Source organism: Camellia sinensis, chromosome 6 (genome assembly GCF_055761805.1).
Source record: "Camellia sinensis isolate YWXY chromosome 6, ASM5576180v1, whole genome shotgun sequence".
NCBI lineage: Eukaryota > Viridiplantae > Streptophyta > Magnoliopsida > Ericales > Theaceae > Camellia > Camellia sinensis.
In genome coordinates, this window is record NC_138966.1 from 61,399,518 (window position 1) to 61,471,606 (window position 72,089).

The window sequence follows — 72,089 nt, forward strand, 5'->3', positions numbered from 1 at the left end:
TATGCTCCATTTAGTCCCATTTGCACATCAATCCAATGTTTGAAACATTAATCTGATGTTCGAAATCTAATGTTCGAAACCTAATGTTCGAAACATTAATCTGATGTTCGAAATCTAATGTTCGAAACATTAATCTGATATTTGAAACATTGTAATGGGACCTTTCAGTCTATAAGAAAACTTTTAGGACTAAACAGTGTATAAGTTATTAATTTGGGATTTATTGGTGCATCCCCCTTTAATTTAACCAATTTTCTTATTTAGTTATGATCAAATACACCCTTAATTTATATAATTTTTCTTATATAATTATAATTAATTTTTTTTATTATAACTTTATTTTAATAATAACTCATAAGATATTTCATTATATTTCATATATTGTTTAATTATAAATTCTTTTAATTATGATTTAAAAACTATAAAATCGTATCATTTCATTCTTTAATCTCATGGAATAATATATAGGGAAAATCGGTTTAAGGTCCCTATCTAACTTTTAGTAATGGATTAGGTCCACAATGTGTTCTTTTGTAGCTTAAGGTCCCTCAATGTTATTTTAGAGTGTGAAATACCTGTCTTACCCTTGTTTATAATATACGTTGTTTTGAATTTGGCAGCTAAAGATCATATTGATATTTTGTGGGAGATTACGTGAGGATGAACTTGACGATTTAGATTTTTGTGGAGATTTTCTAGGGTTTTTGTAGGTGTTGAAATCCTGTTCGTTGTTTGTAGGTGTTGAAATCCTGTACGAGTTGAAATCATGTTCATTGTTTGTAGGTGTTGATCAATCGTGTAAGAGTTGAAATCTGGTTCATTGTGTTTGATTTGATTTCATGTGGAGTTGAATTAGATACGTTTTCAATTTTTGATTTGATTTGATCGTGTAGGTATTGAATTAGGTTTTTGTTTTTAGTTTTGATCAATGTGAGAGAGACGAACTCAGTGTTGTTGTTTTTGATTTTTGAAGTTAATTTTTCATTATCTGTTATTGATGAATTTTCGATGGAGTTGATTTTAATTTTTGGAGTTGCTTTTTCATTCTCTGTCAACATGGTTATGAGTTGCTTTTTGGTGCTCTGTTTTTCTGCGTTTTTGTGCTCTGGTTTTTGTTCACTTTGCATTTTTTGTATAGTGCAGAGAAAATTGCAGGTTTGTTACTATAATTGAACTCAAATCACAGAGAAAATTGTAAGCTTGTAGTGCAGTGAAAATCACAGAGAAAATTGTAAGTAGGCAGAGAAATTTACAGATGTAGCAATAGAGTAGTAAGTGTTTTGTTTTTTTTAAAAAAAATTTTTGAATTGAATGTTTTGTGAACATAACAAATATTCTCTGTGATTTTTTTATGTGCTTGTGTTTAATATATTTTTGTCTCTTCATGTTAACGTGTTTTTGTTTTTGTTATATTGAAAGTGAATATAAGTTCACAAATTTCTCTGGACTTTTCTTTGCAGTCTAGAGAAAATCATATGATTGCATTACAAATGATAAGTATTACAAATTTCTCTAGACTTATATGTTGTGTTTTTATGTGTTTTTATATGTTTGCACTTTTCAAAGTTTCTGATATGTTTTCTTTGCACTTTTCATTTTTTTTTTTTTTGCACTATTCATATTTCTGGATTTTTCTTTGTAGTATAGAGAAAATTGTAGGTTTGTTATTATAATCCAATGAAAATGACAGAGAAAATGTTAAGCTTGTAGTTGAGTAAAAATCACCCTTGAAGTTGGTGTCTTGATCTTGATGCTTATTGCTTCTTCAACTTGGACTTGTTTTTTTTGTGGTGTTCTGGTGCTGCTACTGCGTTTTGATCTAAGATCATAAGACACAGACACAGAGACTTTTGGTTTCTTTTTCGGGGTTTCTGGGGTTGTGCTGCTTCTGCGCTTTGCTATTTCTATAGAATGAAAACATAAACATTAAATCCCAGAGAAAATTGCAAGGTAGCAATGATTACACAACTGAGAAAATTACAAGGTAGCAACATAAACATGACAGAGAAAATTACACAACAGAGAAATTTTGAGGAAATGGAGCATTGAACAAAATAAATATGCCAGAGAAAATTAGACACAAGACATAAACATAATGTGGCCAGAGAAAATTATAAATGCTGCCAGAGAAAATTAGACACAAAAGTAAGAAAAGTAATTTGGCCAGAGAAAATTATAAATGCCAGAGAAAATTAGCCACACCAATAGAGTAGTAAGCCACAGATAATTTGCTTGAGAAAATAATGAAGAAACATAAACTTGCCAGACAAAATTACACAATAGAGAAACACAAATGTAGCAAGCCAGAGAAATTTACAAAAACAAGAACACAAGAAGCTTCAATAAGAAGCCCCAAATGCACAGAAAGCAGTTCAATTTTGACAGTTGGAAGGAAAGCAACCCATCATCAGTTGGAAGCAAAAAAATTCTGGACTTCCAAAGAATTTCTCTGGATTCAACCCAGAGAAAATTCAAATTTCTCTGGTCCAGAATTTCTCTGGAACGATAAACTCTGATTTGATCAATTTGTCATTGGTTTTGCTGCTGCTGATTCAATCATAATTTCCTGCACAAACAAATTAATAGTTCTTCTATGAGTTTGTGATAGATTTTCTTTAAACTTAATGGTATGAATTTCTCTAGGTTGAATCCAGAGAAAATTCAAATTTCTCTGGATCACTTTAAGCCTTCCTCTACTGCTGCCTCTTCCTCAAGCTTCTTTTTCCAATATTCTTCAAGTAGGGGTCCAAATATTGCTTTTCCAGAAACAACTCCAATTCTACTAAACCCAAAAAATCAAAAGACGTTATACTCAACACTCAGAGAAATTTTGAACCTGAAGATGTTATATTCAACACTAGATATATATATATGTGCTGACATTGTATTTATATATATGTATGTATCATATATATATATATATATATATATGTTTGCAACCATAGATAAGATAACTAAGAGTGACTGTTTGATTATGGTTGCAAATGGTCTTAATTATCATATATATACTAGTCAAGACAGTAAGCAACAGATTGTATATATATATATATATATGTATGTATCATATATATATATATATACATCTATCAACTCCACTCCACTCTGTTTGTTTACCCAGAAAATCAAATTTGCCAAACTTAGTGCTTTTGTTTTGCTGAATTTGTTTTCGTACTCGCCGGAAAATACCCAACACCAGTACCAGCATCACAAGGGAGAATATCCAGTAGACAGGTTAAAAAAATCAACTCATCTGAAGATGAACAGACGTAGGGTATTTTGGTCCAAGAAATTGATAAAATGAGCGGGTATTTTGGTTAGGGACCTGAGGCAGTATTACATTTTTTAATGTCCTTTATGCAGAAAATTGTTATTATTAGGGAGCTTAAAAAAAAAACCCTAATATATAATACAAAGAAGTGTTTTAAAAAAATAGTTAAAAATTAACTTTTAAATTTTAATTTTTTTAATTTTTTTTATATAAAAAATAATGTCATCTAAAATAAATTAAAAATTAATTTTTGACTTTATATTCATGTTTGCAGATGGCCCCCAAAATAATGCATGTTTGATTCACAAGACTAATAGTGAAGTATTAATAATCCTATTAAATTAGTGTGATATTCATTATTCAATTTAATTAATATCCATTGGATTAATAATCTCACCCCTACCCTATTACTAATAATCCTACAAACTTATTAAATTAATTATTCATTAAATTAATAATCATAAATTAAAATATTAAAACAAACCTGAAATAATTAAACCAACCAATTAATAATCTCAATTCCATCCTCTAATCCACCCAATCAAATGCCATAAAATCACTAAATAATCCGCCCAATCAAATGCCATAAAATCACTATAAACACACGAAAATTTGGCAATCCTCGCATACCATCCATGAAAAAGCTTAGTCATCATCGTCATCCATTTATTAGTATTATTACTATATAAAGCTGCAAATGGTTTTACCTCCTCTTCTCTGTATCAATCTCTCTCTGGTACGTATAGTTTATTGAGAAGGGAATACGAAGCTGGCATAGAATTGAAGTATTGGCTTTCTTGAAGTTAGTTTGTTTGGTTTGGGGGCATTGAAAGGTTTTTGGAAAAATCGGTGACAAATTTGCAGAGAGGATTAGGGAGAGAAAGGTGAGTGAGGTGAAGATGTGGGGATTAGGGGGTAGGTACTACTGGGGAAGAAGAGAAGCTGGGAAAGTGGAAGGAATTGTGGTGGTTTTCGCATGGATGTCCAGTCAAGACCGTCACTTGAACAATTACACCCAACTTTACTCTTCTCTCGGCTGGAATTCCCTCGTATGCCATTCCCAATTCCTCAATTTGTATGTTAATTTCCCTCCTCTATATTCACTGTTTCTTTTCCATTCCCATTCTTTTTGTATTGTTTTGATCAGTTAAAGGTTACTCCTTTTTTTTTTTTTTTTGATACGAAAGAGTTTGACCTAGCTTGGGTTTTGGATTTGTAAAAATTTGGGATTTGATGTTCGGAATATTTATTCAGAAATATGATTGGGAGATGTTAACTATTTAACATCATATTATACGGGCACTTGATAATTTTTGCATGTGGTGATTTTATCTGTTAGCGTTCCGAGAATAATGTTCCTCTCTTCAATAATGAGTAATAGCTTTATGGCTCTATTGAGGCAGGTTTATTGAGGGAGGCGCTTGATGAAAAAAGTCACTGAGGAATGAGAATCATCTCTCACTTATTTAAATGTTATCGATCTAGTGCTTGAATGTGGAGCTGGTACTGCATTTGTTTTGACGGAAAATATTTTTTAAAAAAATTTTTTTGGAAAACATTTTTCATAGAAAACGTTTTCTTATGTTTGGTTGTGTTTTTGAAATTAATGTATTAATGGTTGTATTAGTGGTAGTGATAGTGGTGGTGGTAGGGTGGAGGTGAAAGTGAAGGCGTTGGGGATAGTGGTGGTGGCGGTAGTAATGATGTAGAGATGGTACCGGTGGTGGTTGTGAGGTGTTGGCGGAGACGGTGGTGATGGTAGCAGTGATGGTAGTGGTGGTAATGTGGTGGTGGCACCAATAAAAACTTTGGTTCGGATTTTCCGTCCAAATAAGCTTGTTTGTCATTGATTATAGAAAATGTTTTCCATTGATTTTTATTTTCCGTTGTACCAAACAGCAGAAAATGCGCCTAACAAACAGAGCATAAATGGAAGTTGGATTCCTGGTTGTTGGTTGGGTGTGTTGTCCTGTAATATAAACTGATATGTGAACACCTGAATCTGGAATTGATGTTTAGGTTGACACAGTTGATGTCCTGTTTACTAGGTCTGTAGTCTATCCAAATGGAGCCAATGGGCATTTGTTGATCAATGCAAATAAATGTGCTCTGGAGCTTCCCTTACTGGCAAGGAAGGAAAATCATATTTCTTCCTTTAAGCACCTCATGGAACAATTGAGACAGGTGCCAATGTCTGATGTGTTCTCAAATCCTCAAATGTTGGCCCTTAAAATTCGAAAAAGAACAAATATCTTTGCATACCATTTATAGTAATGTTGTAATATTGAATGTTAGTATAAAAGAAGGTATTCTATCATAAATATAAAACCGGAAAATGTTACTATTCTCATTGTCAGTTCATTGTAAATTGTAGCCTAATCTACTATCTCACCCAGATAAGAACTGCCAATGTGGATGTCAAGTCATGGTATATCACTAAGTTAAGCACATGCTTGAACAAATGTATTGCCAACTGAGATAATTACTAACAAGTTGACTATCTCATGTAATGGTGGAATTTTAGATCTCATAAGGTGTGAAAATTGACTGGGAGGATGTTGTGCACATATGCCATCTATTATGTACTTTAGTGCTAGGGCCAAAATGGAATAACCAACTGCATATATGTTATAAATGCTATGCCAAGGAGGATTTTAAACAAATAGAGTATGTGTCTAATTTTAGCAAATACTATAATGTAAGCAGCGTGAGATCAGGAAAGCTGTGAAAAAGGTACTGTTGAAAGATGTCATCCAAATATAAATACAATCATCAACTATGTGATTAAAGTAATTCTACACTGATGGGAAAAATATTGTAAATTAAGTAACGGAGTTTTTTGAATAGAAGTATCAAACTTAAGGTTGACTTAGAATTTCATCATGTTTCCAACATCTTGGCATGCTTTTATTGGACTGAAGGAACAGTTTAACTTTTTGATTAATGCTTTTCTATTTTACTTCGTTTACATTTTGACATCATGAAATTAATGTCAACAATATTTGCAGATTCTTCCCTGACAAGGCTACGTCATTGGCATTTGAAATTCTTAATGAGCTTGTCAAGGTCAGTGCTATAATAATTTTGAATTATTGTTTCTTATTTTCCCATGGGATTAAGTCTTATGGAAGTTCATCAATTACAATTGAATGACTCTTGTATGGTTGATCCGTTGATATTCTAAGTGAATGTCTAGGGGGCCAGAATCTCATGCAAGGCTAGCCTGGTGTTCAAACACCTTGAGACTTAAACTGAGAGCCCTTAAAATAGCCAAAAAGAAGACGAAAAATTAATATTTAGTTAGTAAAATTCTGTTATTTTCATTTCCATATTTCCTGGCTCCCTAAGAAAGCTGCTTCCATATTGTAATGCAATCTTGAATGAAAAGAGGTGCCCCCTATGTTACATGGACTCGGGAATGGGTATTGGGTGTGGGTGTGGATCTAGAGATCAGACTCATCATACCTTAAATTTGAGGATCTGCGGACTCAGCAAAAAACGTCATATTTTTATATTTTTAATCTATTATGTGAGAGAAAATATATATGTAACATACAATATCAAAAAGACATTTATAACAATTATACAACATGTATATATAATAATAGTGTTCAATATAAGTATATAAAAAGTGTCCGATGAACAGTATCCAACACGTATCTCATACCCTTATCCAAGTGCCAGGTGTTGGATATGGTATTTGATTTAGTTTGAAGAGTCCGTGTAACATATGGTGCCCCTTTTCTTTTTTCTTTTTGTTTGGTTAATACTCAACAATCATCAAGATACAATATTTTGTGTGTGTTTGTGTGGTCTTCGATTTCTACTAATTATGCTTCACTTTTATTTTGTATGCGAAGGAGTTAAAACTGAGGCCATGTCCTGTTGTCTTTGCGTCCTTTTCTGGTGGTCCAAAGGCATGCATGTACAAGGTTCTTCAGGTAATTTTGTTGGATGCTTGCTTACATGATCATGTATGTAAGCTGAATGTTTTCATTTTCCTTGTTTGTCTGCATATATAATTCACCATATAACCATTTTTTTTTCTCATTTCTTTCAGATAATTGAGGGGAAGTTTGAAGCGCAACTCAATCTGGTATGCTTTACTTTTCAATGTTTGACCCCCCGCCCCTCTGATATATATATATATATATATTCTAAAAAATTCAGCTACTATCATGTGGTGTTGTTCCAATTCACATTATCTAGTTGACTTGGTGTATGGAACAATGTTACATACAATGGCCAAATTAGCATGACCAGGATAAAAGATTTCTCTCTTGGTAGTTATTGCTGGATTTAGGCAATTATTTGTTTGGTGTTTCTGTAATTAGAGTTGGAAAACTTCATTACATGGCTCTTCCCATCTTATAGTTTGTTTTTCTTGCGATAGGATGAATACCGACTGGTTAGACATTGTGTTTCTGGACACATTTATGATTCGAGTCCAGTTGATTTTACCAGTGACTTGGGTACTCGGTTTGTTCTACACCCAACTGTCCTTAAGATGTCCCAACCTTCACAACTAGCATCATGGATTGCAAATGGCATTGCTTCTAGTTTGGACTCCCTCTTCCTCAGCAGATTTGAATCACAGCGCGCTGAGTATTGGCAGACTCTGTATGCCTCCGTGGTTAGTATTCATCAGATGTACTTCTATTTAATGTTTTTGTTTTCCTTTTTTGCTTTTTTATTCACAATTGTTCCTATGCAGAGCATGGGGGCTCCCTATCTTATTTTGTGTTCAGAAAATGATGATCTTGCTCCCTATCAAATTATCTGCAATTTCGCTCAACGACTACATGACCTTGGTGGAGATGTCAAACTAGTGAAATGGAATAGCTCTCCTCACGTAGGTCTGCTCCAAATCCTTAACTAAATGTTATTTCCATTGTTTGGGGTATATTTACCTTGTTACACACCATGTTAGCTGCTGAATATGGGATTGCAACTTGGTCAAGTTTTGTCGAGCTATAGGTTTGCCCAGGCTCAGCTCAAGCTCTATGAAGGTTAGCCTAGGCCCAACTGAACCTGACCTTCAGCTGGAGGTTTAGCTTATCGAATTGGTTTAGGCTTTTTGGGAAGCTAGGGAATTTTCCGGTTTGATTGGGTTGGTAGCATTAAATTGGGATTTGAGGTTAAAATGATTGATTGAAGAATTTATCAAAATGAATATAGGGCTTTCAACCACATCTGTCAACTTCTAAACTCAGAATACGTTATTTTTTTCTATATACTGTTATTTTCAGATATTTCCGAGTCTTGGCTGATATAATTTCGCTTAATATTTTGAAATGTCATTTTTGTTTTCCATACATATATTTGCACACAGTCACACAAAATTCTAATAGGAGAGAGAGTATAATTGAAAAGCTTAACCCACAATTCTCTTTAAAGCCCATGTATTAAGGAGAGAGAAACTGAAACCTTATAACTGGCACAGATGGGGCAACTCTAGGCTATGTGGAACACATTTCAACACAGTCTCCTAGGCCACAACATACACTAGTTGGACAAACGGCACACCAACCACAGGCCCAACTAAGCTCTGATACTAAATTGAAAAGTCTAGCCCTACACTTCTCCTTAAAGCCCAGGTATTAAGGAGAGGAAACTGAAACCTTATTACTAGCACAGATGGAACAACTCCAAGCTATATGGGACACATTAACATAGCTTCCTGGACCACAACATACACTAGCTGGACAAACGGCACACCAGTCACAGATCCAACAAAGTTCTGATATCAAATTGAACAGCCCAACCTTACACTTCTCCTTAAAACCCAGGTATTAAGGAGAGGGAAACTAAAACCTTATAACTAGCACAGATGGGGCAACTTCAGGCTATGTGAGACACATTCCAACAAGTATTTTGTGGGCTGTTAAGGGGAATAGAAATTTATGTAGATTGTCATGGGTGCTTGCAGCAATGTTGAGGTGGGAGCCATAATGATTGTTTGTGGTGGTTTCATCAAGGAAATTGAAACCATACACATCTTGGGTCATATTAAGGCATAATAATCCCATGTGTGCATATGTGATTTATACTGCTACCAGTTGATTTTATCTGACTGGATTAATAGATAAATATAAACAGTTGGACTCAGTCTGCCACAGGTTGACAAAAACTTTGCTTGGGTCAGCCCAAGTTCATTTCGGGTTGTCTTTTCAAACCAAGCCTGGTCCAAGATAAGTAAAACACGTCCAAGCCCGAAAGAAGTATGTACATATTACTGAGATCAATAAAGCGCCCATAGTAAAAATACCTTGAGAATGGGAGTACCTCCAGAGCGCCTATATATGTAGATCAGTATATACTAAATGTGAGTATTATGTATCAATTGTTTTCTAATCTTTTGAGTAAATAAAGTATTGTATGAAAATATGTCAAAAAGGCCATAGCCTGTACCAAAAAAAAAATGTAGATAAAAAAAAAGCTCTACACTGAAGTTGAGCTCTCCTATAAAATATACCAGAGGGTAGAGGATTTGCAAAAAATTCTTTATACCAAAAATGAAAAATGTCCAACAAACACAACTGCAGCTTTTGAATCCCCAATTCTGTGTCTTCAAAAGTCCTACTGTTCCTTTCTCTTGATGAGCAATACATGAAGGATTTCTCGTCCTCCTTTCTTTCTTCTTTAATAATATATATTTCGTTGTTGTTTCAAAAAAAAAAAAAAAAAAAAAATACATGAAGGTGCCATCAACAACTGCCCCAATGCTGCGAAAGCTTCAGAACATTTGCTGGCGCCACTCATTTGATCCCAAAAATAGAAAACAACATATTCCACAACTCTCCCACTACCTTACAGTGTATCAAAAGGTGATCCATTGTTTCTTCCACTCGTCAACACATCAAGCACCTTTTAGGCAGACTAAAGCTTCTTTTCATCAAGATATCCATCATCAAAATAGAGTCTAAAGCGGCTGTTCAAACAAAAGAACACCACTTTTGTTGTAAGTCCTGACTTCCACATAATCTTTGAGGGACAAGAATTGCACCTCTCCCCAGATATCAAGGTTAAGTACCTTATTGGCCTGCTTCCACCCCATTCTATTGACTCCATTTGAGGGGACAACCATGCAATAAAGAGAAGTTCAAGAAGATCCACCAAAGACCCCACCTCCCAATCTTCAAAACCTCTTATGCAAATGGGCGTTACACTATCCCAGAGACACCAACTCAATGGTCTGTAACCACAGCCTCCTTATTGGCAGCAAGTTTTTACAAAACAGTGTTTACAGTTGTTTTGTAAATAACTGTTTTGTAGATATGACGACGTGTATTGTAAATTTCATGAGTAGTTTAAGTAGACTCTTGTAGAAATCTGTATGTTTAATATTTATAAATGGCAATATAGCAAAACCACTATAACTTAGCCGAACAGTAAGTAGTCTTTTTATGCAGGGAGAGGTAATTGGTTTGATGCCGCTAAGTCTTTTGATGTTTCATAGGAGAATGAATATTGTATGGGCTTGTCTATCTTATGCCTTTGGTCAAACTCCATTGTTAATTTAATAAATAAGTGATTTGACATTTGCAAGTAAACCATTATTAGATGGTAAAATTTCAGTTCAATACTTGAGAGCATTGTGAATACATGTGCTCAGAAGAATAATTCACGAATTCATGGCAAATTTGCTTGGAATTCTCAAAATCATGAATTAGAATGGGAGCGTGGACCCAATTGGGCAAATTAGGTTACTAAGGTCATGTTTGTTTGGGTGGACATGAGCTTGGGATTGGATTAATAGTCCAACAAAATTATTAATCCGATGTTTGGTTAAACAATTGAAATACGGATTAATTATTTTAAACTTGACTATTAGTTAAGATAGGATACATAATCCAACAGATTCGTAGTCCTAAGACTATTAGTCATGAGAATGCTAATCCAGTCCGCCCAAACAAACATGGCCTAAGGGAAGAAAAACACCTTAATGTTGATAACATATTAATATTCTTCTTTTAATCATCCAGATATGTCCAATGAGCAAAAAGGTTTGTTTTCGTGAAGAAAAATTTCCTTGCCACTCAATTTCTTGTGCTAACTTTTCCTTTTGTAAAATTATATATAAATATTTTGTGTTAATTTATGTTCTCTTCACTTGCTTCACTGTACCATAGGTCATTATCAGCATTACGCAATCGACTACAAGGCTGCTGTGACTGAGCTACTTGGAAAGGCTGCTGTAATTTATTCTAATAGAATTAGACAACTAGAAGGAGAGGGAATGGGCTTTGAGGGTACGCAGGATGAGATCTCCGAACCATTTTACAAGCTGAAGAAAGCAGCAATGACCTCAAACCAGAGCTTTCAGAGGGTTGCTCTTGAGCTGAATGACCATTTCTTTGTGCCCAGTTCAGTGGAGTATCACGAGGACAGAAACATTGGGTCTATGCAGGATGCTCATAAAGAAGGCTTGATCCGTGTGTCGAGCCCACCTTGTATCAAAGCTGATGGGGTTCTTGGTCAAATCCTTTTTGATGTGTGTGTTCCGAAGAATGTTGAAGGTTGGGATTTAAGGTCATCACCCTCATCCTCAAGATGGCATTCACCTTTCAATCCTATCAAGTGCATGAATCCTATTAAATGCATTCGTCGCTCAAGGTTATGATGTAATATATCCCACCTGATGATAATGATGATGCAAGTTTGTTTCAGCACAATGTCAATGAATAGATCTGGGCATTCATATTTGAGTCTGCACATATTTGGTTGAAGGATGGTGCAACATATGAGCAATGCTTTAGGCCAGAGAACGATGAAGAACTGGGTGAGTAAAGTTAGCAATGGGGTGTACTTTTGTGTGGTGACAAGGAAGGATGATATTGTGGTGGCTTGAACTAATCTGACAGAGAATGCATGAATGTACAGATATTTTACCAGAGAAACACTTTTTGACTTATTTCAGAGTTTCAGGGTAGAATGGGACCCCGCTTTGTGTTGGAAGTAAGAGGAAGTTTGTTCGAGTGTGATATATTCATTGCAGTTGGTTCAACTTGATTATCCAAAACTTTGATTACCTTTGTCAGTACTTCTGCACAAATGTTTGAGGTTTTAATGTTGATGGCAATAGTAATAAATAAGACGAGAAAGCTCAAAATATTTGGAGTGTCGTGAAATGTTTGTGAAAATTTGGATAACTATTACAAGGGTTATTCCATTTACCTACTCTTCCAATTTTACCTACCTTTCAACCTCAATAACTTCTCCAAGCTCACCATTTTTCCCTTACTTCACCAACCTCTCATCTCCACCAACTTTTCTAAGTTCACGTGTTGTATCTATCAAAATTGTCTATATAAGCAAATGTTTGCTAGATGTTTTGGTATGCAAAAGTAATATTTACTCTCTTGATACAGATTCCTTAGTATTCTCTTTAGCTTTCATTTTCTCTTCTATTGCTTTAATTTTTATAACATGTTATCAACACAAGATTCTGGTTAGTTGAGAATGAAAAGTTAAATCACATACAAAAAAGGTTGGTGTAATTTTTCTACAAAGTGGTTGAGGTAAGTATAAATAAATTCTGAATAAATATTTTATAAGAGCGGTTTATTATAAGACTAATTCTATATTTTTCTTCATATATTTACGTAATACTAAATATATTATTATTCTTGTGTTGAGTGCATAAATATGTCAAATCTTTCAAAATCAGAATTCATAGATCTTGATATCTCAGGAAATTTATTTATCTTGGATATTTGATGTTGAAATCTATCTTGAGGCAATAAATCTTGGAGATACCATTAAAAATGAAAATGAAGCATCCTTGAAGGATTGCGCAAATGCAATGATATTCATTCGCCACTGTTAAAATTGAATACCTCATGGTAACAGATTCACTTATTTTGTGGAACAATTTGAAGGAGAAATACGAGTACTAGAAGACCGTAATCCTTCCCAAAAAGCTCCCTATAATTGGTTGCACCTGAAGTTGTAAAATTATAAATCAGTTAGTGAATACAATCTATATAATATGTGTTGAAATTTTCACGTTGATAATATGCTCCTGTAGTAGCAATATAAAAAGCGTCGATTTATAAAGTACTCTGAACTGATTTCATGCCTTCTCGTGGCTAAACAAACTAAGTAGCTGTTATTAAAAATCATCAATCCTGTCCAATAGGCTCTGCTCCATTCCCTGAAGTAAATGAGGTTACATTTCATGATCGTGGACGAGGAAGAAGTCATGGTTTTGGACATGGCTGAGATAAAATTACAAAATTCATGGAAGACATGTTTAGAAACATTCGTGCAAAAGTATCATGTCATTCCACTTGAAATGGAATAATCTTGAGATATTATAGGAAAAAGAGAAAAGTTCATGTAATAGAACCTCCCAAGAATGATGTATGTATTCATGTTGTATATGCATGGCGCATATTGCATAGCAAACAAATTTGCTAGAAAAGTGAGTGATTGTTATGCATAAATAATTAATATTCATCTTTTGACAAATTTCACCTAGTAATTCACTATTCATTATTGTGCATTCTTTTTGACATTTTTCTCGAAATACTATTTATCAACAATATTTTTCTATAGAAATCTTTTCCATGTGGAATGTTTGCCTTCTGGGTAGAAAGCCTCAATAAAAGGAAATATTATTGGTGATGAAAATATTCATATTGATTTTTAAATATTATATTTGTTTTAGTGATGATTTTGGAGTTTGTATTTTTTTGTTTGATCATGTTTTGAAAATGATGATTAGTTGTTTATAGATATAGATTTTACTAATGTATTAACTAATTCAATAATGATTGGTGATGATATCTATTTGGTGGACAGTGCAACCACATACACAATCTTACGTGATGCAAAATATTTTATACAGTTAATCATAGGAAAAGCTAATGTCAATACAATTTCAGGTTCTGCAAACCTAATTGAGGGCTCCGAAAGAGCTAATATTGTGTTTCCAAATGGAATAGAAATTTGTTTTGATTAAGCTTTGTTTTCTATCAGATCCAAAAGAAATCTGTTAAGTTTCAAAGATATACGTCATAATGGTTATCATATTAAAACTATAAATAAAGGTCAAGAAGAGTATTTATTGATTACTTCAATTAATTCTAGGCAGAAGCTAGTATTAGAAAAACTTCTTACATTTTCATTATACAACGATAAAAATGATTAAATCGCATATTGTAATGCACTAGAAGTGCTCTGACCCAAAAATGTTTATGCTATGGCATGGCCGACTCAAGCATCCAAGATCTATAATGACGCGTCGAATAATAAAAATTCACATGGACATCCATTAAAGAATTGGAAGATTCTTTTACCAAGTAATTATCCATATTTTGCCTGTTCACAAGGGAAACTAATTACTAGACCATCACCCACAAAAGTAATCATTGAATCTCTATCCTTTTTGCAAAGAATTCAAGGGGATATATGTGGACCCATACACCCTTTTTGTGGGCCATTTCGTTATTTTATGATTTTAATAGATGCATCAACTAGATGGTCGCATGTTTGTTTACTTTATACACGTAATGTTGCATTTGCGAGACTCCTTGCTCAAATAATTAAATTGCAGACCATCCTATCATGACAATTCATTTAGATAATGCTAGTGAATTTACATCTCAAGCGTTTGATAATTATTGCATGTACATTGTCATTGGTATTGAACACTTTGTTGCACACACTCATACCTAAAATGGTTTAGTTGAATCATTCATTAAGATTTTAGTTGATTGCTCAGCCTTTGCTTATGAAAAACAAATTATCTGTTTCAGCATTGGGCCATGCTATATTGCATGCAACATCTTTGATTCATGTCAGATCAACTGCATATCATGAGTATTCACCATTACAACTTGTATTTGGCCAACCACCAAATGTTAGTCACCTTAGAGTGTTTGGTTATGCTATTTATGTCCCTATTGCACCTCCACAGCGTACTAAGATGGGTCCACAACATAGACTTGGAATTTATATTGGTTTTGATTCTCTATCAATCGTTAGATATCTAGAACCTTTGACTGGTGATGTGTTTAAGGCACGATTTGAGGATTGTCATTTTGATGAAACAATTTTCCCATCATTAGGAAGAGACAAGTCGCAGCTTGAAGCTCGACAAGAAATCACTTGGAATACTTTGATGTTATCTCATCTTAATCCTCGTACTAATCAATATGAACTAGAAGTTCAATGATCATTCATTTGCAAAGTATTGCAAATCAGTTACCGGATGCATTCATTGACACAAAAGAATGTGACAAAATCTTACATACCAGTTGCTAATACCCCAGCAAAAATTGATGTCCCTGTCGGACAATCAATAGGCAAAGCAGTAAATGAATCTAAGGCATGCCAAAAGCATGGAAGACCCGTTAGTGCAAAAAACAAAATTCCTCGAAAAAGGAAAGTTCAAGAACAAAAAGTTGGTACTCTAGAAGAGACCATAACTGGATCTCTTGAAGAGATCATATCTATAAATGAAAGCACTCATGAAGAGGCTAGAACCACAAAATAGGCTATAGTAAGTCTATCCAAATCTCCTACTTATAAACCTCCACAAGTGGAATCTCCTGAAGAGTTATTCCCTGAAGTGGAAAAGGTACCTGAAACTAATGAGATCTCAATATATTATATAAGTACAGGAGAAGTTTGGGATATAAATCAAATTGTTGTTGACAACATATTTTCGTTTAAAGTTGCTTTTGAAATTACCAGAAGTAATAGTGCAAACATTACCAGAAATAATGGTGAAAAAATTTCTAGATGTAATGATGATATTTAACCACAAACTGTCGAAGAATGACGATGTAGAAATAATCGGTCAATGTGGAAAGAAGCAATATAAGAAGAGTGAAACTCGCTTACAAAACATGAAGTATTTGGACCTGTAGTCTAATCTCCTGAAGGGACATAACTTGTCAGATATAAGTGGGTATTTGTACTACAGTGCAATGAGAAAAATGAAATTCTTAATGTGCAACTTATTGTGCAAGGTTTCTTGCAGAAACTTAGTATTAACTATGAGAAAACTTATTCACCCGTAATGAATGCAATTGCATTTAAATTTCTCATTAGTTTGGTAATCAAAAAAATTTAGATATGCTTTTAATAAATGTGGTTATAGCATATTTATGGATTACTAGATAGTGATATATATATATATATATATATATATATAAATCCTCGAAGGATTTAAGATGCTTGAAGCATTTAACTCAAAACCCAGAAATGTTTATTCTATCAAGTTACAAAAAGTTTTATACGGGTTGAAATAATTCGGACACATGTGGTACAATCGCCATAGTATATATCTATTGAAAAAGGGATATGAGAATGATCCAATTTGCCTATGCATTTTTATTAAATAGTCATAATCCAGATTTACAATTGTTGCAATATATGTTGATGGTTTCAATCTTGTGGGAACTCCAGAAGAGCTTACATAAACTATTGAAAATTTAAAATAAATTTGAAATAAAAGATCTTAGCAAAACGAAATTTTGTATTGACTTGAAGATCAAATATTTGCCAAATGGAATTCTTGTTCATCAATTAAAAGTCCTGAAGCACATTTATATGAAAAAAGCTCTTCCATTAAATACTCTAATGGTGTTCTCGTCCTCCAGAAGATGGTGAGAAAATTCTTGGTCCTGAAGTGTTATATCTCAATGCAATTAATGCTATTATATATCTTATAAATTGTACCAGCTCAATATTGCATTTGCAGTCAACTTATTAGCTAGATATGATTTTACATCAACCTGAAGACATTGGAATAGAGTGAAACAAATATTACAATATATTCGTGGAACAACTGATATGGGTTTGTTTTATTCAAATGGATCAAAGCCACAACTTATTGGATACGCAGATGCTGGATATTTCTCTGATCCACATAAAGCCAGATCATAAACAGGATATGGTTTTACCTATGGAAATACTGCTATATCTTGGCGATCAGTAAAACAAACAATGACTGCTACTTCTTTAAATCACTCAGAAATACTTGGTATTCATAAAGCAAGTTGAGAATGTATTTGGTTTAGATCCATGATCCATCATATTGAAGAAATATGTGAATTGTCTTCAACAACAAATAGTCCAACCATATTATATGAAGATGATGTTGTATGTATCACACAGATAAAAGGGGACTATATCGAAGGTGACAGGACTAAACATATTCCACCAAAATTCTTTTACATGCATGAGCTTCAAAAGAATGGTGATATTGATGTTCAATAGATACATTCAAGTGATAATCTGACAGATCTATTTATTAAAGCACTACCGACTGCAACATTCTAAAAACTGGTGTATAATATTGGGATGCGTCGACATAAAGATCTATCATGTAGTATTGAGGGGGAGTTATCTATTTAAACAGATTTGTGGATTGTACTCTTTTTGCTTCGTCTAAGGTTTTTTCCCACTGGGTTTTCCTTAGCAAGGTTTTAATGAGGTAATCTAAACAAATTACATACAAGAATATTGTACTCTTTTTCCTTCACCAAAGGTTTTCCTGGACAAGGTTTTAACGAGGCATATTCTTAGTATATGATTATCCAAGGGGGAGTGTTGTGAAATATTTGTGAAAATTAGGATAACTATTACAAGGGTTATTCCATTTACCTACTCTTCCAATTTTACCAACATCTCCAACCTCAACAACTCCTCCAACCTCACCATTTTCACTTACTTCACCAACCTCTCGTCTCTACCAACTTCTTCAAATTCACATGTTGTATCTACCAAAATTTTGCCTGTATAAGCAAATGTTTGATAGATGTTTTGGTATGCATAAGATTGAATGAGAAGTAATATTTACTCTCTTGATTCTAATTCCTTGATATTCTCTTTAGCTCTCATTTTCTCTTTTATTGTTGTAATTTTATAACAAGGAGTATTTTATTTTCCATTTCTTATAGTAATTTATAGCTATGGAATGGGTTGAGCTTCTTTCCACTGGACTAAATTCATTATGTAGACTCGTAATGGGTTTCATTATGATGAGAATGTGGATAGATTGTAAATTTTTTTTGAGAAAGGCTGGATAGATAAATGTATTTCGGCAGCAAAAAAAAAGTGGTGTGAGTTTTTTTTTTTTCCTGGTGAATACGTTATAGAACGGGTAATGTAGTCTTTTAAAATGTACTTGCACTTAGGAGTGTAAAAATGGCCCGTGGCCTGAAGCTCGCTCATGACTTGGGGTGAGCTCGGCCTGATTAGGCCCGGGCCAAAACCTGAGCCCAATTCGAGACCCTGGGCTTGGTCCTAAGCCATTATTTTGAAGCCTAACTCAGCCAGCCTGGGCTAGCCTGTGGCCCGACCCATCGGCCCACTCAAGGCCCCACTCAAAACCTGCCTCGCCCGAGGTCTAGTGTCATTTTTTATGAAAAATAAAATAAAATTTTGGTGAAATTTTTTTTTAAAAATGTTCAAGTCTTGCCCAAGCCTGGCCCGAGGCCTGGCCTACTCGAGGCTCAAATAACCCCTGGGCCTAAGCCTAATTTTCTAGCTTGTGGGTTGGCTCGACCTAGCCCGAATTTCGATGGGAGCCCGCGAGGCCCGACATGGCTGGGTCGGGCCGGGCTCGGGTAGGCCAAGGCGAGCCAAATTTACACCTCTGCTTGCACTTATTGTCCTAAATGGGTAAAACTTGAGTCAACTATCTCCAAAAAAATTTAAATTTAGATTTATCGTTCAAGTGCTCATTTTTTATGTCATTTTTATGTTTTTGAGAGAATAATTTCCAAATTTTGAAATAAGTTTTTAGTGTTTTCTAAAATTTGATTGTCTTCAAAAACAAAACAAAACAAAACAAAAAGCAAAAAAAAAAAATTTAAATAAATAAATAAATAAATAGGTAAGGAAAATACTTAAAACAGTTTTTAAAAACAATTCATCAATTATTTATTTATTTATTTTTAGATTTTTCAAAAGGTTAAAAAAAAAAAGTACAATCAATTCATAAGAGAATAAATGAAACAACACAAATGGTGTGTGGTTAAGAAATCAGCCCATGCTAAAAATTATAAGAAGTTATTTGGTGGTTTTAAGGTTGGACATAAGGTTATTCGACTAGCGAAAATCGTCCAAGTCGAAGCGCCCTTGTCTATTTGGGCAATTTCACAAAATTGCTAGGGTCGAATGTAGTTTAAGATTTTCGTATTTTACGGGTTGCAGGCGAGCCGTGTGTCACGCCCCAAACCCGTCCCTAGAAGTTTAGGCATGACCAACTCGCTAACAGTCGCCAAGACTCAATAATTGTACAATATAGGGCCTGAACGGAAGCAATTAACCACTTCAAATAACATCCATTGAGCTAACATCTACATGCTAGGATCACAGAACAACTCGTAACCTAAATCTATACATAATAACACACACTCATAAAGGCTAGCTATATACATGCATATACATACAGTCTCAACCCCACAACTGGGGTATAATCAAAATATTAACAGTGAAGGTTATACGTGCTTAACAACACTTGACAAAAGTCTAGGCCGATGCTAGGAGCTATGAAAGGACTTCACAAAAATAAAGAAGCCTCATCTAGCTGCTTGAGCTCGGCTGGGTTGAGAAAAGGAAAGTCGCTAAAGCTGGACTAAAACTGACCACTGGGTTGATTACCTACAGAAACAGACATAACACGGGGTGAGCATGGCTTAGTGAATAATAGTATGTAAGAAATTTCAAATGAACCCTTATGAATTATAATGCACATGAACGTATAGATTACATATTTGATCTTGTCCTGTAAACATTTCCAGAACGGCCTTAGGTCCAGTAGTTACAAAACGGCCTCAGGCCCAATTTCATACAGAACGGCCTTAGGCCCACATATTATACAGAACGGCCTTGGGCCCACATATCAACAGTTGTTTACATATTGGAGGGTAGGTAGAACATCAACATGTACACTACCTCCCTTGGCCATAGGCCTCGAATCATAATCAATTCGAATCAGAGTAGGGTCGGTGAGACATCGGCATGTCATCACCTCCCTCAATTCCAGAATTGTCCACATTCAGTGGCTGATAACTGAATGGCCTCGGGCCCATCGTTAACAAAGCAGAATAATCTCAAGTTCTTAAGTGTTTCATCGTTCAATAACACACATAAGTTTCCACTTGGTTAACATGAAACGACATAATTAACTTACAGAGAATAGAACGTTAATAAGGGCCATTAACAATAGACGAAGTATGTCATTACAGTACTATTACTCACAGTGCTGTGATGGAGCTATAGTCTCTTCCGGTATGTGACCTACACACACAAGCAGTTCAGAGATTAGTCTATTTTTCTTTTAATCAATATCCGATTCGTTTGACTTGCATTTAATTATAAGCATTTTAAAAGCTTTAGATACACATTTTAGCAATTCTAGAGGGTCAAACAGGAGAAAAGAAGCACATAGTCTTTTTCCACATGGGCCACACGTGCGGCAGTCCCCCTCCGCATGTGCAGGAAGGTGGGCCGCACGTACGTTGATCCTCCCCTGCACGTGCTTTTATTTCAATACCTCAGAGTTGGATTCCCCTATTTTCCGCACGTGCGGCTGTGAGCCCCGCATGTGCGACAATGATCCCTGCACGTGCGACAATGACCCTCGCACGTGCAGTCGGAACCCCTGTTTTGCACACTTCGAACCAAGGCAAGTTTTCAACTAGGTAAACACATTTAAGGCACAAAATAGGGGGAAATAATTCCATACTATGGCTCAACATCACAATAATATAAATCATAAGTCCAATTAAGTTGACATCAACTTCAAATTCACATACACAACTCAAGTCCTTTCAATTTGTATTCATGTTTGTTATATGAACAATATGTATGTATATATGAACCCAACATGAAAAATCAAAGAATAAGATGTAATTCTTCCATACAACTCCACTCAATTCCAAGACAACCAAATGATGAGGGTTTCTTTCCAATTAAACAACTAACACACCCAATTAAACAATTTCCACACACAATTTCAATTACAAACCCTAATCACATTAAAACAAAAGAAATCTTTACTCAAGTCCAAGTGAGGGTTATTTTAGGTGGATTAAACCCACCTTGAGCTCAAATCACCACAATCTCTCTTAATTCTCCAATGTCCCCTCTTGTTAAAGCTTCTCCTCTTGTTCTCCCTCTCTAACTCTCTCTCATGAGACATTTTCATATGATGAGTTTTCTAGGTTAAGAGGATAAAAGAGGTATATAAGAGTCATAAAAGAATTGACAAAAGAAATTTAATCAGTTTAATCATTCCGAATTACATTTTTACAAAAATTCTTATTATGATTTAAAAAGCATGCTGATCACAGTTATAAAGTCAATTTCAGGTTATCAAGCTTTAAGGCTTCCAATTACTAATCCAAACATCGTAATTATAACAGATATTTCTCATGATTGACATATATAAATCCATAACCATGTGATTCACACAATTAAACTTAATTTCTCATGAAATTTCACATTAACCAAATAAATGCACATAATAAGAGGCCGAAAGCATACCAGAAAACATATAGGAGAGTCGGGTTATTACACTGTGGGTTTTATCCGCACCCGTACTCACTTACTCGCATCTGTATTCAATTATTTTTATTATTTAAATATGGACCATCAGATTTTCTTGTAAGTTTTGTAAATGTGTAACCTTAATCTTCTCTTTTCTCACTTACTTAATCTGATTATCAAACATGTAGGTTCTAACATTATAACATTATAACATTATAATAATATCACACACTGTCTTGTTTGAAATACTTATTATTTAATTGAAATATTTTCAATTTTTTGCAAATCTAGTTATGTGATTTTTTTTTTCTATGTTAGTTTTTATTTAATTTTCATTCTAATCTTTTGTAATACAGTTTTAATATAGGATATTGTTGAATCTCTTGCAATCAAAAATATTGAAAAAATGAGAAAAAAACAAGTCAAAAAATAAATTTTTAAAGGAAAAAACTCAATCCGCAAATCACCCGCAACCGCCTACACATCTACGAACCCTATCTGTACAAACCGCAACCTGCATTGCGGGCGGTTGTAGGTTCAATTTTTCTCAAATCGTAGACATACGGGTTGGTCCAAATCACAAACTGAACTGTCAAAAATCGATCCGCAAGCACCCCTATGCTCTACACCATTTATATTCTATTTGGATTGAGAGGTTTGGTGAATAAAGAAAAGAAATTGAGATGATGAGGATTTTTATCAATTGTTTAGATTAGGGTTGATCGTGGATTGGGTTGAGTCGAGTGGCATTGCATTCGTTATCCGTCCAAAATTAGACGGATTAAAAAAAATCAATCCGCATCCGTCCATTGATTTGGCGGATGCAGATTGAGCAAGTCGTGCGGGTTAGTGGATAGAAGCGATCGGTTTGGCGGTTTGGACTTTACAAAATTTTGGCATTTTTTTGAATTATAATTCATAATTTTTACAATCTCCAATAACTAGTAATCTAAAAAAATATGTATTATTTGTTTACAATAGGCTATGGCATCACGTATGCATATTTTAAAGGTATTTTTTTTTTATATTTTGACTAAAATATATATTTTATTATTTCTACACTATATTGTTTACTTGTTAGTAAATATATTTTTTTTTTTAAAACTTCATTTATAGTCGGATCAAGTTTATGTGGGTGTGGGATGGTTAATCTGCCATCCGAACCATATCCGCGAATTTTGAAATATTTCATTTGTATCCATCTGCTGAAAGACACGCATTCGTCCAAAATCAATCAGATTTAATCGGTTCGATCGAATTGGACGGGTTAGGCAGATCCATGATCACTTCTAATTTAGATGGTTAATGAGGTGAATAATTGTAAGAAAGACAAAACATATCAAACTTAAATTTTGTTTCTCACCAAAAATGATGAAAATTGGTGAGAAATTAAAATTTCTGTTTACAAAAAAATTTATAATACATAAACTACCTCTCCAAAATACAAAATAAATAAAATGAAAGACACATATATTTTCTTTTAGTCATTGGCCTCATTTGGGAAGTTTGTTATTTTAGTAGGTTATTTTAGTTTTTGACTAATTTAGTAGGCTAAAATACTTATGTTTGGAAAAGTGGTTGATTTTTTTTTTTTTTTTTTTTTTTTGTAATTGAACGTGATATTTGTGAAAAAAAAATGAAGTGATTATGAGTTTGATGTGATATTTTATTTTATTAAATATTTTTGCCTTTTTTTTAATGAATTTTAACTAAATAAATAAATAATTTTTAGCTTCCCAAACACTCCCATTGTCCATCCAAATAAGTAGGTGAAAAATCACAATCAATGTGTTTAGTTTTATTTTTCTGAATTTAGTTTTTTAAAAATTAAGTTTTTTTTTCATGTTTTTTATTTTTAGTGAATATTTTTTAAATTTTAAATATTTAGATATATTTAAATAGTAAAATATTTGTGAAAAAATCTTTTAAAAAATTAATAAATACACAAAAATATAAAAATGAATTGAATTTTTGTATTTTTTTAATATTTTTTGATATTTAGTGTATTTTTAAAATATTTTTTCACAGATATTATACTTTTTAAGTATATTTATATTAGGTGTGTTTAAAAATTTTAAGAAATTACTTAAAATATTAAAAATTTTTATTGAAAATATTAAAATACAAAAAATAAAAAAATAAAAGCTTTTGAAAATTATTTTCCAAAAATCAAAACCAAACAAGCAGAATAATTTTTCTTTCCTCCTCACTCAAGTGACTCCAATCATTTTGTTTCTTTTATCATCTGTTATTGTGTGAAAGTTGTCTAGTATTTCCTAAAAACCAACATAAAAGTGATAAAGTCCGTTTGTTTTCAGAGATAGAATGGAGGGGATTCAAAGTGAAGGGATTGTTAGTGAGGAATTGTTTAATTATTTTTATATAAAATAATAAAACAAATAAAAAAATATAAAAAATTAAACATTAATATTTTTAAAAAAAATTCTAATATAAAAAAATAAAAAAATTTCTAATCTCCTCACTATTTTTCTAATACCATTTCTACCTCTTCCTTACCAATCTCCTTCTAAGGCCTTTACTAATATCAAGGGATTAGGAGTTTCCTCCCCATCTCTCAAAACAAATATCCCATATAATAGTCTCACCTCACTATCAATCTCAATCCCCTCCTTATAACCCAAAACAAACGGACCAAAGACCTGCTACTTCTTATTTTAAGTTGGGCAACAAACATTTTCTTGAGGGGGGAGAGAGAGAGAGAGAGAGAGAGAGAGAGAGAGAGAGAGAGAGAGAGAGAGAGAGAGAGAGAGAGAGAGAGAGAGAGAGAGAGAGAGAGAGAGAGAGAGAGAGTGAGTGGCTGCTCTGCTGCAAGGAAAAATAATAGAGAAAAAGGAGTTCACTGATATGATATGAGGGGGTGGGTATCACATAACTAAGGTGGTGTAAAATATCACATAATTGGTTAAATTGTATTGATTTATATTAATTCGTATCACTTTAATTACTAATTGTAATTTAAATTTTAAAATTTATAATTTACATTCTAAATTGTTTTACTCCGACATAGTTAATATATGTATATATATATATATATATATATATATATAATTTAACTTCTAATGAAATATCAGAGTAAAAATAAATGTGAGAGAGATTTAAGATATGAAATTTATTACAAATTAATAGTTATATATATAAAGCATATTATATAAAATCACTTTGTATTTTATGTAAAATATTATATAAATTAGTGTTATATATTATACAAATGTACAATACTTAGTTAAAATGTTCTTTAATCTGCTAATCCGCAAAAAATCACCTAAATCATAATTTGTCAATCCGCTAATTTGTCAATCTGTCATTCAATTTATAATTTTATTCTCAAACTATTCGAATACGGTGATATTACATACACCAATTAATGTACACACTAGTGTACTAATTAATATTATGTCATTATTACAAATTATAAATATTTAAAACGTCTAAAATTATATCACATCATTTATTAATATATTAATTAATATTAATCGATACATATAATATTATTCATCTCAACGATATCACGTACACAAATTGAGATCTTGTTTTGATCTCTCTCCTTGCCTCCTTATTTATAAGGGTAGATATGTACCTTAAGGTGTTTAATAGTTCAGATCTGATTATTTCAATTTGTTTTAATTTAATTTTTTAAATATAATCAGATCTCGATCGTTAAATACAAGACTCCATTAATCTTGTAATATTTCTGCGTGACTCTTTCAATCTTGCAAGCATCACTCCATGGGTCAGCATCAATAATTGGCTCACCGTCAAAAGAAGACAAAATCCATAGAAGATAGAGATTCTCCTCAGATATCAAAAAAAATGCATGCCAAGAAAAGACAAAAAAGATTTTTGTAGATATTTTGTGAGTCTGTCAGTAATAAAGATTTTCCTTCAATCACTACTTTAATAAAGTAGATATCTCTTATCCTACTTTATTAAAGAAAAGCTGTGAAAATCTTTATACGTGTCTTATAATAAATTATAGTGTCAAAATTTTGTCAAAAATGAAGGATTGAATGATATGCGATGGGGCCCAAAGTAGTACCCGATATCATTATCCTAATCCTTTATTGATAAAATCTATCTATATCGTGAATTGAGTCAAGCATATAATTGTATATATATGGGTCTTGTCTTTATATGCATGCCATTTCAATCTTCCGTCAAAGATGGCATAAGTTTTCAAAAGGCCTAAAAAGCCTAGAGTCTAGGTAGTCATAGATAGTCTAGGTAGTCATAGGACATAGATTAGTCTTTTGAGTTGTATTAATTGGCTTGCATGCCAACGAAAGAAGCAGAATGAAAAACACCACTTCACTCTGCGTTGTAAATTTTCCAACCCCTCTCAAAAAACCTCTAAGTGTATTAAGTTTTTCAGAGTTTCAGAGTCTGTAATATAATCTCTGTAAGTATATTTCTTATTAATATGAAGTGTGAGTAGTTTCTCTTTTTCCTTAAATATTTCGAAAGGGTAACTCTTCTTTTCTAAAAATTTATTTTCTTTTTGGAAAAAATTAAGTTTATGGAATGCTTGTTTGCTCATTAATATTACATGCTTTGAACCTTCGCAGTATCTTTAATTTTCTATTTTGTTACTGAGTGACCTTAGCTGAAGAGCCCGTGTGAGCCGTGGTTAGGCGATGGAGGGCGAATTGTAGGCAGAAAGGGAAAAGTAAAAATTGGAAAATAAAAATATACTGTGTTGAACGAGACTTAGTCTCAAGGTGGGAGTACATGTAATGAAAACAAACATTTCTTAAAAATAGTTTTTACCAAAGAAAAGAATTTTAGAATAAAAGGAGTACAACCCGAGTAGAAATATTAAGGAAATATTGTCCATATAAGAATTTCAAAAAATTAAAATTTGCATGCCTTTAAAAGTAGACGTTAAAAAATTAAATTTCAAAAAATAAGAAAAGTATATGCCATTAGACGAAGACCTTAGGAATAAAATTAAAATCAGTATTGAACTAATACAAGAATTAGAAGATCAAAAATTTAGATATCAGTTTCTTTTATCATTAGCTTCTGGCAGATCTCTAGAAAATTACAGTTTAAAAATTTCTCAAATAAGTAGACAGCTAACTGTAAAACAAGAAGCCATAAAAATAGCTATACAACAGCTTGAAGATCTAGTAGCATAACTGTAGAATTAGTCAGATAATTCTCAGCCCAATTTCAAAATAGTGGTAAACCACTAACTCAACACCACACCCCAAAAAATTGGTATCAGAGCAGTGTTCGGTTTTAGGACAGTTTAAATTAGTTTATGCATTTTGCTTATGGTAATAGAGTAGTTTTATTTTTGGAGATTTTAGTTATAAATTTCATATTATAGTAGCTTGTAATAATTTTATAGTAGGAGTTAATTTTGTATATGAAAAAAGTAGAGTATCTAGATTTAGAACTCAGCAGCCATAACTGTCGCCTTAGCGTAAATAAAAATAATTTCCGTTGTAATTTTGAAGAAACTTTTACACATCAGCTTCATAGTGAACATAATCCTCAGTTAAATAGCATCATAGATTATCAGATTAATTTTGCAGAAAATATTAAAAAGGACATAGATAAAATTAGTAATCTTTTTATTTCATCTATAGATCATCTCCGTAATAATCGTAGTATAATTAAAGACCAAGATAAAAAATTAGATTATATTCAAGATCAGTGTAGTTCTATCCTACAAAAAAGAATAGATTTAAATTTAGAAAAATTTCCTACTAAGCTAGAAATAGAAACATTAATTTCAGCTACAAATCTAATAGCTAAACAAATAGAACAAATTAATCAAATTCAAGATAATTTAAAACAAAAATTAGAAATTTTAGAACAACTTGTAAGGTCCTAGTTTATGAGTAGTGATAAGAAAGCTAATAGAGATTACCAGACTATTTTAAAACAAGCAGAAGATTTTCATAATAATCCAGAAGGAATTAGTAGCTATCAGGGTGTAAGTCAATCAGATAAAATAACAGTAAGACAAAATAATATAGAAATTTTATTTTTAATAAGATTGTGTGAAAAATTTGAATACCTATTAGAACAACTACATAGTTTAGAAAATCGTCTAGCATCTTTAGAAAAAATAGTACTTCAGAAAGAAAAAGGAATAGAAGGTTAATCCAACAAACCTCAATCTCAAGTAAACGAAGAAGATATAGCTAGATATTTTGAAAAGCTTAAATTACCTAGAAAACCAGTGTGTAGAATTTACAGAAAATAAAAATGTTTAAACAGCTAATAAAAGGAAGTAGTAGTAAAAAGCGTAATGATGATGAAGATGTTAAAGTGGAAGAATTTATAGATGTAGAACAGCAGATAGAAAAATTTAAAAAGGAAAAGCTAGAGTTAATCCCAGCTAAATATGTGTATAAGCTAGGTAAGATTCATAAAAAACAATATTTATTTAAACACTATGGTGAACGAATGATTAGCGTGACTCAAGAAGATGAGAAAATAGAGCTAAATTTAATAGAAAGAGAAAGCTATAAATATGCAGTAAATGAACATCTTAAAATGACTCATTTAGGATTAGTAGTAGTAGGAGTTAAGGCTTTAACCAGAGAAAATTTAGGAACTAAAGTATTTATATGTCTCTATGATGATAGGTTTAATGATGTCGGACAAAGTATTTTAGGAAGTTATGAACTAGACATGAATTCAAAAGGAGGAATAGTTTATTTTACACCAGACTTTTTACTACCAACCTCGACTTTTCATAAAAAGATAAAAATAGGAATAAAGAGTAGAGGATATAAAATGAAAAAGGGAGAAAAGAATTTATTAGTTTGTACAGGATTTTTAGGTTTAGCAGTCTCAGAAAGCAATACTCACTATAGACTTACTAATGATCAGATAGTTAAATTATTAGGCGCAAAAGGAATAAAAGCATTACCAGCTAAAAAATTTAATTCTGAAGATAATGCAGCACTAGATTGGAAACTAGGAGATTTTCTAGGACAAAAGAGATTAGCCCCTCAAGATAATTTATTATACCAAACAGCAGATGGAAATTATGCAGTAAGATTTACTCAGTATACTTATGTAGCACCAGAAAAATCTGAAGATGATGAATTTAGCAGTATAGATAGGGAAGAAAATCAAGACAATCGTAGTGAAATAAATCAGCTTTACGTAATGACAGAAGAAAAAACTATATCACAAAATAAGATATATAACATTGATGAGATAGATTTAGAAAAATTTACCCTAGAAGACATGAATAAAATACTAGATGCCAGATATTATGAATACTTAGCCAGAGGAGATACCCATGACGAAGCAGTGTCATTTTTAGACCAGGAATTTCATACGGAATATGTAGATGATATCATAGAAGATAATATACATCCCAGCAAAATTTTTAGAATACCAGAACAACCCAACCACCTAGAAGAAACTTTTTATATGACTACAGAAAGCTCAGGAACCAATAATCCACAACCAACTGTAGAAGATCCAATAGAACCAATGCAGTATGCAGTAGGAGGAAGAAGACCATTAGCTAGTTCAGGACGTAGTCAAGCAGACCCAGATAAGAGCTATAGATTTCATGGAAAGCGTAGACAACCAGATAGGAGTATAGAATTACAGCCAGTGCATAATCAAGGAACCCTTTTAGATTTAGCTAGATTCAATCCTCAGATATGGCAGGAAGTAATAGAAAGATGGGAAAAAGATGCAGTAAAAGCATGGATGACTAGTCTCTATGAATCAACAGATATGTGGGAATATATGGAGACACTTTTAGGAGATTCAGCTTATAATATTTATTTAACTTTTAAGTGGAAATATGAAGAAACAATTAAACAGCTCAAAGAATTAGGAAATAACCCGTGGAATTTTACAAATTTTATTAAAGAGATACTTATAGGATATGATCCTTCTAGAGGAAATGACTCCGCTCAAAGCATAGCATTAACCGAGTTAGACCAAATGACATTAGGAAGTTGGAAATATATTGTACCTTTTAGTAGAGAATACTTAGCCATAGCAGCAAGAACTGAAAAAAGCTTTGATGAAGAGATAGGAAATAAATATTTTAGAAAATTACCAGGAGAATTAGGAAGAGAGATAGAGAACAAATGGTCGGCTTATTATGCAAGTTTACCAGCAAGAATAGCCACTGGAGAATTAAGAATAAGAGGAACTTTAGGAATAGGACCTAGAATAATTTTTACATTTTATAAACTCAAAGAAAAATGTATAGAGGTTAAAATACAAAAAGACTTGAAAAAACAAAGTTACGGCTTTTGTAGCAGCGTAATATATACTCCTCAGCAATATGAAGATGAACATAATAGGAAAAAATACAAAAAATATGGAAAATATAAAAAGGAAAAATATTGGAAGAAAAATTATAGAAAACCATGGAGAAAACAAAAATTCATTAGAAAAAGTAGAACTTTTAATAGGACAAATTATAAGAAATTACCCAGAGAAGAAAAAGATAGAAGAAAACAAAGATATGTTAGAAAACCCAACAGTAAAAAATGCAATTGTTTTATATGTGGAGAACTCAATCATTTTGCAAAGAACTGCCCAAAAAGACAAAGACCAAATACTAATAAACAGATAGAAAGACTGCATATTATAGAAGACTTAGAAGAAGATATAGTTAGCATAACTAGTGATGATTCAGAAATATATAGTATAGTCAGCGATTATGAATATCAAATAGAAGCCATAAGTTCAGATAGTGATTCAGAAAGTGATACTAATATAGATAATCTTTTAGGACAACTCAACCAAGAAATAGGACTAACACCTTCCCAAGAAACTTTCTTTATGATGGAGTGTAATCCAGATACTGAATGTCAGCATAACTTTCAAATAGGATTAGGATTTGATACCACTAGATGCAGCTATTGTAACTGGTTTCCCGCCAAAGATAAACGAGTTCAATGTTTATTATGCAGCATAACTTATTGTGTAGTCTGTCTAGAAAAATTAAATATGACACATAAGATAGCCTTAGGAAATACTAAGGAAGATTATAGTCTAGAAAGCAGAGAATTGCATTTAACCATTAGAGAATTAGAACTACAAGTAAGAGAACTTAAGATACAAATACACGAGATAGAAACTAAGACTAGTTTTGACATAGAATGTTTAGAATTAGAAAATAGACAGCTTAAACAATAGCTAGAACAATTTCATAATAAGTACCCTTTAAAAGACAAACTGATTGAAGAGCATATGAATTCATTAGAATTAGTCAACCTAGTTGATTCTCAACCCTTTAGTCAATACTCTAAAGCCCAACCAGATACTACATCTTTACCATTTAATTATCCAGTTATACCTAAACCAAATCTAGTCGAGATCTCTTGTGTAATCAAGTTTGCAGCCAAAACCCTTAGCATAGATGCCATGATAGATACAGGAGCTAGTAAATCATATATTGAACAACAAGTAGTTCCCCCAGGATGGAGCACGACTTTAACAACCCCAGCTTTAGTTAGTATAGCAGACGGCACTAAACAGATATACACACATTGCATCAATGGAGCACAAATTAGTTTTCATCATCTAGGTTCTCAAGATCAGCATGTAGAGTGGTTCCCTTTACCTCAGGTTTGGATTGGAAATACCCGACAAAATCATCCTTTCATCTTAGGACTTAATTTCATCCTCAGCTTACAAGGTGGCATGTTACTCAGCCAAAACAACATTAGTTTCTTCAAGCGAACTATCCATACACCAACAGCTTATGCCCTTAGCACCATCGCCCATTCATCAGAGTTGCGTGCGAAGCGTGGTGGTACCATAGGAGTAGATTCAATTCCAGCTAGTTTTTTATTTCCAAGTAGAAATATTTTTCCTGACCTAGCCCAAAAATACATACCTAATGAGATAGCAAATACGTCTTTAGAAAATTTAGATATAGAAAATTATGATTTAGAAAAATTTGATTTTGAAAATAAAGAAGATTATTGGAATCCAGAAGATTTCAAGCAACCAGCTAATTTAGAATTAATTTTTGCAAAAATAGGACAAATAAAGAAAAAACCAATATACAAGAAAACCGAAAATGATTTAGATGAGATAATAAGATTAGCTGAAATAACAGAAATTTTAGGGGAACAGCCCATGAAATATTGGGAAAGAAATAAAATTTTAGCTAGTCTAGATATAAAAAACAAAGATTATAGAATTACTTCAGCACAAATAGATCATACACCAGCAGACATAGAAGAATTTAGAACACAGATTAAGGAATTACTAAATCTAGGAGTAATTAGACCCAGCAATAGCCCGCACAGAAGCGCAGCATTTATGGTTAGAAATCATGCAGAGATAAAAAGAGGAAAAGCTAGAATGGTGATAAATTATAAAAGATTAAATGATAATACAGAAGATGATAAATATAATATACCAGATAAAGACCAACTCATAAATAGAATACAGACAGCAAAGATATTTAGCAAATTTGATTGTAAGTCAGGATTTTGGCAGATAAAAATGGAAAAGGAAAGCATACCATGGACAGCCTTCTGTTGCCCTCAAGGACATTATGAGTGGCTAGTTATGCCCTTTGGATTAAAAAATGCACCTTCCATATTTCAGCGCAAAATGGATAGTATATTCAATAAATATAGTTTTATACTAGTATATATAGATGACATATTAGTGTTCAGTCCAGATAAAAGAAGTCACATAGATCATTTGTATATAACATTAGAAGAATTCATAAATAATGGAATAATAATCAGTAAGAAAAAGATGGTATTAAATAAACCCTACATAGAATTCTTAGGAATGGAGCTAGGAGATGGAAAAATTAGGTTACAACCTCATATAGTCAAGAAAATTTTAGACTATCCAGATAAATTAGAAGATACAAAGCAACTGCAATCCTTTTTAGGAATTTTAAATTATGCACGAATGTATATTCCTAACCTCAGTAAAATAATAGGACCCCTTTATAGTAAAACCACACCCACTGGACAGAAATACTTCAATCAGCAAGATATAGCTCTAGTTAGAAAAATAAAAGACATTTGTAAAAACCTACCAGACCTACAACTTCTCTTAGAATCTGAATTCATAGTTGTAGAAACAGACGCGAGTCAATTAGGATGGGGAACAATATTATTAGCTAAACCCAGTAAATATGACAGTAAAAATAAAGAACGCATTTGTAGATACAGTTCTGGAAAATTTAAAGAAAAAGATACAACTATGACCAGCCTAGATTTTGAAATACTAGGAGTAGTATACGCAATAAATAAATTTAGATTATTTTTGCACAAACCTTTTACAATAAGGACAGATTGTGAAGCCATAGTTAGATTTCATAACAAACTAAACGAGCGTAAATTAAGTACTAGAAGATGGGCAAAATTTTTAGATTGTATAGTAGGACAGGGATATAAAGTAGAATTTGAGCATATTAAAGGAAGCGATAATAAACTAACGGACTGGTTAAGTAGAAAAATTTATTTAGAAAAAGAAGATAACCAGTTTAATTTTTGTGCAGATAATGGAGAACAGCAAGACCATGAACTTTGGAGGATTTTCTCTTCCCATTCATGAAGGCAGAACCAAGTTCAGACCCTTAACAGGGATTGAGCTAGACCCAGTTCAACAGTGTCTCTTAGATAACCTTTGGACCAGCCAAAACCACCCAGCTAAGCGCCTTTCAGCCCTAAACTCTCTCAGCATATATTTTTCAAAAATTCAAAACAAGCCCCTGTCTAAAAGTTTTTCTTTCTATGTAGTAGCTAAAGGAACCAAGCCTGGTATTTACCATGATTGGATAGAAGTAGAACCTTTAGTCAAAAATTTTCCCACACCTCAGTTTAAAGGATTTTATGATTTTGAGTCAGCCAGTACCTATGCCCGAAGACAAATAGGAACCAGTTACTTTATTAGCAAAATAGCTAAAGATTACCTGGACACATTGAGCAAGATGAGATCTACCATCTTTGCTACCAGTGGCGTTCCAGTTAGCCAGACAAGTGGAAGCAGTAGTACAAGCAGCAGTAGTTCTAATCCTCAGATAGATTCCCAGAATCCGCTCCAAATATGCAGACATTGTGAAGGCCTTTCCAGAAATTTCAAGAAAATTATGGATAAAGGCAAGAAGGTCAGTGAAGAGCTAGACCAGCTCCGAGACGAAGAAAAACAATTGAGAGCAACCATTAGAACCTTAACCAACCAGCTTAAAAAATTAGCTCCAGAAAGAACACCTACCTCCTTACCTAGCCCAGAAATCAAACAACTCACCAGTGAGGAATTTGACCAATTGAGTGCTAGAATGTATTTCTTCAGGCATTCTATCATTCGATCCCTTTGTGAGAAAAGCCAAGTAATGGAAGACCTAAAACCCTATATTTATACCTTAGCTGGAGATAGCAGAAATGACGAGTTAGTCATTATTCAGCAGTTTCTTCAAGATCTCTCCATAGCAAGAGTTGACTGCCCCGGCCTAGCTTACCAATGGACCTATACTTATGAAGATGAAGAGCAACCCTGCTTAGATGAAGAAAGATGCAATAAGAGGTCAGAACTTTCTGGTAGATGTCAGTGTAACCTAGACTTCAGCATTTGCCTTTGCCAGATAAATTTAGCTACATTCGAGCCGCTGGAGATAGAAATTAGGGGCGAAACTCGTTATCTAACAGCTCCAAAATTGTTAGATTACGGCTTTGTCTCTAGACTAATTTTCACAGATCCAGATCAGACAGATAACTTCGGACACAAGCTTGCTCATGCAGTACTGTGCGTAATGGAAGAACATCATCCGTATGTGGAAGCTTTAATAGATAGCAAACTACCAGAGTGGAAGGAAATATGGTGCAATCCAGCTAAACAGAAAATGTACCTCAGAGGAACTTCCACATTCCCGGGATACCCAGGACTTCTCAATAGGAGACCCTGGCCATGCAGAAGATTTTCACTCAAAGACCAGCTCAATAAATGGAGAAAATTTGCTAGAAACTCTCTCCTAGCCTATAATGGAAATTATGTACATCTAGTCTGTGAAGATAGACATCAGAAGATACATTGTAATTTAGCCATCCCAGGATATCCATTCAGTAAAGAGACATTTATCGATGAAAGTCAGTACCCAAACTACCAACATTGCGTCTCTCATGAATCACCAGTGATGGGAGAAAATGATCAAGAATGGGACGATGAACCACCCATGAGAGATGGAGATGATTTTTACGACCAACTTTCAGCAGCAAAAAAAAAAAAAAAAAAAAAAAAAAAAAAAAAGAAAAAGGGGTCCCACTACAAGCAAGTAAGAAGGCACGGAGAGATACCAGTAAAGGATCTGAACTCCCGCGCACAACCCTCCCTCAACACAACATCACTGGTTTGACTTTGATTGCCAGACAGAGATAGAGAGAGAGAGAGATCAGAACCAGAATCAGTATGATATGAGGGTGTTGGTGACCGGTGCTTCCGGTTACTTGGGCGGAAGGCTCTGCCACGCCCTCGTCAGGCAAGGCTATTCCGTACGGGCCTTCGTCAGGTCAAGCAGCGATCTGAGCTGCCTACCTCCGGCCGGCGAGTACGAGGGAGCTTTGGAGCTCGCTTACGGGGATGTGACTGACTACCGGTCCCTCCTGGCAGCCTGCTCCGGCTGCCACGTCATCATCCACTCCGCCGCCCTCGTCGAGCCCTGGCTTCCTGACCCTTCTAGATTCTCCACGGCAATCCTCCGATTCCCTTATCCTCCATTATTATTAAATTTGGATTTCATCGAATGAATTTAGTGCTCTCATTTATTATTATGTCTATTATTCTATTCTATTCTATTCTATTATTAGGTTAATGTTGGAGGTTTGAAGAATGTGTTGCAAGCATACAAGGAGAGTGAGACGACCATACAGAAGATAATATACACATCCTCGTTTTTTGCCGTGGGATCAACCGACGGTTATGTTGCAGACGAGACTCAGGTGCTGCTGCTGCTACTACTACTAGTGGTTAATTTCAACTCCACAATTTTTGACCTTGTTATGCTATTTGGCCTTGTTTCATTAACCTGAGTAATAGTGAAATGATTAATAATTTCATGAATTAGTGGAGTATTAGTTATCCAATTATTCATTTTATTATTTATTTATTTCATACATGAAAGGGATAATTACATTTTACCCCTTTCACGCGTTTTCACATTACCTCTTGATGTTTATAAATGCGGCTCCGCTACGTAGCTCGAATACGTTGTGGCTCGAGTAGCCCGATTTTGAGTTTCTATCTGGTGCATGCGTGTGCTCAACTCAACTCCCATTTCAATTAAAAAAAAAATAGAGTGAAGACTCCTTCCCAACCTAGCAACAGTGCCGCCGCTGAGCACCGATCGAAACAGTGAGAGGAGCGGAACAATGCCGCCGCTCTGCACTGATCTGGGTGCTGCTGCTGTGTGTGTGCCATCGCCGCTGCTGCTGTGTGTGGACATCAACATTGTGCTCTGTCCATAGTGGAAGAAGATGAGGAGTCCACCAAATCTTTCTATACTGACTGAGTAATCTTCCAAGGTTGATATCTACTTTTAATTTGCATTAGAATTTATTTTTCAAGAACGGATGATTTTTTCTCCTTTTCATCAAATGTTTGCCTAAATATTGTTAACTGTATCATGGTTTCAAACTTGTTTTCTATATGGTACATATATATATATATATATATATATATATATATGGACAAATAAATAAGATGGAACTGTATTAGAAGGTGCAAGGCACCACCCAATTACAATCAGACAAAGATAAAAAACTATTCAACAGTGTTGGTATAAATTTCAGGTGGTATAAAATTGGGATGAGAGATCTGCAAGGCAAGGCAAGAGTGAGAGTGATCTTCAATGAGAGAGATTTGCTGAGAGCTTTTGTTTCAATGGCTTTTGGCTTCGAATAGAGACAGAACACAGGGTATGAGGAGAGAGAAAATATTGATATATTATTGATATATTATATTATATTATATTTGACTAAAGAGAGAAAATATGAAAATTTGGATTTCGGGCCATCGAGCCACAAGGGATTCGAGCTACGAAGCTTTTTCCTTATAAATGTATTCATAAATCCATGTGGTTTTGACTGATGTGCAAAAGTGACATTTTCCACTAGACTTAACCCCGCGTGGGCCAAATCTGTCAGAGAAGCGTGTTTGCACTAAGGCTTCGTTTGGGAAGCGACCGGTTTAACCAAAAGGCTAAAAAGTTACTAAAAAAAATAAAAAAGGCAACAACCCATACCAAAAAGTCAAAAATTCTCTTTTTTCTTTACTTTTTGCACATCTTTTCGTAAAAAGTTAAAAAGTCATTCTAAACATACTAGCTTTTTTTACATCATATTTTAGCCAAAAAGCCAAAAAGTTACTAAAAAATCCCGTTCCCAAACGAGGCCTAAGATTAAGTGATTCGCGACAAAATTGGGACTTGAATTGACTGATTTGCCCTTCCAATCTCTTAGTATATAACCCGTCTCTCTCTCTCTCTCTCTCCCCTTCCCCCTTCCTCTACCCCTACCCCTACCCCTACCCAAGTTTTTGATTCTACTCTCTCTCTTTCTCTATTTCTCTCTATCTCTCTCTCTCTCTCACCTCTTCCCTTGCTTCAACCTAGCTGTGGTGGCGAACCGGTCGCCCCACCACCAACCGAAGCTGATCTTCACGGCCTCCGAGGCTCTTGACGAAACCCGATTGGTTTGTCTCTCCTACTCCCTCCGATCAGTGTGTGATTGCGGCAGATCCATCGGGCATAGATGAAGAGGAGTGTGATGAGGAAGATGAAGGCGACGAGGACCACGATGGAGAAGAGGGTACGGCCTCGCATTTATAAGTCTCTGTCGTCCAATTCAAGGTAGCGCTAGTGAACTGGTTGGTGGTGTTGCTGTTTGAGCCACTCACCTTGGTGGTAGACAAACAGCTACCCATCTTCTAGTTTTTGTCAAATATGAAAAATTCAGAACTATGGAGAGATCAAACCCACCCAATAATCAAATAGATGACACTAATCATATATACAGAGAGGTATATCTCTGTGTGTATATATATATTGAGAGAGAGAGAGAGAGAGAAATAGATATTGTGTGTATATATGTCTTGTGTGTTGGGCACACATTCAACTTTCTCATTGATAATGGATTTGGTATTTGATTCTTTGTTCAAATTAATAGAATCTTTTCTTTTCTTTTCTTTCTACTTCTTCTTCTTCTTCATTTTTTTTTTTTTAAGAAAATGAAAAAAATATATGATGTTGATATTGGCGATGAATCGGTTGGGAGGAGTGTGCCTTTTGTGTTTCTTGAGAGAGTGAAAGACAACTTTAAGCAGTATTATGGTGCTAGTATAAGAACTGATGGTCTAGATTCCATTGGGGATGAAGATAATGATGAAGAAGATGATTTATTTCCAGACCGATTTAGTATTGCATACAATCTTGACAGAGAATTTGGGTGTGTACATCATTTCTTTTAATTTATTTTTTGGGCTTTTTTATTTGTTTGTTTGGGTTGGGGGTTAAGGGTATTGAACCTGCTTAATTTTGATAGGAATTGAGTATGATCGGAAATGTAATGGGGGTTAAGGAGGAAAGTTCGGAGTAGATGGGAGGAAGAAAGGAAGAAGGGGGGATGGTCAAGAGAGACTACTCCTAAAGAAGAAGAAGATCATGATGAAGAATAGAGAGAGAGAGAGAGAGAGAGAGAGAGTAATGGTAGTAAAATAGCATTTATAAGAAAATTGAAGAAAGAGAGTTATGGTAGTAAAATGGCATTTATAAGAAAATTGAAGAAAAAATAAGGGTATTCTAGTCTTTTCAATAATTCCGTCACATCCCGTCACTTTTGCACATCAATTAAAACCATAGGGGGTTTATAAGTACATTTATAAATGTCAGGGAGATGATGTGAAAATGTGTGAAACCACAGAGGGGTAAAATGTAATTATCCCTACATGAAATTATACACAGAAAGGTCCAAACTCAACAACTCTTGTGTTGTGTTTGGTGGGGGGATTTGAAAAGGGAAAAAGTAGGTGAAATGTGAATAGAATATAATTACATTTCATTTAATTTCACACTCACTTTTTTCCTTTTCTCTGCTCTTTCCAAATTCATTCTCAAATCCCCCAATCAAAGTATAGGAAGGATTCTAGACCCAAGCAAAGGGCAAAGTGCCCTTCAAATAGGAGGCGGCCAACCAATTGGCAACACTATTAACCACTCTAGGAACCCAATAAAACGAAAAAAAGAAGTAGAGCACATAGCACAAATGTCATGAATAATAGCTAGGCATTACCATGGAGGGATCAGCTCTGAAACACACAACTCAGTGACAGCTTTGTTGTTGCTTTCCACTTAGACATTTGAGAGGCTCAGAGCTTGGGAGAGCACACGCAAGACGAATTACACGGGCTTCACTCTGCTGTGCTGAAGAAGCTTGGGCCAAAGTCACAATACCATCCAAAAGATTGCCCTCTCGATCTCTCAAAACGACAGCTAAGACTGCCTGAGTAGGATCAACAGAAAGGGGGCTGGTGGTGCCATGGCTGCCAAGTGGAGAAGTACTCAAGCCATGATCCAGAGCTGTTCAGATTTCTCGCTAATAAGAGGTGGCAAGTTTGACTACCTGAGTAGGATCAACAGGGATGTGGTTGAAAACAAAATCATTTCTAGCTTTCCAAATGCACCAACTCACTGCAGCAACCTCACCCAACAAAGCACACTACTCTTTATTTGACACAACTCCCCAATGGACACTGTCCATATAATACTCCTCCGTTCCGAAATATTAGTCCCTTATTCTATTTTTCATTGTCCCAAAATATTAGTCCTTTTTTAAAAATTAAAGACTAAAATAACATGAATTTCATATTTTACTCTTCTTTTAAATTCATTAACATTAATATTTTTGAAGTGTAATAATTGTACTACCAAAGGGTAGTTTTGAAAAGTTATATTTTTAAAGTGTAATAATTGTACTACCAGAACAAAAAATTGGATTTTCCAAAAGGGATTAATATTTTGGGATGGATGGAATAGCTAAGGATATAGAGCAAGTTCCCAGTTTCAGACCAAGATCACATCCAAACCTGACCCAGACCGCTCTAGTCCATCCACAATGAAAGACAAGGTGTTCGATGGATTCTGGATTTTTCTGGCAAATAGGACAGGCTGACGAAGCTGCACACCGACAACGAGATAGATTTTCCTTAGTAGCTAACTTCTTAGAGCACACTCTCCACCAGAAGTTCTTGATCTTTGGCCGGACATTGAGCGACCAGATTTGTTTCCATACATCCTTTGGAGGTTGAAAGGAGGTGGATGCAACAGTATTCTCCCCTGGTAACTGGGCTGAACGAGCCACCTGATAACCACTCTTCACTTTGTTGTTGCCCTTTTTGGTGAAATTCCAAGAAGACTATCCTCATTGCCCTCAGAAGAAACTGGAATGGACAATATTTTTTGAACTTCTTCCTTACAAAGAAGACCATTTAGCTTGCGAAGATCCCAATCCTTAGTGTTCTGATTGATAACCTCACTAAACAATTGAACCTGATTCTGTACAGGCTTCGGGGAATGGATTCTGAAATCACTTGAATGAGGTAGCCATCTATTGTCCCAAAACTGGATAGAGTTACCATTCTCTACCTGCCACCGTAGACCTCACTGAAGCAAATCTCTTCCAAGGAGGATGCTTGACCATGCCCAAGATGGACTACGACCCCGTCTTGCTGATAAAAAATTAGAATGGGATAGTAGATTTCTTTCAGTATTCTTGCACAAAAGTAGTTTGGAAACTTCAAAAAGCCTCCATGCCTATTTGGCCAACTGTGCAGTATTGAAAGACTTGAAATCCCTAAAACCCATACCGCCATTTGACTTAGCAATAGATAATCAATCCCAACTTGCCCAATGAATTGCTAGAATAAGAATTGAGACGATCAAGGAATATCTTGGGGAAGGTGAAACAGGCCATAGCATAAACAGGGATGGCTTGGACAACTGCTTTCACTAATGTTTCCCTACCAGCTTGGGAAAGGAGGCTTTGTTTCCACCCTGGCATCTGGTGGATAGCTTTCTCAATGAGATACCTATATGCCTCAAGACTTAGACCGACCCCAAAAGGTGGGAAGGCCTAGATACTTGTTGCCATGATCAATAGCTGGAATTCCCAACAACTCACAAGTGGTTTTTCTTGCCGAATCCAGAGTAGTTGAGGAGAAGATAATGCTAGACTTGTTGAAATTAATGATCTGTCCAGAAGTAACACAGCAAGATTCCAAAATATCCTTCAAACATTGGCATTCCAGCAGATTTGCTTTGGCAAATAGGAGGGCATTGGCGAAGAACAAATGAGACAACTTCGGGCAATCCCGCTTGAATTTAAGCCCATTAAAGGGAGAGAACATCCATAGTGAGCACAAATAGATAAGGAGACAAGGGATCTCCTTACCTAAGACCCCTAGATGGAACAAACGCTGCCGTCTTCACTCCATTAGCAAACAGTGAGAAAGAGACAGTAGACACCACTTGCATGACCCATTTGATCCACAAACTATCAAAACCCAATTTCACCAAAAGAGCTTCCAAAAAATCCCATTGAACTCTGTCATAGGCTTTATTGAAATCAAGCCATCTCATGCATTGCCCCCCTCTTCTTGAGTTTCAAATGGTGAAAGGCCTCATGCACCACAATGATATGATCTTGAATTAAACTGCCTGGGACGAAGGTCGACTGGTGAGGAGAAATGAGCTTTTAAAGCACCGACTTAAGCCTATTAGCCAGAATTTTTGAGATGATCACGATATTAAAATTGCACAGGCTTATAGGGCGATATTGAGAAAGTTTCTCCGGATGTGGGACTTTCGGAATTAGCACTATGTTGGTCTGATTCCATTCCTGCAGAAAACCATTCCTAAAAAACCTTTTGATTGCCACGCAGACCTCTGTCCCTATAACCTCCCAATACTTGTTATAAAAAATCCCCGAGAAGCTGTTAGGACCAGGCGCTTTGAGGGAACCTAGTTGGAAGGCCGCATCCTTAATTTGTTGGTCTGTGACTGGCCTAATCAGAGATGCATTCATATCAGAAGATACTTGATGCTCCACTGCTGAAAGAGCTGCCTCCATGTCCATCTTCTGGTCACAGATGAAAAGGGTTGAAAAATAATCCAAAAGATGGAATTGATATCCTCATCCGAAGTTAACCACCTACCCTCTTCATCCAGCAATTTAATCAAACAGTTGTGTTGCCTTCTCTGCGTAACCGAGGCATGAAAGAAGGCAGAATTGTGGTCTCCACACTGCAACCATTTAACCCTAGACCTCTGATGCAACCCTAGACCTCTGATGCAAGTAATTTCCTCCCTTTTGAGTGTTTCAGCAATCTCTTTTTGAATAGCCTGTTGGGCTTGCTAATTATCCGTAGAATGGGGACAGGCTTGTAATCTAGCAAGTTTAGCCTTCAAATCATTGAATCTATGAGTGTTATTCCCAAACTCTCGCATACTCCAACTTTTCAAGCCTACTTCACACGATTTGAGTCTTTGACACACACAGAACATTGGAGAACCCAAGAAGTTCCTTGCCATTTGGAAGCTATAACTTCTTCACACAACGGGGAGATGGTACACATTGATTCAAACTTGAATAACCTAGGCACTCTTTTAGGGGGGATGACAGTATTGAGGAGAATACGACAATGATCCGATCCAATGAAAACTTCATGAAACACTTGAGCATAAGGGAACATATCTCTCCATTTGACCGGGGCAACAACTTTACCCAACCTTTCATGAATATGAACATCACCACCTTGGTTATTAGTCCATGTATAAGCTTGCCCATTAAATTCTAAATCCATAAAAGCACACTCATTAAGGAGGTTCTAAAAATTCTCAATCCTCCTAGCATTAGGCTCAACCCCACATTTTTTCTCCCAAACAGACCCAATTTCATTAAAATCTCCTATGCAAAGCCGAGGCAGATTATTCTCTCTAGCGATGGACCGAAGATAGTGCCAAAAAGCCACCCTTTGAGCCAGCCTAGAAAGGGCATAGATGGAGGTAATTAGCCAATTTTGATCAGAGCCAGAGATCAAATAGCAAAAAAAGATTGCTCCCCTTATGTCTTACATCCAAACCAACTTCATGAATCCACCACAAAGCCAAGGCGCTTCCTAACTAGTTCCAATTCTGCTCGCTTATTTTTCGTCTCCGTCAAGAAGATTATTCCAAGACAATGGGTTTTACTCAACCCTCGCAAGATCTGGACTGTCTGGGGTCGCCCAATCCCCTGACAGCTCCAGCTTATTATGAACATGAACCTTGTGGCTGTTTGGGGCCAGCCACCAATGCCCTGTTCAAGTTATCCCTCTGAGAATCCAAAGGATAGGTATTGGGTACTTGGGAATAGAAATCTGTCTCCTCCACTGAAGCACTAAGATCATCACGAATGACAACATCAACTAGCTCTTGATGAGCATGCTTGCTTGACTTCTTGCCCTGTTTACTAGAGGAAGTACCCCCTCTATTTCTCCTGAAGTTACCCAATCCCGTAGCAGTAGTAGCACCATGAAAGGGGTGGATATGTAAGGGTGAGCTCATGGGCTAACTTAATAGCCTTGGATGAAGATTCAAGCTGTAGGTCCTCCTCAGGGGTCTTCCTTATCTTCCATTGAAAGCACAAGATAAGCATGCAGTGGATACATTTTTGCAAAGGTAAGCTGTTTGGATATGGAGATAGGGCTAGAAGAAGGGCTATCTTCATGAGAAGAAGATGGATATGTAGACAATAAAGAGCCTGGGCTGGGAAGGGAGTCTAGGCTATGAAAGAAGTTTGGGCTTTGGAAGGAGTTTGGGCTATCTGGGGGTTCTGAGACAAAGTAGGCTGGTTCAAGAGCTGCTGGGCTGGGCACAAAAGAGTCCATGGGTTCCAAATTAGTTTTTGCTTCTTTATCGTCTTTAGCGATAAGCACTAAGGATCAAGAAGTCAAGAATCTCTACTCTAATAGGCTTAAAGCTTTCTGAGAAATTGAGAAGCTTCAACTGGAGCTACTACTCATTCAAGCCCAAGAGAAGACACAAAGATGTTCCATCCCTATTCCCTCTAAAGCCCCTTTTCAATAAAAGATAGGCAGATACCTTAAGCCCAGGGTTGGTAGAAATATGAAGGTGGGGGGGGTGGGGCATGAATTTTTAAAGGTGACGACGGATTAAGTGAAGGGATTGAGGAGGAAACCTGTTTGGATGACATCAACTTGCAAATAGGTGGAGCTAGCTTGTGTGGAACATTCCTATCCTCTAACGTACTACTGCCAAGTGGTGACTGTAGGTGCACGCCAGGTGACCCTATTATAGGTGTCTGGCCTAAGGACGGAGGTGTTTGCAAAACCCCATGACCCAAAGAGCTAGTCTATCCTTTTGCAGATCGTGCGTGCGTTACTTCCTCATGCACCAATGCCTGATCCTGCCTTTGCCGGAGTATAGATTGAAGACGCTCCTCCATCTTATCTATCTGGGCACAATAGAATTCAACCAAGAGCCCAAAATTCTTTGCCACTCCAGTGTGTAACTCTGGGCCATACCCAGAACAATGCCCTTCTTCCCGATACACTAATTTGCAGGCCTTATTGTCATGGCCAATCCTTCCACAAGCATAACAATAATCGGAGAGGCGCTCGTACTTGAAATGAACCTAGGTCTCCTTAATCTCATTTGAGTTCAGAGTTTGTCTCTTGAGCATAAAAACTTTAGGCCATGTTTGTTTCGAGGCTTGAGTGGCCGGATTGGACTACCATGGCTGTGGGTCCCACACACATCATGTTTGGTAGTGAAATGGGTGGCGGATTGATAGCCTAAGGGGCTTAGTAATCCCCCCTCAGTAGGGAGATTAGTTTGGTTGGATTTTGGGTGGGATTAGAAAAATAGTGAGGGGATTGATTCTATTTTATATAATTTTTTTTTTTTTTTTACTCAGTGCACCTGTTTGTTTTAATATTTGTTTTAGTTTTTTTAATATAAAAATTATTTATTTATTCATTTTATATAAAAATAATTTAACAATCCAATCACTAACCATATCCCATACTATCATCATAACAAACACACTTTTACTTAATTCTCTCACTAACAATCCCCGCATTAACAATCTCTTCACTAATCATCTTCTTACTAATAATCCCATCCAACTTAGTCCGCCAAACAAACGTGGCCTTAGGGAGAGGGAGGGAAACATCCACCTCTACTCTGATACGAAGAAAACTCTGTGAGAGCGAGAGACCTTCATTAGGAGCTTCCACTCTAATCAATTTCCCAATATTACCGGCAATAATTTGGCCGTTTCTATGTGTCATCTTCTCCATAGGAAGCCCATGGACTTGGCCCCAAAAAGGACAATGAGTAAAGCCCATTTCAGAAATTACTTTCCCTATCTCAAGAGGTTCGATAACTAAGAGGTTGCCCATAATGGACCAAGGAGAATTCTTGAGAACTAGAGAACGGTCATCCTCATTATCGAGCTTGAACATGAACACATTATCCGACCAAACTGAGATCGAGACTTTGGCTCTCATTTTCCGGGCTCCAAGAATAATACGAGTGACTGCTAGCCTATTGAGTGACTTCGAAGCCAAAATCTTCCCAATCAAACACAAACGGGAATTGTCACTGCTCTCATCCGAACCTTCCTCCAGCTCAAAAGAGCATAAAACATCAAGACCAGGCTCCACATTCGCCATGGAAAACAACCGAAACAGGGAAAAAATAAGGGAAAGAGAAAGGTAAAAACTAGAGAAAAGGGAGCTAAAACAGGGGAAAGGATAAGGGGAATAGAAAGGTGAAAACCAGAGAAATGGGGAGCTCAGAATGATAAGCAGTAAGAGAAAGGGTAGGCAAGATTGGAATGACTCCAGAGAAAACCATAAGGTAGAGAGAAACCCATCTAGAGAGAGAATTTTGCAGATACTAGTTAAGCACCATTCTCAGCCCCTCTCAATATTAAAAATTCGCCAATTTCGTTAGATTGAATGTCCGCCATATATGCAATCCAATTAATAAAATTTGCAATCAAACATGGAACTGTGAAGCTATGGACCAACAATCCCAATGCTATGCTATAATCCTACTAATAAAACATTTCATTTGGGTATTATTGGTAATTGGTTGGGTCATTGGGTATTGTTTTGACATCGTTGTGTGTTTTGTTTTTGTGGCAATAGATTCATTCTGCCAAGTCATTCTGTACAGAGTATGAGAAATCAAAGGCAGTTGCAGATAAGATCGCCTTAGATGCCGCCTCAGAGGGGGTTCCTATCGTGGTTGTCTATCCCGGAGTTGTATACGGTCCCGGCAAACTCACCGCTGGAAATATAGTCGCACGTTTGGTAAAAACCATTCATTTTTTACTTCAGCTCAATTGCTTGTATATTTATACATGTGTTTTATTTTTTTTTATTTTTTATTTTAAATTATTTATGTGATACATTCATGTCTAAATAAATATGCATGAATTTTTGGATTGTTGCTGAACTTCAGTATTGATGGTAGTTTATGGTGGCTGAAAAATGAGATTGATTGAATTGAAAGTGATGGTTGTTGATACAATTGTGCTGAACTGAGTATTGGTGGTGTATTTGTAACAGCTCTGATCAATTCTCTTAAGCTTATTGTGTTTCAAATTTCTAGCTGGAAAATGTTATATAAATCTTACAAACAAATCTTAATAAAGCTTTGATATTTTAACTCAACTATCATATCTGCGAGTAAAAATGATTTGTGAAATTTGTATGTTTGTCTATAGCATTAGTCTTTCTAGTTGGTTAAGAACTTACATGTATGGAATTCATTACATAGAGATAGAGGCGGCTACTTTGGAGTAATAGAGTAATCTGTTGTGCATTTTTGTTTTTCCAGTGCTAATTTCTAGCTTTTTTCAAGAAGAAGTGAGAAAAGATTTTTTTGCACCTTCATGGGTATGATCATTGATTTTTTTCAGGCATTGAGCAAGTATAGTTATGCTTGTATGAAGTGCATCTACTTGGCTCTTATGACTGTTGTTATGTACTGTTCTGTATATGATAATGAAATTGAAAACATTTTATGCTCTTTTCAGATTATTGAACGTTTTAATGGGCGGTTACCTGGTTATATAGGCTATGGAAATGATAAGTTTTCTTTTAGTCATGTTGATGATGTAGTAGAAGGGCACCTTGCAGCTTTGAACAAAGGTCGACCAGGCGAAAGATATCTTTTAACAGGTGAAAATGCATCGTTCATGCGTGTTTTTGATATAGCTGCAGCCATCACTGAAACGAAAAGGCCTTGGTTTAACATTCCATTATCTGTCATTGAGGTTTATGGATGGATATCACTTTTTTTCTCTAAAATAACAGGAAAGCTTCCCCTGATCAGCCCCCCGGTATGCTCTCAATCCTTCCTCAAGTTTATGCTGATCTTGAATTTTGTTTAGAATATTATTTGTTTTTTTTAAAAAAAATAATATATAAACAATCTGAGAAAGAATTATGTTAAAGGTTGTGTAATGTCTACCAACCCTCAGATTACCAGCTGGGTTCTCCTTTATTTATTTATTTTTCTGATGAGCATCAATAAGGATTTGTGTCCTCTCTGAAGTCTACACTACTTTTGCTACTGCGATTTCCACCACCCTAAATTGTGAGTGAGATTTATGATTCATTTATGCATTTTTATTTATTTATTGAACAGACAGTGTATGTTCTTGGACATCAGTGGGCTTACTCTTGTGAGAAGGCCAAGGCAGAGTTGGGGTATAACCCTAGAAGCTTGCAAGAAGGTCTAGCAGAGGTACTACCCTGGTTGAAGAGCTTGGGCTTGATAAAATACTAGATTGATGATATTTTGCTTGTGATGTGGGTGTACATGTACTAATATTGCTGTATATTAGCAGCCTATCATGATATGAGTGCATTTATGTTGATGGGAAGAGGTATAGCCATTGTGAAATTTGCTTCATTTGCCTTGAGCTTGCCATAAACTGTCAAACACTGTAAGATGTTTCAAATTCAAGAAAAATCATATTTTGGGATAAATGTACCTGATTTGTTATGCACAAATTTATGTCTGGCTTGTAAAGGCGCATTTACTTCTGTCGAATCAACATAGAATGGGTGTTGATATCTTTCTTGGTCTGCTGGTTAGAACTACGTTGGTTCATCAATGCTATGCTTGATTTTGGTTATGATGCAATAGAAAACGAAAGTCAACAACAAAAAATAATAATAAAATTAAACAAATAATTTCATGGTCGATAGAAAAATGAATTGATTCAAGGGGTTTTTCATTTTCTAAAGGTGAAATATTTTCTAAACATAAAGAGACCGATCATTGACGTCCCTATTGTTGTTGCCATTACTGCCACCCTAAAGTTGTGGCCACCACCCCTGCCACCTCTTGAGCAGTAGGAGTTCGGTATGGGAAAATTTGTAAGTACAGGTAAAGATGGGATTTATTCAATCTGTAATGAAATGGATGGTTGCTTTAACGGAGGAATTTGACAACCAACAGTATGTGTAGTCTAGTTTCAGCAACATAACATGTTGGATGAGTCAATTTATTTGGAAGAGAATTCTATTGGTGCGTATCATATGTCTAGTTACGATTTTTATGATTTTTTGTTGTAACATATTATGATGTTAGTTATAATTTATTGTGATATTGATTATGATATATTTTTTTTATTAAGATTCAAAAGTTTTTAGTTATACCTCATATGGTATTATTTGGGAAGCAATAGCTATTAGTAACTCGAAAGAGTGTGGCTCAAGAGTGGCTCGACACCAAAACGACGTCGTTTTAAAAGAAGGAGCTGGGTCTGCTGCTTTTTTTTTTTTTCTCTTCTTCTTCACGTTTTTCTGAAGATGAAGAAGAAGAAGAGAAGGAGAAGGAGCTGGGTCTGCTGTTGGGTTTCATCAACATCAACATCTTCATCAACAAATTTTATTTATTTATTTTTTTCCTTCATCTTCAGATTTTGAAATCATTGCAACATTATCTTCATCAACATCTGCAGATGCAGATCAACATTATCAACATCTTCATCAACAAAATTATTTTTTTTTCCCCCCTTCATCTTTAGATTTTGAAATCATTGCAACAACATCATCATCATCTTCATCAACAAAAAAAAAATAAAATTTCCTTTCATCCTCAAATCCAGATCTATTGAAAAAAAAGAAGAAAAAAAAAAAGTAGAGAAAACAGAGGGGCGATACCCACCGGCAGAGAGAGAGAGAGAGACCACCATCACCGCCGATCTTCCTTCTCTTCATCGCCATCACTGCCATCGCCTCTTCTCTTCTTTCTTCTCTCTCTCTTTCTCTCTCTCCCCTCGTCTCTTCCCTCTGTATTTGAATGCAAGAGAAAGAAAAGAAAAAAAAATACCCAAAACGACGTCATTTGGGTATTCGGGTCAATTTTGAGCCAACAATTTCGAGCAACGAATCATTTTTGTTTGGGAAGTGGGGTTTGGGACTTAAATAGTCACAAAAAACAAGATAGGCTTTTTAGCACCCAATAAGACAAACCATCTAATCTATAATCATTACATTAATTCTCTCACAAAAAAGTTAAAAAAGTTCCTTCCCAAACTAGGCTTTTTAGTCTCAGGCTAAAATAGTCAAAAAAATAAAAAAGCCAATCCATTTCCCAAACCAAGCCTTAGTGTTACTTTTCTATTTTTTGAGTGACTTTTTGACTTATTTTAAGGAATGCCAAACATGCACTTAATTATGACTCGATTTTTCTTTTTAATTATGCTTGAAGAGAATCTAATTATGTCCTTTCTAGTAAACATCAGAAATGTCATGACTTGTCTATGCTTCACACATAGCAATACTCTATTTGGACATATCCACGACTGAATATTTGCTCAACCAAAGTCATCTTGATCTTTGTCAGAGTTTAGAAGGAGGATAATGCTTCGATGCTTGGGAGTCATCTTGATCTTTGACTCCAGTTTTAGCCACATCTAAAATTTTACTACCCTATTTGTTTTTACATCAAGGAATTCGCATATAGAATTTTTATTTGACATCTAAGTGAGAATAATAGAAAAAATAACATTCACCAAGTTTGTTTCTAATTTTTTGAAAATACTTTTCAGAAAATTCTAATTTCTTATTTTCTATATTTTTTTATTTTTTACTGATTTTTTAAAAAAATTTTAAGCAATTTTTTTAATTTTTAGACACACCTAAGGTAAATACACTTAAAAAGTATAATTTTTGTGAAAAAAAATCTTTAAAAATTTACTAAATACCAAAAATATTAAAAAAACAAAAATTCATTATATATTTCATATTTTTGTGTATTTATTAATTTTTTAAAATATTTTTTCACAAATATTTTACTTTTTAGATACATTTAAGTAAGGTGCATCTAAAAAAGTAAAAAAAATACTTAAAATTTTTAAAATATTTACTAAAAACAAAAAAAAATACGAAAAGTAAAAAAATTCAATTTCTAAAAAACTAAATTCATAAAACTGAAACCAAAATTATTAAAATATAACAATTTATCTAGGAGCAAGCTCAATTGGACGTTATGAATCTACCTAATTGCACCTAGTCAAAACCGTTTAAACTTGTCTGAATTTATGAATGGATTTAAATAGGTTAGTCCTTACGAACCTAGTTAAAATTAAATTTAATTGAATTGAACATGGTACCACTTTTGCTATCACCACCATGACTCAGCCATTGCTGCCATCTATTAGAAAAATATTTGACAAAATAAAACGGATTGATTGAGATCTTTGTTAAATTCGTATGCAAATGTCGGGGAATTTTCAAAATGATTTTCAATATTTATAATTTAGCTTTTGAGTGTTTTCAAAACCTTTCTTGTTTTTCTTTAGAAAGTTCGAAATATTTGATAAAATAAAACGGATTGATTGAGATCTTTGTTAAATTCCTATGCAAATGTCAAAGAATTTTCAAAATTTATAATTTAGTTTTTGAGTGTTTTCAAAACCTTTCTTGTTTTTCTTTAGAAAGTTCGAAATAAGTTTGGGAATTTCATCCCACATTGGAAAGAGAGGAAAACATGAAACACTTAATAAAGTGCTACATGGAATATTCTTTTAAACATGAAATTATGGAATTGATGCTAGTATGCATGCACTCACACCGCAAGGATGGAGCACCATGCCCACGTGTGGTGTGGATAGTAAGGCCTTTGATGGTGCACTTTGCACTTAACACTGGCGCCATGAGAGTGCTTTTTTATTACATCAGACAGGCTGGAGCGATAACATGGATCCAATGTGGTGTGGGTGATGTGGAATACAATCAGCTTTGCGTGGCAGTGATATGGCGTCCATTGGTGATGAGTTAACCAATCAATTGAACGGTTGCGTATTCGATTTGAAATGGCTTGATCATAGCTGTTGATTGAACGTGAATCCAATGTGATGTTGGTGACGTGGAATATAATCAACTTGGTCAAGTTGAAGTGATAACGTGGGTGATGTGGAATACAATCAGCTTTGCGTGGCAGTGATATGGCGTTCATTGGTGATGAGTTAACCAATCAATTGAACGGTTGCGTATTCGATTTGAAATGGCTTGATCATAGCTGTTAATTGAACGTGAATCCAATGTGATGTTGGTGACGTGGAATATAATCAACTTGGTCAAGTTGAAGTGATAACGTGGATCCAATGTGGTGTGGGGTGATGTGAAATACAGTCAGCTCTACATGACAGTGATATGAAACCCATTGGCGATGAGTCAACCAATCGATTGAACAGTTGTGTGTTCGATCTGAAGTGGCTTGATCATAGTCGTTGATTGAACGTAGATCCAATGTGGTGTGGGTGACGTAGAATACAATCAGTTTGGTGTGGGTGACGCGAAATATAGTCAGCTCTGCGTGGCAGTGATGTGGCGTCCATTGGCGATGAGTCAACCAACCGATCGAACGATTGTGTGTCCGATCTGAAGCAGCTTGATCATAGCCATTGATTGAAGATGTGCATGATCGTACGGTTGAGATGACACCCAATCATGACCAGGTGTGATCAGTCAAGGCATCTATTTGGTGTGAGATGGATTTGCACCATAGATCATCGATCCAACAATCATATCTAATCTATTCAGTGTGAGATGGATTTGCACCATAAATCATTGATCCAACAGTCATATCTGATCAGATGAGATCAAAAGACATGACTATTCAATCAAATGCATCAAAGGTCTATAAATAGGCTATAAAATCAGCCATTTTAATCCATCCAAAAATCCTAAAAGCATTCCTACAACTCTCTCTCTCGATTTAGAATTTTCGATCAAAAGTTTTTTTAAGCAAGTTTCTACTTTTCTTACTAATAATCAAGTTTTGTAGACTTGGTTATTAGCGTCTTGGCTTTCTTGATTATATCAAGAGTATTCTGATCTATTGTTGTTAGTGCAAACGCCGGTAAACTTGATCTTAGATCAGATTTCATTGTATCTTGAAGGCGAATTTGTTATAATCCCTTGCACACCTTTTGGATAGGTGCAAATATTGTTTTTAGGAAAGCGACTAAGTAACGCAACTTGAAGCATCAATTTTTTGTACTACAAAGAGTTTTGAAGACCCGAAAATCACCAATTGAAGAATTCAAGACAAATTGCTTCAACAATTCAATCTAGCAGGATTACTCTCATTTATTAAAGGTAAATTACAAATACATCTCTTGAGGTTGTTTGCTTAAAATATGAATTGTTCCCTATGGTTTTAGGAAATATATCTTATCCTTTCAACTTTCAAATTGCATAACAATGACAATTTTTATTAATAAATTATTAAGTCAATTAACAATTTTTAATTATGTTAGAAATATATTTTAATTAATAATTCTAATAATTTTATTGTTGCATAGGAGAGTAGTTAGATTATTATTTTTTTGTCAAATAAAAAATTATAAGAAGGGATATTTGTAACTTTCAGAATCTCATGGATAATTCGTATTTTAAACAAAATCTCAAGGTGCATATTTATAATTTATTCTTTATTTAATAGACGGACATTGAATTATTTTAGGTGCTTATTTGATTACGCAAATTATAGTATAGGATTGAAATTATTAATCCATAAGACTTACATTTCAATGTTTGATTGTAATTTTTGTTATTTAGACTAAATTCTAATGGACATATTATCTAATAAAATTTACGATTTTTTTAACCGTATAACTAATAATTCAAAATAAATATATAAATGAAATTATATATTTTCATATTATCGCAAAACAAATATGGACAAAAATAGATTATTTAACCTACTAATCTAATTGGAGTTCAAAAAATATATATACTAATCTAATTTGATAATCAATCTTAATTAGATAAATTATTAATTCTCTTATTATCAATTCAGTTAATCAAACAAAGATTAAATGTATAATACTATGTTTGATTTAATAACAAATCATTTAATTATAAAAAAAAATAGTCGAGAGCACAAAAAATGGTGCTCTAATAATACCACTAATAATGTTTCCTATGTTTTTTTTTTTTTTTTTTTGACATTCTCAATACTTTAATATTATTAATGACATTTTTTTAAGTGATATAAATCATTGTAATCATAAAAATCATTCAATTTGTTGCTATAAAGGAAGTGTTGATGCAACTTATTAACCACGTAGTGACGTAGATCAGGCAAACATTTGGGTTTTGAAATTTGAATTTTGGCGGTTGATTGGATAGCTAATGGTTATGGCTGGCTACAAGTGCTTCTTGTTCTTGCCCTTGAAGTGGTAAATCCGTACGAACATCTTATCCTCTTGGAAAGGGCCTCAGTTTATTTTGGATTATTTAAAAATTAGGGTAAATTAAAAATATATTTCTAAAATTTTATTAAAATACGAATCATCTCTTGTGATTTTAAAAATTGCATTTTACTTCTTAAGTTTTTTAATTTCATAGCAAATTGTCATTTTTATCAATAAATCATCAAGTCAATTAACAATTTTAATGATGTTAAAAATATGTTTCAATTAATAATTTAGGTAATTTTATTATTGTATAGGAGAGTAATCATAAATTTCATTTTTTTAGTTAATTCTGTTAATGATTTTTTTTAATAAGGGAGTATTTGTAATTTTTCAAACTATGGACGGCAATTTACATTTTAAGCAAATCTCAGAGAGTGTATTTATAATTTACCCTTTAAATTATTTATAGTTTAAGATATATTAAATAAAATATATTTAAAAATTATTAAATTGAATAGATATCAATAATTTTTTCATCGACTTATAATTTGTATTTAGTTTTATATTTTAAATTATATTTGTCATTTATTTTAGCATATACAAATACAATTTAATAAAATGATTAACGATATTCAATAAATTTGATTTTTTCTATATATTTTATTCTATATACTTTTAAAAAATAAATAATCCAAATCATTAAAATGGATTCTGAAATGAGCCCAATATTCGCACCACAATGGCTACTATCCTCCGCACATAGCAGCCATTTCAATGTTGGACTTTTTCAAATAAATTATGCTTTGTCTTTTTATATTTGGTCTTTTTTTTTTTTTTTAAATTTACTGCAAAATATAGTTTATGTTCAAAACTAAAAAGATTATAACACATTGACAGTCACAAGATATAAAAATATTTTATTATGGCTAAATTTGACAAGTTGTTAAAAAGTCAAAAAATTAAAAAGTTACTCAAAAAGTTAAAAAGTTATCACTATTCACCAAAAGTCAAATTACGGTTGCACAACTCCCAATCATAATTTTCCCTTACACACTAATTTATACAATTTTTTAATACATATTTTTTCATAAAAAGTCAAAAAATTAACCCAAACATCCATATTTTTTTTCTCAATTTTTTAGTCTAAAAAGAAAAAAAAATATACTTATTTAAGACAGCCTAAACAATTCCTAAATTGTGCCCTTTGGCCATGTTTGATTGGGGTCTGGGAAGGGAGTATTGTATTTACCAATATGGTGGGACTAGCATTCTCATGGGAGGAATGAGATAGCTAGTCCTCTCACATAAATTCAGGGTTGAATTACTATTTTGCCTTCCACATTAAAAAATTAACAAAATTATATCATATCAGGAAAGTTTTTAGGTAATTTTATAGATTTAGTCTTAATTAATTAATATCACTATACTAATATATAAATAAATACATTTTATCTTACATCTCTGACTTAATATCATCATACTAATAATTTTCTCACTCAATCCCACTGACCATACTCATAATTTTATCCAATCTCTCAAACAAATAAGACATTTATGTTTTACCTATTTCTTTATTTTGGTTGTTCATTTTTTTTTTTTTTTTCACTTCAGTCTTTTGTATTTAATTTTTTTTTTTAATTTCTACTTAAAGTCGACTATTATTTATAATTAAACCAAAAAAAATGTCAATTTAACTGCTACATGACATGAAAAATATATTATATTGGAGTTTTGATTTGTATTTTAATGGGGGCAAAAACAAGCAAGCAAGGGTTGAAATTTGACTGTGAGGTAACCTGGTGCACACACAGTAACGCAATCATAGCTCAACACAAAGTGGAGTCCTAACGGTCGACTCTCCATCCAGTGCAAGTGAAGCTCCCACCGCCATTTCGGTCCATTGGATCAAAATTTTCGAAAACTCTTTCCAGTTTGTGTGTGTAGTATTTATAGCATAGAAAAGAAAGGCTAATAAGTCACAGACATTCGTTTGAAATTTTATCACATCTCAACAACATAGCGAGACAGAGACACAGAGAGAGAGAGAAAATGGTGGTGGGCAAGCTAAGATACGAAGAGTTACGGAGGCAGAGGTTGGAAGAGAACAAGAAAAGGATGGAACAACTCCATCTCCCTCAGCTCTCTCAAGCTCTCAAAAAACACTCCTCCACTCCTACTCCTTCTCCGGTTCTCTCTCTCTTTCTCTCTCTCTCTTTATATATATAGATATATAGGGTTTGGGTATTGATGAAGTGTGTGTTTTTTGTGCAATGAATGAATGAATAGGTGAAGAGGGCGACACCTCGAATCATTCGGACAGAAATGGTGGCTGTAAGAAGGTCGAATCGCGTAGCCAACAAGCCTGCCCCTCTTTACACACAAATCGTATGTTTTTATTTTTCTAATCTCCCATCATCACTTACCCAACAATAATACTCAATATGACTTTGCTCCTTTCGTTTCTCTCACAGATCACTTATGAACGCCTTGAGCTCCCCAGAAGGTACTATGTTCTACTCTATTTTGGGGTTGAGTTCAGTCAATGATGACTTTTTTTTTTTTTTTTTTTTTGGTTCATTCGTATAATTTATGCTACACGGATGGGGGGATGGGGGGGTGTACTCCATTATTGGGCAGGAATTTGAAGAATGGAATGTATAAGAGGAGGGATTTGTCGAATCGGGTTTACGCTTCGGATGAAGCAAGGGAGTTGGCTATATCCAAAGCACAAGAGGTGGAATCGGGTCTTGGAGGAGATTATCCTACTTTTCTGAAGCCCATGACCCAGTCTCATGTCACTGGTGGGTTTTGGCTGGTAATAACCCCCTTCATCATCCCTTACTCAAACCTTATGCTTAATTCTAAATTTGTCTATTTAAGTTGCTTCATATCAATTGGTATATCTTTTTACTTACTTAAAACTTGACTAAAGGCCTGAGATAGCCTTAACGCTGTCTTTGAATCATCAATGTGGGTTAATACCTTTGTTTGACTCCATAGATGAGGGGATTGGATTAGTACCTAAATCATGTTTGGTTGGCAAAAGTGGAATGAGACTAAATAAATAGTCTCATAGTACTATAAATCCTCTCACATGTTGGGATTAGCATTCCCATGGAAGGGTGAGATTGCTAATTGGGTGTAAAAAGACCAGTTTGCCTCTACAAAAACAACCAAGTCACATTTTATACAATGAAGAATTTTACTTAATTTCGTAGATTTAATCACAACCAACTAATATCACCGCACTAATAATCTTATCACTTAATCCTACTACACTCGTGATTCCATCTAACCTAATTCGCCAAACAAACGAAGCCTAAGTGAATACATGTTTCTAAAGAATTAAATGTTTTCACTACACATGCTGCAACCTATGCAGGGCAACAGAAATTCCTGCAACCACCCATATTGCATGAAAGCCTTATTCTATCTTTTTATAGTTCACTGCATGGCCAATTCCACCAAATTAGACTAGCGTATCAATTTTTGTAAGCTGAAAATTTATGCATATTTTGATTCAATCCTTTATTTGACTATTATGGCTAAGGGTTTATTTATGACATCAACACTACTACAATCACTGAAATATTCAATGAAGTTCCTCCTCATAAATGTTCGAATTTTTCGTGCATGTATCTTTTTCCTCAGGGCATAGCCTCAAGATTCTTCTCACTTTTGAATGGTTACACCACCCACCCACCCCTGTTGTTTTTAATAGTTCGTACCCTATGTACAAAGACAATTTCTCCTTTTATTTTTATTTTGTTTTTGTTTTTGTTTTTAATGATTGTAATTCATTTAGTTTTGAAGAAATAAATAATCATTTGCACAAGCTTTATGAATGAATATAGGGCCTTCCAGTTCATTTCTGCCGCAGGAACCTTCCAAGGTGTGATGAAACTGTTACATTGGTAGATGAAGAGGGAGAAGAGTACCCAACAGTATACTTGGCTAGGAAGGCCGGGCTTAGCGGTGGATGGAGAGGATTTTCAATTGATCATGGTTTGGTAGATGGTGATGCAATCGTATTCCAACTAATCCGACCTACAGTATTTAAGGTAATGAATTCAAACTGACTTACTTCTGATTGAAGCTTTGCTTTGAAAAATAAAAAAAAATTAAAAACACTACATGGTTCCAGAGTAACACATTTTACTTGTAATCCAGGTGTACATCATAAGGGCAAATAGTTTTAAAGAGGGTAACAAGGATCTTTGAAATGTCTTGCATGTTTGATCCTTGGGGGGCGAATGAGCAAATGCAGGTAACATTATTTCTGGTATAAGACTAATAAAGCAAACATATTAACTGTTTGGTTCTAATTTTTTGAGCACTTGGTGTAGTCCTTTAATGCTTTGTGGGCCTGAAACTAAGTGTGTATCTCAAACATATCGATCATTTCATGGGCTTCCGATCATGTGTCTCCCTCCTCTCACAGTTTCAGTGTTGGCCACTATGCTACAATTTAAATTAATGGTAACTCTATCATCACTTGTCATTTGTTTCAATTTGTGGCAACATGACAGGACTAGTCATTTAAATAATAATAATAATAATAAAAATAAATAAAAAGCACTTATTTTTCTGACACCCTTGATATATAGAGTAGAGTAGGGCCGAGTATGGTCCGGATTGGTTCGGATTCAGATAAAATCAAGATCAAGACCAATTAGTTCTTGAAAAATTGGAACTAATCCAATCTGTTTAAATCGTGGAACTAATCCGAGTCAATCCATTTAAAAACGGATTGAATCGGGTTTAGAATTATGGATTCATATAATTAAACAAAAAAAAAAAATATAGAATATTTTAATTTCATAAAAACATAAATATAGCATCATATTAGTTCCACAATAGTAACATGTATTTCCATAACAATGACCTACTGTTCTAAAATTTAAACAATCAAAAGAAAATTGGTTTCATTATAAATATTTAGACCATTACAAATTAAAATTACAAATTAACAAACAAAATCAATAAAAGAAGATATTATACTGGTTTAGATTTGAGTTTAAGTTTTATATGAAATAAAAGAAGATACTATGCCGGGAGGGTGTATAGGTTATTTATATAGGTCCGGATTGGTCCCAATCCGAAACCACATTCAATCCGGAACCGATCCGTAGACTATGGATTTTTAATTTTTCAATTCAGAACCGAACTGCAGATTGGAAAAATCAATCCAAATCTACCGGATTGGACTAGACCAAATCAAATTACGAATTTTACAAATTCCTTACTCAACCCGAATGATTATAAGAAAAAAGGTATACTCGAAAAATTGAGTTGAGGTTGGATCTTTTTTTGGGTGAGGAGGGACAGTTGATATGAATTTTGGGGTGGGGGGGAGGATTGTAAGAGGATTGAGATTGGCAGAACCAGACGGATTTAGTATATTTTTTTATTGTCCCTTAATATCTCCTAGTAATGTGTTTGATTGGTACAAATGGATTAGTTATATTATATAGTACCCACATTTTTAAGGGGATAATTAAAAAAAGTTTGTTAGATATTTTAACTAATATAACTTTAATTTTGAGTTCCAACGGGCTAGCTATTGGATTAGTTACTGTACCATCTTACCTTTTCGCTAGCTACAATTAAAGAGTCCCATAGGCTCTCCAAACAAATATGTATGTATATGTCTTGGATTTTTGTATATTTATGTCTTGGATTTGGGATTTTATATATGTATATATGTATGTAGCAATTTTACATGTTCTTTCAATTGTAATTGATGAATTACGGAATAACTTATTTTATATTTTGTATTTTTTTTTCTCTCATTCTACAGGTTTTGTATGCTTGTATGAACAAATTTATTATTATTGCAAAATTTACATTAGTAAAATATCAACAATTAGTATTTTTTGTTTTAAAAATTAATTAAGTTAGTTTGAATGATCAGTTAAAATAAAGAGTATGATTTGAGAACACAATAATTAAAGCAATTAGGTAAAATAAAAAGTGTACTTAGAGCACTTGGAGTTGCTTGGTGGGATTAGTAATATAGTATTGTTAAATCGGATGGTCATGGAATTGTCCATGACACTCCGTTCAATGATAACAAAAAAAATTATCTCACTTTTATCCCATGTTAGTATCATATTCTAATAATCTTACTTGTACTCCCTACTTTAATATCATTTCGAATATAGCGGTGAGGTTAGTGATAGGTTGCTGGCATCATCAGGTCACCAACAATTACCCCAACTATCAATGAAATGAAATGCATATGCTAATTGTTCTTGATTTTTGAAAAAAGAACCATATATTTGGGTGTTGTTTGTGTTGTCTTCATCATGTTGTTTTAGCTTAAATTTTCCAGTTGCCCCTTCTGGTATTCAAATGTGTTCTCAAGTAGACAGTTTGCCGTTCATTTCTTGCAGGTGAAAAGAATGTTAGTTGCAGCAAAGTTGATAACGACATCTTCTCTCTTTTTTTTTAGTGTATTTAGTATTACTTGTTTGGAGAAATGCCAATCACTGATTTAGAGGTGTAGCTTAGCTTTGGCAATCAACAATGATGGGCACACATGATTTTTGTAGTTGATGACCTGCCCATGTGTATGTATGAACTGTTGCTATGAATGGTGCTCTTTGTCCAAATCCAATGGGGTGTGACACTTTTATCTCTAAACTATATTTATACTATTATAAAGTGAAGTCTAAACTTAATATATATATTTTTAAATGTAACTGCTAATTTACAACCTTATGATTTAAACATGTAACTGCACATCCATTTGGGTATGCAACCTTATAATGTAACAGGAGTCCTCCCTTTGGTATGAACAAAAAATTATGTAATGTTTTTCTAAATTTCCAAAATAGTTCAAACACATATTTCCCATAAAAAGTTAACTTCTCTGCTTTTAAATTGTGAGGGGGTAAAAGAGGAAAAAAAACAAGACACCTAAGTCTTTAGTTTGGGTAATTTTATTTTGGAGAAATTTCAGTTAAATAGATATTTTAAAAACTAATTACAAATAAATGATAAATTTTATAAATTTTAATAATTATAATTACAATTTTTTTCATGAATATGTAATAATTTTATAGAATTACCACCGATGTGTAATTTTTTTTTTTATTTTCACAATAATTCTACCTCATTACACTATTTTTCTAATTACACTTCTTTCAAAAATTTTAAAAACTTATTTCATCTCTACACTCTTTTATTCCACTTATAGCCTCATTCAAAAGCCTTCTTTCTTCTCCTTACACCAAAAATCTATAAAACCCTAACTCCTCCATCTTCAATTACTACAATTGTCACTGCCAACACTACCTTGCAACCCCTCTGCAATGGTCACTACCTCGCAACCCTCCATCGCCACAATCATCACTCTACAATCTCCCTTGTGACCACCACTTCTGTAGCTTCTTTCAATGTTTGTGTTTTGTTCACTGAATCACAGTTGAACAAATTTTATTTGCTCAGTGGGACATGGCCAGATTATGTTTGTTCCGTTGAAAACTGCCAAACAAATCAAGTTTGTTTGGTTGCATCCCACCAAACGGGTCAAAATTGATTAATTAACCATATTCAGCCATAGAAATCCATATAAACTTAAATTGTTGGCTACTGAAGACCGAACAATCTCAATTTATTCGGTAAATTAGAGTTGGAAGAAGTTTCGAACTTACTTTTTCCAAACAACGTGAAATTACACAAAATGCTTGAAATTCATACCTAAACATCTTTTAAACACAAAAATCTTGTATATTATTTATTTATAATAATTATATAGTGGGTGTTTGGAAAGTGAGTTTTTTTGTGGTTGGATGTGATGTTTGTGAGAGAAAAAGTGAAATGATTATGGGACTGGATGTGATATTTTGTTTGGATGTGTTTTTTTTGGTTTTGCAAAAAGTTTGTCTTTTAGTGGAAAAAATCAAAAAATAATTCCAAACCCAAGTTCCCAAACACCACCATATACATTTTAAATATAAATTTTATTTATTTTTGTTTGTTGTGTGTTATTATTTATATGTGTATATGTGCATTTGGATTTGTAGATGGACGGAGAGAGCGAAAGATGGGAGAAAGGGTGGCGGTGATTGGTGGAGAGAAGTGATGGTGGCTAGGAGACGGTGGTTGTTGGAGGAGAAGTCGGATGATGGTGGTGGTAATGATGGGTGAAAGAAAGATAAAAGGATATAAAGAGAAACATGAACAGGAAGACTAACAAGAAAAATGAAGCTGTGTTTGGTTAAGTGTTCCAAGTACATTTCCACCCACTCATTTGAGTGTGGTATTTGTTTTGAGCTTACAAATTATAATTCCACACCTACTTTTAAAAACTCCTTTCTAGGCGGAAAAATTTGGCTAACCGGTCATCCTCCCGGATGTCCAGCTGGTTGACCGGAACAGTGTTCGATTTTTTTTCCTTTTTTTTGGGCACCTGTTATTTTTATATTGTAAATAAAAAATATTTTCAAAAATTTTTAAATTTTTATATGAGTTTTGAATAGAATTTTGGGTTGTGTGTTTGGTTATGAGTAAATTTTTGAATCAAATAACTTATCTAATTTCAAAAACTCAAGACTTCCTCCAAAACTCAATTCAAAACTCATAATCAAACAAATTTTCCATACTCAAATCATAATTCCAAAACTCACAAACTCAAAATACAATATTCTCAAACCATATTTAGAAAACTCTACCAAATGCTACCCAAAGTTTTTTAGTTCTTAATAGTAATCCTATAAAAGAATAAAAATATTATAATAACAGGTATAGTGAGCTAAAACGTTGTTGTGTAAGTAGAATTTTCCTTTCAATTTTGTTAGGCAGTTCAAAAAATGTTTTAACTTTTTGTGTTCATCGAATTACACTGCCTTCGTGCTTCTTGTTCACTTGAATTGGCAAGGAGTTAGTTACAGTAAATTGGCAAGGAGTTAGTTATATTGTATTGCAACGCTTCTTCCATCTATGACATTGTTTATATTTGTGGTATATCTGACTATAGTTGGGAGGCTTTAAATGCATCCTAAAATTTTGATTGAACATCTCAACTTGATGAATTATTATTATTATTATTATTATTATTATTATCATCATCATGTCACTATTTAAAATAAACAAAAAGTACTTAAAATTTTAAAAAGTGCAAATCATAACTATTCTCTTACTCTCTCACTTTTTTCATCTTACATCTTCATACTTCTCTTGAATCCATCTTTCTCGCATTCTATTTCATATTGAACTAAAAAATGGGTAATGAACAAGACGTTTCAAAACTGCCTCTAATAAAGAAAGTACATTTTTTGTTCACATTCTTTGTTTTTTGGCGTCAATTTTATGAACTTTGTTAAAAAATTTAGTACAAAACAAATTACATTTATTTGAAAACTTGTTCATAAGTATTTCATATATATGTTTGGCTCTGTGTTTCCATAATTTTCAAGCGACAGTGGTGGTAGACAATGTTATTGTTGTTGTGCGTTTGAAACCTCTGTCTTGAGAGTTTGAACAATAGTGGGGTGTACTAAGGGTATGTGTGATTTTATTTTTCTCCAGAGGTGAATTGGGAGCTATTTGTTGTATGGAATGTCCTAAAAATGTATTTAGAATTTTTGAAGGTAGAATGTGTATTATTTGAGATATTCAAAATAATGAAGTAAAGTTTAAATCAAAATAGAATGTACAAAGCATTAAGGTGTCTAACCAAAATTTTAGAGTGCAGTTAGAGCCTCCCCTATAATTGTATGAATACCTAGGATAAATGACAAATATACCAAGTAATTCATGGTTTTATATATTGATTTTTGGAAAAAAAAGAGAAAAAAACTTCAAAATTTTGACCTCGGTAACTGAGAGGGAGATTTTATGAGCTGGAAATGGGCCATGGTAAGGGCCGGGCAAGTTGAAGGCCGAGCACGTTTGGGCCAGGATAGCTTTGGGCTTGCCCGGAGATGAGGCTGCTCGGCTAAAGCCCAAGACCAAGCTACTTGAACTTGCACAGGTGGGAACCGTGCTACTTGCGTTGCTCGGCAGGAAGGCTCGCCTTTAGCTCGGCAAGAAGGCCTTTGTTTTACCTGCATGACCTATTTCGAGTTCGGATCTGCTGGAATGCAACTGAGCTCGGTTGGTATGGAGCTCGGCTAGTGAACATTTCATGCAGTTATGATGTAGGAGAATTATACAACTCTCGTTACGTCTCACACGGGGAATACAATAACGTGCGGTTCGTCTGGTCGCACCAGCTTCAAATGAACCGTACATACAATATCGCGCCTGCAAAAGAGAGAAACTTAACAGGCACAACACAGTTAGCTTGTTCAATGCTATATTGAACGTGGACAGACATGATGTCGACGGAAAAGTGCATCACAATGCAAGAGAAACGTGCGTGACGACGCAAGTTAAGTATGGATGTATGACAATGCCAATGAAATGTGCACAACAATGCAAGCGATGTGCATAACAATGCAGGATAAGTGCAACTTCAACAGAAGGTTTGAAACAAAGCGCTGAGTAAAGAAATGCAAGCTTTGAAGAGAGCATCTCAAATGCGACCTCCGATTTATCTCTCAGAGGAGTCGCAACGTACTCAAAAAGGATACACCTTGCTCTTGGCGAGCAACGACGAGCCATGCATCGAAGACTTGATTTGAAGTTCCCGCAGAGGCATTTCGCGCCGGAAAGTGCACTTTCTGGCGCACTTTCTCGAGAGCCAGGGACTCCAATCCCCACCAAAATTTGTAGGGAGAACAAAGAGACCTTGGAGACCACCCAGGAGGGCCACCGACCACCTAGAGAGGCCATCGACCAGTGGTTGTTCAAGGGGTGGTCGGCCAGCCATAAAATCTGGTCGGCCGACGACTTTGCTAAATCCAGGGCAGTTTTGTCTTTTCATGTTTGGATTTTTAAGTACACACATCCCAAACACTGTTGCTCATAACTCCAAGTCCGAAATCAGTCCCTCTCCCTTCCTAGACCATTTTCTCCTTTAGATCTGTGCTCTTTACGCGTTTTCCAATGCCCCACGCGAAGTTGTTTCGCAAAAACTTTCAGTTTTCTTCACTTTGAACTGATTAAAATTTGATTTCAGAGCTTCTTTCTCCATTTCCACCACTTGAAGTTTGTCTCGAAATTTGGAGCATTTTCTTGGGAGTTGACTTTTGTTGACTTTTTCATTTCCCGAGAGTTGACTTTTGTTGACTTTTTTCAATTTTGGCTCATTTTGCTCATTTTTGCAGATTTCTTCCAATGGCGGGTCATTTTCATCATGGTGGAGGTCCTCCAGGTGCCGGGATGAGCCAGACATCATGTCCTTGCCTCCGAGAGTTCGGCCTTTCGATCTCGAGAGGTATCGTCCTCAGGAGCACGTCCTACCTCCCGCCACATTCTACCATTTTACTGATTTTGAGCGACGGGCGCCTGCGGACTTACTGCTACGGGAGCTAGAGTCTCACCTCTCTCACCAGGCACGAGAGGTACGTACTTCATTTTTACATTCTCTGCAATGTATTATGTATTTCTTGCGCATTTCCTGTTTTCGCTATATATGTTCATCTGCTCATTCTGAGCACATTCACACACCATCTAGTCCACCTGGCACACAGCTCATGTATAACCAGACTTTGCTCGTTTTAGCACACAGCTCACAACACAGAATTCTGTTGAGTTGGCACACAGCTTGTTCTAAACACTCAGTCTATAATACAGCATTCTATTTGCATTTTGAACACGTAGCTCAAGTTTTTGGTTGTGAACACGCAGCCCACATTTTTGAAATCTGACCACGCAGCTTAAACTTTTTGTCGTGAACACGCAGCCCACATTTCTGAAATCTGAACACACGGCTCAAACTTTTGTCATGAACACGCAGCCTTTTGATTTTTGAAATCTGAACACACAGTTCAAACTTTTTGTCATGAATACGCAACCCACATTCTTGTCGTGAACACACACGCAGCCCACAGTTTTTTGAAAGTTGAACACGCAGCCAAAACTCTTTATGGTGAACACACAGCCCACGTTTTTTGAAAGTTGAACACGCAGCCCAAACTCTTGATGGTGAACACACAACCCACAGTTTTTGAAAGTTAAACATGCAGCCCAAACTCTTGATGGTGAACACGCAACCCACAGTTTTTGAAAATTGAACACGCAGCCCAAACTCTTGATGGTGAACACACAGCCCATACTGAACACACAGTCCGTTTACTTTATTTGGTGAACACACAGTCCACACCTTTCAATTCTGAACACACAGCTCATATACTTCATCTTGTGAACACACAGCCCACACATTTCAATTCTGAACACACAGCTCATATACTTTATGTTGAACACGTAGCTCACACACTTCAATTCTGAATACACAGCTCATATACTTCATGTTGAACACGCAGCTCACACATTTCAATTCTGAACACACAGCGTATATACTTCTTGTTGAACACGCTGCTCACATACTTCAATTCTGAACACATAGCTTATATACTTCATGTTTAACACGCAGCTCACACATTTCAATTCTGAACACACAGCTCATATACTTCATGTTGAACACGCAGCTCATACATTTTCACTGGTGAACACACAGCTCATTCATTACATTTGCATGCAGCTCATTCTGAACACACGGTTCATAACATTGTATCTAATTTGATTTACACACAGCTCATACTTTTATTTTGAAACTGAATATATCTGTTCAGTCCGAATGCAAGTGTCTTCCCGTTCCACACGGGGCTATGGGTAGATCCACGCCAGGGAGTGGTATGTGGAGCTCCGAGATGCCGTTCGCCAGATCGTGGATGAGGCGGGGTTTGGACCATTTTGCGCGGGGTTATCACGTTACCCGGCGAGCAGGACCTTGATGGGGGCACTTGTGGAGAGACGGTGGGACACCACCAACTCATTCCACTTTTCGGCTACCGGGGATATGACGATGACCCCGTCTGACTTTGCCATGTTGACTAGCCTTGATGTGGCCGGCCGACCGGTCTCCTATGACGTAGACATGGGCGAGTGGGAAGCGGCTTGGATTCATTTGTTGGGAGCCCGCTTGCCAATTGACAGATCTTCGGGTAGAGTCAGGTACACCTAGTTCCTCGTGCAGTACAGGGGGACTATGCCCGAGACTCTCGAGGAGATAGAGCAGTACGCTCGAGGGTTTTTGATGTTCCTCCTTGGGACCACTTTGTTCTCCGATAGGGGGAACACAGTTGGATTGTATCTGCTCAGTGCTTTAGTGGACCTATCACAAGTCAGCCAGTATGACTGGGGTGGCGCCGGCCTCGCTACCCTTTATTGTTACATGAGTGCGACCTCCCGCGGGCAGGGGAACATAGTTGGTGGCTACTGGAGAGCCTGGGAGGTACTTTCTGCCCTCTTGATTTATGTTCTTGTTTTTCATTAGTTGTACACTGCACACAGCACACCTTACATTCGGTATTCTACATTCTGCACTCAGCATTCTGTATTCTCCATACATTATGTATTCTGATGGCTATTGCCCTGTTTCCCACAGCTATGGGTTTACTCATACTTTCCGACGCTAGCCCCAGAGCTGGAGGTGGAGGTCCCTTTTGTGATTCCTTACTCTCACGTATTTGAGGGCCGATATCGGTCGAGGGCTCGGGAGACTCTGCCCTACCTACGGCAGTTCTTTGATACGGTGTGGATGACCGAGGTAATTCAGAACTCTTAGTTCTTCATGTTTTCAGCTTTGATTCATCTTGCATATTTACGATATCTAATTAGCTCATGCACTAGTCATCTACAGATCACTTGGCAGCCCTGGGCGCCCTTGGGAGGAGATATCCATTTTCGATTCCCTGGGGGGTGGGCCACCTCTCGATACAGGATTTTATTTGAGGGTCCAGTCGACAGGGCTTGGTTTCTGGGGGACCGTTTCATGCGTCAGACGATGGGCTACCCTGAGTAGAGTATCCCCGCAGCACCTCCGGACGACATGCGGTCCACTGAAGGACTCACTCTCCAGGAGGCCGAGGAGGCTATGATGGGCACTGATGTAGTTCTGCACTTAGAGGAGGGAGATTATGTGACCTACCGCCATACCTACTTGATGCCTCTATTGATAGGTGCCCGTACTCCCATGAGGAGGTCTGCTGGCATGCCATCATCCAGTCGAGTCCGGGCTGCAGATATCCCTTCAACTAGCAGGGTCAGCACATCGAGGAGTGGGGCGGGACTGATTCCTCCGATTTCCCCGACATACCATTACGCTGGATGGCCAGATCTTCCGACCGAGCTGACAGGTTAGCGGTATGGGACGTCTTAGCCGATCCCACTGGAGCCTCCATTGCCTGATCATCGATACGTCAGTGACCCTGACTCGCCACCGGTATGCTTTACAGTTTTTATTTACCAACTCAGATATTTAGACATCCCTTCATTCACTGATGACTTACACTTACATCTGTAGCCTCCTAGAGAGTACATGGATGGGCTGCTCAGAGTGGTGGCCTCGCTCGAGGGTATGGTTTTGCGGAGGGAGACGCAGCTGTTCATCGTCGGTGTTTCGGTACTTTTCAGTTTTCTTGCATCTATCATACTTCTGATGACATGCTGAATTTTGACTATTCCACTGCATTGGTCGACTGTATGTGTAGAGCACATTTGACACACACCGCATTCATGTACTGTATACATGCACCCACTTTATATAGTTTTCTTATCTCTGTATCTGATATACATATTGGCTAATGTATTCAAATTGCCCTCTTCCTTTTCAGATGCCACTGCTACAGGCTGAGCCACTCGGGCCTTGTCGAGGAGGTGGGAGAGGGGGTTTGACGCGCAGCCGAGGCAGACGTAGAGTGCCTGTCAGAGATAATGAGGAGACCAGCGAGGAGGAAGAGTCTGCGCATCCCTAGTCAGAGACATCCGTAGACAGAGAGGGTGACTCTGGTTCCGGTTCCAAGAGTGGAGATGATACCGAGGAGGATTCCGAGGACGGCAGCTCCGATTCAGATGATGATGCTGGTGCAGAGGTTGTTCCGCAGAAGAGGACGAAGAGGGCCTCTCAGTCCTGCGCTTGATAGCATTGATGCAGATGTTCCTGCTTTATTTTCTTTTTTTACTTGTAGTCGTAGCACATTGTACAGTGTTAGGCAGTTTCATTTTCTTTAAAACTTGTACCCTTGTTGTAAAATGTTGCAAAAAGAAACTATGATGGAATGAAATAGCTTTTTGTTCAAAAGTGTTATATTTTGTGTTCTTAGCATCGCATCGCATCATTTTGCACAAAAATGAGATTGAATGGAAATTGAGCATTGCACATTGCCGAGTCAGGTAGTGAACTGACGTAACAAACTATACAACTTAACTTACTAAGAAACAACAAAACCTTAGCAAGTTTTACAACTCGATAAGCAAATCCCGACGAATGTTGATAAACAAAGAGCAACCATTCGACGAACAAAACTCGACAACTTGATAAAACTTAACGACTCAATAAACAAAATGACTCGATAAGCAAAACTACAACTCGATAAGCAAAACTTAACAACAACTCAATAATAAAATGCATTTCGGACAAATCGGGCGACGGAATGCATCCGAAATAGAGAGAAATGCGGACCTTCGATACTCCCAACACATGGAAAGGCTAGGAGCTCTCTTCTAGAGACTAGGAAAAGACCAAAGACTAATTTTCCTCCATGGCCGACCACCAGAAGTGGCTGGCCGACCAGCCTTTTGCCCTGGAGACCAGTTGTGTGGTCGGCCGACCAGAAAAGCTGGCTAGCCGACCAGAAAAAGTGGTCGGCCGACCAGTTGGCCCGGCGACCTCCAGATTTTTGACACGTGTCTCCCGAACAGTGCCTTATCCTTCATAAAGGTTCCAGCTTCGTGGTTCTCTCATTCCAACTCAACTTTACATCAAAATTGAGGCATTTCTCTTCGAAAATCTCACAGCTTGGATTGTTACCTTGGACAGCTCGGAAAAGTTGAACTTCCGGGGCTTCGGCATAAATGCACTATTCACACTGAGTCAAACTCCATTGCATCTTTCATTTCTCCACACCACGACAAGGTTTTGGAATCTGGTAACACATGTCTTTAGCTTTGGCGGGCAAGAGGTGTGTCCTACCTTCGAAGATTTCCAAGCTTTGATGGAATCCGAGCGCAACAAAGAAATCTTGCCCCAGTTTCGCTTCAGCCACGCCCAAGCCTTAGGACGGATGTGTGGGCTCACTATGCACGACTCTCGGTCTTTGATCTGGAACGGAGAATTGGACATCCTCGGCTTGATTCATCCATTTTCTGATGTCGGTGACCACGGCAACCATCATTGGCAAGGTTTTCAGCGTCATGCCCTTTGTTTGTGCATGTTATCTCACTTTTTGCTTGCCCCAGGCTTCAGCGGGTCTAGCATTCGTCTAATTGAAGTTGCCCAAGGCTTGAAAGAGGGCAAGAGCAGCATTGTCATGACATTGGCCGAGACATTGATGGGCTTGGATGCTTTCCATCGCCAGGAAACGACTAAATTCGCGGGGAGTCCACTACTGCTGCAGGTAATGTTCCCACCCTTCCTCACATATATATTGCTCACATCACTCGGCCCTTAGGCTTGATTTTTCTCTCAAAATCCTTTTCTTACTTTTCTCTCATCGTACATTTCTCTATTCTTTAATCTCTCATTTTTCATCCCTCCCCAGATGTGGTTGATGGACAAATTGCAGGTTGTGGACTCCTGCCCTGCATACTCAGCTTGTGGCTACTTCTTTCGACGACGTCTAGTCGATGCCCTTGATGAGGGATGGTGGTTCGACTGGATGTGCAGTTTGTCTGTAGACCGCATTGCTTGGGGCTGTCCTTGGCTCAATCTACCGGCAATGAGCCACAGCATGTCCCGGTAGCCTGGGATTCAGTTGATTGGTCTGACACATTGCGCCTTCTACTTCCCGTTCCGGTTTCGGCGTCAGTTTGGACATGATCAGACTTGCTCGGCAGAGGGGATAGAGTATCCAACTGCATTCCCGGTCTGAGGCGCACAGCCAGCTTGGTATGCCACGGCATGGCAGATGAGAGAGCTTCTAGCCCCCGCTCCTACTTTCAGTTGCACCTTGTCTGATGAGTGCATAGATTGGCTCAATGAAGAGGCACAGATTGGGCCCAGCTTGGCATCAGAAGCTTCAACCAGCTCTGGGAAGGGATGCAGGAACACCTGACTTATCTATGCCCTGAATTTATTTGCTTTAATCAGAACTTTCAAGTTTTCTTTATGAATGTAATAAAAAGCAACTTTGATTTGTATTCAAGAGCAGGAGAACTCTATATTGAAATCAATGTAATTGAAGGTTATGGGTACTGAAAATTTTCCGTTTGGTCCAAAAATGGTCTAAGTTGTAAAAAGATTAATTTAAGCAAAATCAACTTTTATTAAAACTTTTCAAAACCATTTTCAATATGGATCAGAACTGGACACGCATGAGATTTGTCACTGAGAGGCACAACCCTGGATTCTAGCAACTGGAAAGTTACCCTAGTCTAAATAGCATTGTACCGGAGATCGCAACCGAGGCTCTTGAATGCGGAATAGACAAAGATGGCTGAGATGATCAGATGGACAAAGTTGATCGGGGAAATGTTTATGACTGAACTTCAAGACGAAGCTGCCTACGTATCCCAAGGATGAGAATCAAGCCTTACGTAGTTCGGTTCAGGTTCACTCGTGTATTAACCCTCACTTTTTACGCTCTAACTTTTGCCAGGGCCGCCCTTTGCGGGTTTTCAACCTTGCGAGCTCAGTTTTTATAATTTCAAATTTTTCATGCTCTAACTTTTGCCTAGGTTGCCCTTTCAGGTTTTCGGCCTAGCGAGCCTCTCAGGGGTAATATTTTTTCAACTTGTCCATATTGATTGGCTGTGAGAACTCCAGGCCATCTAGGTCTATCCGAACGACAGCTCCACCCGACTAGATAGACTTAATGATGTAGGGACCAGTCCAATTGGGTCTGAACTTGCCCCTAGGGTCATGGATGGGAGCTCGGTTGTCTTTGAGCACTAAATCTCCTTCTTTCAAGTTCCTGGACTTAACCTTCTTGTTGAAAGCCCTGGCAATTCTACGCTGATAACCCTGAACATGGTGCAGTGCTTTCAGTCTTCTCTCATCAAACAACATGAGTTCTTTGAATCTGCTCTGCTGCCAATCTACTTCAGCTATCTGACACTCAGCCAATACTCGCAGTGACGAAACCTCAATTTCAATAGGTAGAACGGCCTCCATCCCATAAACCAATGAATACGGAGTCACCCTAGTAGAAGTTCTGATTGAAGTTCGGTAGCCCCACAGAGCAAATGGCAGCTTATCTGGCCAGTCCCAGTAGGTTTCCACCATCTTCTGCAAAATGTGTTTGATATTCTTGTTGGTGGCCTCAACTGCTCCATTGGTTTGCGGCCGATATGTAGATGACTTATGAAAAGCCACATTGTATTTTTCTAACAAGTCAATCACTTCCTTCTTGAAGTGGGAACCGTTATCTGAAATAATTTCGTTTGGAACCCCGTAGCGACAGATGATGTTGTTCCTGATGAACTTTGCAACATGCGAAGCCTTCAACACCGCATAAGATTGGGCCTCAACTCACTTCGTGAAA

The 72,089-nt window shown here is 35.6% G+C and overlaps 3 protein-coding genes across 5 annotated transcripts; all 3 read left to right on the top strand.

The window, feature by feature from the left end:
- The first annotated feature begins 3,850 nt into the window (after window positions 1-3,850).
- Window positions 3,851-12,385, top strand: LOC145788597 (uncharacterized). 2 transcript variants are annotated; one of them, XM_082873862.1, is made up of 7 exons: window positions 3,851-4,343; window positions 6,277-6,334; window positions 7,129-7,209; window positions 7,329-7,364; window positions 7,662-7,901; window positions 7,983-8,124; window positions 11,401-12,385. In XM_082873862.1, the coding sequence occupies exons 1-7, from the start codon at window positions 4,168-4,170 to the stop codon at window positions 11,889-11,891; spliced, it is 1,224 nt and encodes a 407-aa protein (XP_082729988.1). In that variant the 5' UTR covers window positions 3,851-4,167; the 3' UTR covers window positions 11,892-12,385. The 2 variants fall into 2 exon arrangements, with proteins under 2 accessions (XP_082729988.1, XP_082729989.1); XM_082873863.1 differs by lacking the exon at window positions 7,129-7,209 and having other exon boundaries at window positions 3,877-4,343.
- Window positions 12,386-35,027: 22,642 nt separating this feature from the next.
- LOC145792664 (uncharacterized) lies at window positions 35,028-47,827 on the top strand. 2 transcript variants are annotated; one of them, XM_082873865.1, is made up of 5 exons: window positions 35,028-35,460; window positions 35,578-35,709; window positions 45,977-46,141; window positions 46,870-47,175; window positions 47,484-47,827. In XM_082873865.1, exons 1-5 carry the CDS (start codon window positions 35,185-35,187, stop codon window positions 47,622-47,624), a joined length of 1,020 nt encoding a protein of 339 aa, XP_082729991.1. In that variant the 5' UTR covers window positions 35,028-35,184; the 3' UTR covers window positions 47,625-47,827. The 2 variants fall into 2 exon arrangements, with proteins under 2 accessions (XP_082729991.1, XP_082729990.1); XM_082873864.1 differs by having other exon boundaries at window positions 35,043-35,460; window positions 35,578-35,736.
- Window positions 47,828-55,480: 7,653 nt separating this feature from the next.
- Window positions 55,481-60,105, top strand: LOC114292038 (B3 domain-containing protein At5g42700). Its single transcript, XM_028235945.2, has 7 exons — window positions 55,481-55,683; window positions 55,783-55,881; window positions 55,968-55,999; window positions 56,134-56,311; window positions 57,351-57,557; window positions 57,667-57,763; window positions 59,892-60,105. The coding sequence occupies exons 1-6, from the start codon at window positions 55,546-55,548 to the stop codon at window positions 57,715-57,717; spliced, it is 705 nt and encodes a 234-aa protein (XP_028091746.2). The 5' UTR covers window positions 55,481-55,545; the 3' UTR covers window positions 57,718-57,763; window positions 59,892-60,105.
- Window positions 60,106-72,089: the final 11,984 nt, after the last annotated feature.

Coding starts and splice junctions, on each gene's coding strand:
- LOC145788597 (XM_082873862.1), top strand. CDS start 4,168: ATGTGGGGATTAGGGGGTAGGTACTACTGGGGAAGAAGAGAAGCTGGG. Junction 4,344..6,276: donor CATTCCCAATTCCTCAATTT/GTATGTTAATTT, acceptor CAATATTTGCAG/ATTCTTCCCTGACAAGGCTA. Junction 8,125..11,400: donor GAATAGCTCTCCTCACGTAG/GTCTGCTCCAAA, acceptor ACTGTACCATAG/GTCATTATCAGCATTACGCA.
- LOC114292038 (XM_028235945.2), top strand. CDS start 55,546: ATGGTGGTGGGCAAGCTAAGATACGAAGAGTTACGGAGGCAGAGGTTG. Junction 55,684..55,782: donor CCACTCCTACTCCTTCTCCG/GTTCTCTCTCTC, acceptor ATGAATGAATAG/GTGAAGAGGGCGACACCTCG. Junction 56,312..57,350: donor TCACTGGTGGGTTTTGGCTG/GTAATAACCCCC, acceptor GAATGAATATAG/GGCCTTCCAGTTCATTTCTG.
- LOC145792664 (XM_082873864.1), top strand. CDS start 35,185: ATGAGGGTGTTGGTGACCGGTGCTTCCGGTTACTTGGGCGGAAGGCTC. Junction 35,461..35,577: donor ACCCTTCTAGATTCTCCACG/GCAATCCTCCGA, acceptor TTCTATTATTAG/GTTAATGTTGGAGGTTTGAA. Junction 35,737..45,976: donor TGCTGCTACTACTACTAGTG/GTTAATTTCAAC, acceptor TTGTGGCAATAG/ATTCATTCTGCCAAGTCATT.